Below are 71,577 nucleotides of genomic sequence, written 5' to 3'. Positions count from 1 at the left end.
CAAAAGTGCAAGGCAGGTAGATTTCTGAGTTCGAGGCCAGCCTGGTCTACAGAGTGAGTTCCAGGACAGCCAGGGCTATACAGAGAAACCCTGTCTCAAAAAAACAAAACAAACAAACAAACAAAACAAACAAACAAAAAACAAAAGTTTAAGGTCATCTTCTTACTTATAGTAGGTTCAAGGCCATCCTGGGATATATGCAATCCCCATTTTAAAATGTTTTCAAGAAAAGGAAGAGAAGGTGAGGGAAGAAAAATAAAGGGAGATAGAAGGGATACAATTCCATTGCATATAAAAGTGTTTCAACTTCACTAAGTTCACTTTGACATTTAATGGGAAGCAAGGCAGTGACTCACAGTATTCAGACATCAATGACTCACCAGAGGGGAAAGACAAGCAATGCTTGAGATAACCCTTTGCTAAAATATATCAACCAAATCAGGTTTGTTATCCAGCTGCTTTACTGTGGATTCCCAAACCTTGTTTATGTGGACCAATGAGAGCATCTTGGTCATATATTGATGCTACAGAGGAAGCCAGAAGCCAGAACATCAGCATACAGCCTGCATCCCCCCCTTCCTCCACATACACACACATTTGGATATTAAACAGAAAACCATAAGGACTTCTATTTTTCCTCCTTTTGCTGAGTGTACAGCATTAACAGTGCAGGCTATCTCCCAGGGGCCCTGTGGCAACATCTGAAGACTAAAATGGAAGGCAGGACTGTGGCAGGCATCTGTTGAGTGAACACCAGAGATGCAAGTTACTATATTACAAGGCACAGGATAGCCCTCAGAACCAAGTCACTTCTCCCATGATGCCAGTCAGTGCTGGGGAAAAGAATTCCTGGAGGGGTGACTTGGGAAAGAGAAAGGTCTTGTAAAGCAGAAGGAGGACAAATAGAGTTAGAATATTGACAACTTTCTCATATCATGGAATATGAAAAGAGGCAGGTACTTCAAATGGAATCTCCCACAGAAGTTTGGGGCCAGCAGAAGAAAGTGAGCTGCCAATGGCTTCTAGCCTTCTACCTCCCTGAGGCTGCTCAGGCATTAAGATTAGATCTTCTGGGCTGGAGAGATGGCTCAGCTGTTGAGAACCTCTCTTGCTCTTCCAGAGAACCTGAGTTCAATTCATTTACAGCAATCACTACCGTGGGGTACTCACCAGAGAGGACTGCCTGTCTTTAAGACAATAGAAAGTCTTAATTAGACATCCTGCCACCACACGTTCAGGATCCCAGTGGAGCCTGAGTCTCTCTCAGGGTGAGCTTCTAAGCAAAAAAAAAAAAAAAAAAAAAAAAAAGTCATGCTCTGGGTTGACATACTTCCGGCAACAATAACAGTTATCCAGAAGCAGAACTACAGAAGCCAAAAATCAAAGTTAATACATTTAGAGACTTTGCCAAAACAATGGGCTTTGATGGATTCGGCCTTTGTTTTAGTTTTAGCAGGTGGTGCTGTGTCCATGCTGAGTTTTAGAGCCCAGATGGTACACATCATCATGGAGGTGGTTGTGCTAAGGTCTGGGAGCCTGTTATACTACATCAGGTTCACAACCACCTGTAACTCCAGGCTTAAGGGGATTCAACACATCAGTACACACATATATACACATAATTTTAAAAAAAAAAGCTTCTTTAAAAAAAAGATTAGATCTTATTAGGAACTTCAGGTTGAAACTGTCTCTCTTTTCTTAAGGGTGAAATTATTATCTGGAATTCTACATATCCAATCTTTAAAAAAAAAAAAAGCCGGGCAGTGGTGGCGCACGCCTTTAATCCCAGCACTTGGGAGGCAGAGGCAGGAGGATTTCTGAGTTCGAGGCCAGCCTGGTCTACAGAGAGTTCCAGGACAGCCAGGACTACACAGAGAAACCCTGTCTCGAAAAACCAAAAAAAAAAAAAAAAAAAAAAAAACTAGACAGGATCTAGACAGGATCTCGCTGTGTCACCCTGGCTAGTCTGGGACTCTATGTAGACCAAACTTGCCTCAAACTCAAGAGATCTGCATGCTTCCGCCTCTTGTGTGCTGGGGTTAAAGATGTGAACTACTACAACTAAGGAGAATGTTCAACCATTTGAGAGAGCAGGCGACATTGTCATTTACAAAATTCATGCACAAAAATAACACAGTTGGCCAGGCAATGGTGGCACACGCCTTTAATTTCAGCACTTGGGAAGCAGAGGCAGGCAGATTTCTGAGTTTGAGGCCAGCCTGGTCTACAGCGTGAGTTCCAGGACAGCCAGGGCTGTACAGAGAAACCCTGTCTCGAAAAACAAAAACAAACAAACAAACAAAAATAACACAGTTGATTATAAAAGAAATCACAAAAAAATCTTAAGACATTTTAGTCAAGTTTATGATTTTTGCTGGGCCAAATTTATAGCTATTACTGCCCAAATATATCCAAATATGGCCCACAGTATGGCTTGGACAAACTTGATGGATGCATATACACATGTATATGTAAGGCAAACAAACCCTATCCTCCCCAAGTAGCTTTTGATTAGAGTGGCTTATCACAGCGACATTACAAAACCAGAGCTACTTTCAAATGACCTCTCATTCTACTCTGGCTTCTCTTCTGATTATAACAGTCGTTGGGCTCAGGGAGTCACAGCTGGAGAGATTTGGCCCATGTGGAAATAGTCCCATTGTCTTGAAGAAATGTTACCCTCTGGGATTTTAAGTTTCAGGATTCCATATTGTGCTGGTTTGAATGAGAACGACCACCGTAGGGCCATAGGGAGTGACCACCGTAGGGCCATAGGGAGTGGCGCTATTAGTAAGTGTGGCCTTGCTGGAGGACCTGTACCACTGAGGGGTGGCCTTTGAGGTTTCAGAAGCTGCCTCTAACTTCAAGATCTGACACTCTCACACAGACATACATGCAGGCAAAACACTAATGCAAATACAAATATATATATATATATATATATATATATATATATATATATATATTTTTTTTTTTTTTAAAGAGTTGCTGTGATCATGGTGTCCCTTCACAGCAATAGAAACCCTAACTAAGGCACACACTGAGGGTGAAAAAATTATTTTCCTCTCTCCCAAGATTTCTTCAGTAACCCCCCTCATCCCAATTCCTAGCTTGCTGTTTAAACAAATGTTGAGGGTGCCTATTCAGGTAGGCAGGTTCAAACAAATAGCTGTCAAGGGCAGCCTTCCCCTCCCTTCCCTTCCCCTCCCTTCCCCTACTCACTCCACACCACCATTTACCCCCACTTGCCAGTGCTATAAGTAGACTGGGATCTATAGCCCTGAATACTGGACCCATGCTCATTCCTCTAGCAAGCTCTCCCCTCTCCCCTCTCCCCTCTCCCCTCTCCCCTCTCCCCTCTCCCCTCTCCCCTCTCCCCTCTCCCCTCTCCCCTCTCCCCTCTCCCCTTTTCCCCCTCCCCCTTCTCCCCTCTTCCCTCTCCCCTCCCCCCCTTCTCCCCTCTTCCCTCTCCCTTCTCCCCTCTATTTGGTTTGAGATTTTTGGAGGCATGGTCTCATTTAGGCGTCATGACTTGGTATTTGCTTTGTGGCCAAGGATAGATTTGAACACCTGATCCTCCAGCCTCTGCCTCCTGAGTACCAGGAATTATGTTTGTGTGTGGCATCACACTCTGCTTCCATGTGTTTTTGCTTAGGAAGGTGTGAAATCACATAGATCCCTGGTTCAAAGTTCACATTTTCTTGTGTGTTGGAACTCTGAATAGTGGGTCACATGGCCGACACACGCTCTGAGCTGGAGATTCTAGGAACACTGAGGGCAAAGTGGCAGACCCTTCTCCTGTTCAAAGCCAGGCCAGACTAAGGCTTTTCCTAAGTATTAGACTGTTTATCCTCCAATATGCAATATGTTTATTAAGCTGTATGTGCTAACACTGAATCTGACCATAGGCTTAAGAACACAAGACACACACACACACACAGATGATAGACATATGGTTGATAGATATTTGATAGATAAACAGATGATTAATAGATGGATAGATAGATGACACAATCAAAAATGGCCAGTTGCTTCATAGATCATACTGAACTATATTTAAACAAGTCTGTAAAAAGTCAGGAGCTCCCTGGACAAGGAGACCAAGTCTTCTCCTGGAAGCGGTTAAACATTGAAAGCAACCACTTAACCGCCTTGTAAAAATTTAAGACAGAAAGAGGCTAAAGTCCCCTTTAACAATCCTATCCTTTTACTATCCTAGGCAGTCAGAATCCATTGTCTTCCCTCAGGCCTTCTCTTATATATTTTATATACCACATTCATACACCTGTGGAGATACAAAGTATTAAAACTGTCACTTGGAAACCATTCTTCAATCTATCTCTTTCCATCCTTTCTATCTCCTTTCTTTCTTTCTCCCTTCCTTCCTTTATTCTTATTATTATGTACAGGGAACAGAATCCTTGTGGATACTAGGCAGGCCCTCTGACACATTACTCTTTTGATTTAAAATATTTTGTTTGTTGTTTTTTCAAGACAGGTTTTACAGTGCTGGGGTTAAAGGTGTGTGCCACCACACCTAGCTGACTTAAGACATTTTATAAGATTACTTTTTAGAATTATGTGTAGATAGGGCTGAAGAGATAGATGGCTCTGTGCTTAAGAACATTGACTGCTCTTCCAAAAGACTCAGGTTCAATTCCCAGCACCCATATGGCAGCTCACAACCATTTTTGTAACCCCACCCCCAGGGAACTCACCATCCTCTTCTGGTCTCTGTGGGTGCCAGGCATACATGGGATATGAAGCATATATGTGGATAAAACACTTGTATACATTAAACATAGGTGTGTGTATCTGCGTATGGGTACGTGAACATGAGCGCAAGTGCCTTTGCAGGTCAGAGACAAAGATGCCCAGGAGCTGCAGTTACACAGGCCAGTGAGCTGCCCTGTGCTGGGAACTGAGCCCTTTGGAAGAACAGCAAGTGTTCCTACCTGCTGAGCCATCTCTCCAGCACCCCACCCCCATCTTTCTCCCTTTTATTTTGAGACAGGGTCCTGCTAAGTTATCCATGTTGGGCTTAAATTCATTTTGTACTTAAGCAGACCATGAACTTTCCATCCTCCACCAGCCTCAGCCTCCTAAGTAGCTGAGACTGCAGGTCTTTACCACCGGGCTGGCTTTGATTACATTTTTCTTCCTCTTTCTTCTTCCTCTTCTTCCTTGTCTCCTTCTCCTTCTCCTTCTCCTTCTCCTTCTCCTTCTCCTTCTCCTTCTCCTTCTCCTTCTCCTTCTCCTTCTCCTTCTCCTTCTCCTTCTCCTTCTCCTTCTCCTCCTCCTCCTCCTCCTCCTCCTCCTCCTCCTCCTCCTCCTTCTCCTCTTCCTCCTCCTCCTCCTCCTCCTCCTCCTCCTCCTCCTCCTCCTCCTCCTCCTCCTCCTTTTCCTCCTCCTCCTCCTTCTTCTTTTCCTGTGGGGGTGGTGTCAGGGCCTCATGATTAGCTTGGGTTGGTGTTGAACTCTAAGTAGCCAAGGATGATTTTGAATCCCTGCCTCCACTTACAACATACTGGAATTACAGGTGTGTATTACCATGCCATATATGTTTTTTGTTCTTGTTTTGTTTAAACAATCGTTCCTTTTGCAGCCCTGGCTAGTCAGAACTTACTATGTGGACTAGGCTTGTCTCAAAATCACAGACATCTGCACATTTCTGCTTTGTGAGTGCTGGGATTAAAGGTGTGTGCTACCATACCTGGCTACTTTTAGAGACAGAACCACCGTAACTGAGGCCAGCCTTAAACTCAGGATTCTTCTGTCTTCACCTCCTAAATGCTGGGATTTCTGGTCTGTGAACCCATTCTCTGTCACCCAGCCCTCTTTCTTGGTTTTAATTTTGAAGTAGGGGCTCACAAAGTTGTCCTGGTGAGCAGTGCATTCACTCTGTAGGCCATGCAGGAACGGATCATGTGATCTTCCTGCCTCGACTTCCCTAGCAACGACTGCAAGTCTGTACCACCAAGCCCAGCTTACACTGTATTCCATTTTAGACAATTCCCTCTGTTGTTGAATCTAACGCTCTCTCTTAACATTGTCCTTTGTGCCCTTGTCACCCTTAGTCAGAGAGAACAGATCTTATTCCTGATTCACAAGACATACCAACCCTTTAACAAGCCCAGATTCCTGGCTCCACCCCCACCGCCCTCATTTAATTGTTTGGTGTTTTTGTGAAGATAAATGAGATAATTTTCATGAAAGCAGCTTGAGTTCTTTTCAAGGTTGGCATGTAAGCAGAGCAATCACATGTTCCCAGGGTGGGCACATTAGAACCATTAGTTCTTCCCTCTTTCAACTAGGATATGTTAATTCTTATTTAGATATTCCTAAGGCAGTCTCACACTGTAGCTTAAGCTGGCTGGCCTGATGCTTCCACTGACAGAAATCCTCCTGCCTTAACTTCTCAAGTGTTCGGATTATAGGTCCAAGCCACATATGTGGCTTGGTTTTAAGTTTGTGAAAATTACAATATGTTCTGATGACCTGAGTTTAAGTCCCTGCATCCTGATGGTGGGAAAAAGATAACGGGCTTCTGCAGGTTGTCCTCTGACTCTTCTGTCACGTGTACAGTAGGACATGCATGTATGTGAACACACACACACACTAAATTAAGGAATGTAATAAGATATAAACATGTATTCATTGAGAAAAGAATTACCATCCCTAATCATCGGGGAACACCGAGAATGTAAGTAAATGCCTGTGGTCATAAAAAGCAATAAAGAGGTTCCTTAATAAATGACTGATTACAGCAGCACACACTTGTCAGCCTCTCACAGCAGGAGAAAGGTAAAGAATCCGTGGCTACTCTGGGACATTATTAATATCCTGTTTCATAAACTAACAAATAAATAAAGCAAATCCCTCAAAAACATGAGCCAGATGTGGTGTGGCACACAGCTGTAATCCTGGCACTTGGGACACCGAGACAGCAGAACCTGAAGTTTATAGTTATCCTCAGCTATGTATAAAATGTGAAGCCAGCCTGGCCTAGATGAGACCTTGTCTCAAAAATGAATTAAATAAGCTAAAATGAAAATTAAAAGTAGGTAGTGTGTGGGGTGAATAAGAAGCCTCCCGCCCCAGGCTCTTATACTTGAATGCCCAGTCATCAGGGAGTGGCACTACTTTAGATGGATTAGGAGGTGTGGTCTTCTTAGAGTAGGTGTGGACTGTTGGAGTAAAAAGTATGTCATTGGGAGTGAGTTTTGGGTTTCAGAAGTCCAAGCCAGGCCTAGAGTCTCTCTCTTCCTGCTGCCTGCCAATCTGGATGTAGAACTCTCAGCTCCTTCACCAGCTCCATGTCTGCCTGCGTACTGCCATGCTTCCCACCATGATGATAAGGGACTAAACCTCTGAAACTGTAAGCAACCCCTAGTTAAATGGTTCCCATTGTAAAAGTTAACTTGATCATCATGTCTCTTCACAGCAATAGAACAATGACTAAGCCAGGTAGATACTGAAAAATCTGGGACCCATCCTTTTCTCTCATCTTTTCTGGTCTTAACTCCTCCCCCTATGCCACAGGAAACTACTTGAAGCAGCCTAGAATCTCTGTATTTATAAGAACAGCTTATACTTTTACTGACTTTTCAGTGAATCCTACTACTGATCCCCGTTTCTCTTTATTTATTTATTGAAGAGAGTCTCATGCAACCTAGGCTGACCTTGTATTCCATATGCAGTCTGGATTAGCCTTGAAGTCTGATTCCCCTACTATCACCCCTTAAACAGTGGGGTGACGGGCATGCATCACCATGCTCAGCTAATTTTTATTCAGTATCTTTGTTATTTTCTTTTAAAGTTTGTTTGTGTTTATCTATTTTTTATATTTGTGTGTAGTACATGCATGCCACAGCCCCAATGTGGATATCAGAGGACAACAATTGTGAATTTTTTTTTCCACATGGATCCAGGCTGATTTCAGACTTGTGGTCCTCTGCTTTAGCTCCCAAAGGACCACAGGCTCCTATCCCCACACTCAAAGGACCACAGGCTCCTATCCCCACACTCAAAGGACCACAGGCTCCTATCTCCACACTCAAAGGACCACAGGCTTCTATCCCCACACTCATCTCCTTTTTTTCTACCAGACAGAATAAATTTTCTTACATAAAAACATATGTCAGATTCAGGGTTTCTCTGTATAGCCCTGGCTATCCTAGAACTCACTCTGTAGACCAGTCTGGCCTCAAACTCAGAAATCCGCCTGCCTCTGCCTCTGCCTCCAAAGTGCTAGGATTAAAGGCATGTGCCACCACTGCCCAGAGACAGAACTCACTGAGATCCACTCACAATGAAGCCCACCGGCCTCCGGCTATCTACCCTTTCTTAAAGTCTTGCTGTGAACAGAGGGCAAATACACCAACAGCTTAACAATGAAAAGTTAAAGAGAAGAGGAAGGCAGGGCTGTCTAGGCAAAAGTAACCTTCAGTTAACCTTAAGTAACCTTAAGACACCAGCTGGCTGGAAGTTTGGTGTTTGTGACAAGGCCACACCACACCTCTGCCACCTCACCTTAAAGGTAGGTGCCTCTTGCTTCTTCACTTTCAATCCATTCCTCTTTTACTGCTTTTGTGGTCTTTCAGGAAATATGAACTTCAGACTGACACTCTTTAAAAAGCTGAAACCAGCAAAAAAAAAGAGGGAAGTGGACACAAAGTCCCACTTCTAACCAAGAAGCTATAAACTGATACCTGCTGAGACAAGGAAAATCAGTGTGCTCCAATAGAGCCACACTAGGTACATCACCACACTCCAGAGGAGGAGGAGTTAGCCAACACAGAACAGACTCCATGTTTTTTGTGTGCTTTTTACTTTGTCTTATTTTGGTTTTGCTGTTTGTTGGTTTTGTTTGGTTGTTTGGTTTTAATGATTTTGGTTGGGTATTTGATTTTTTGAGCTAGAGAAAGAAGATGAACAGGATGAGTGGAGAGGTGGGGAGTTGGGGCATAGGAAAGAATAAGATCAAAACATATTGCATGAAATTAATTAATCTTATTAGCTAAGGAAAAGGCTGCTAGCAGAAGTGCTTGTATTCTGCTTGTTTTAAACATTGATATTTGAAAGAAAAAGTGACTGTGCAAACAGACAAAAACAAACAAACAAACTAACTAACTAACTAACAAAAAACAACCCAAACCAAAACAAAACCTGAAACCAAGGACATAAATTTGTAATGGTAGATGCCGAGTGACCAGGTTAATGCACCCATTTAAATTATACTATGGGTTGGGGATATAGCTGAGTGGTACAGTATTTGTCTGGCGTGCATAATGCCCTGGATTCAATCCCCAGCAGCACAGAATAAAAAATACTATGTAGGTAACACTGTACAGCCAGACCTTGATAGACATTTGAGAGTGCTTTCCAATTGGCTGGGAAGAAGCCAGAAGCCTAGACCTTGCAAATTGAGAAAGTATGTGTGTCATCCAATCCAATGTCCTTACTTTATAACTAAGAAAATCAAAGGTCCGAAAGGAAGTGAATTACCCAGGATGCAGAGCTAGTTTGGGGGTTGTAAAAGCAAATATAGGGTATATACATCAGAGCTTTACATGTCACATCATGAGATCCTGGGAGCTGGATTCTCTGTGTTAAAGCTTTTCTTCATCAACATGTTGGCAGCCAAATACATGGCTTTAACCTGAAAATGGACCCCCAGACAGAGTTATTAAATTAACAGGCTGGCAAGCCAAGGATGGGTAAGATTCTGCATAGAGCCTTACCAACCTAAGACAGAAGTGCATTGCTTTTTAATAATGCGTATTTCATGACAGGTAAGGAAGGCATTCTTGTCAGAATGACCTAAGACAGGCTCAGTCTTGTTAATGAAATAAAAAAGGGAGAGAGGCAGAGAGCCTTTGGGGGCTACTTGGCAAGAATCTTACATGGGCCAAGGACAAGGAAATGGGCTGCTTGGCAGGAATATGACATTGGCCAAGAACAAGGAAATAGGCTTCAGGCAGGAATCTGACATTAGGCTAGAATAAAGAAGTAATTTCAGGTAGGAATCTAAATCTTAGGCTAGAACAAAGAAGTAATTTCAGGTAGGAATCTAAATCTTAGGCTAGAACAAAGAAGTAATTTCAGACAGGAATCTAAATTTTAGGCTAGAACAAGGAAGTAGGCTTCAGACATGAAAATGACCTTGGGCTAGGACCGGGAAGTAGGCTCAGATACTTTGGCCATCCTGATAAGCCCTTAGAAACAGTGATCATGGGAGTGTTCACGTAATTGGGTTTAATGCCTAGCTTTTTCTTTGACTACTTGTGTTTATTGTCTTGTTTGTTCCTTGACTATTTGCATCTATTGTATTGCTAGACCCTCAACCTAGAACTGACCTTAATACATGCATGTAACCAAAATGGTATAAAAGCATAAAGGAGGAGGGGGGTGGGTTAGGGGGTCCTAGGGAGGGGAAATGGGGAAAGGGGATGATATCTGTATTGTAAATAAATAGAATATCCAATAAAAAAAGAGAAATTCACATAGGTTCATGTAGACACTTGAGGGCAGAGCTGAGACTTGGTGGTGAGTCATCTTGCTTGTCTTTCTGTACAGCTTTGGGTTCTTCAACAGTTAAGCAAGGATAATCTACCTCTCACACAGATTTGCAGGAACAGAATAAAACCAGCTGAGAGTGACTCAAGCCAGGCCTGTGGCCATCCCTCCTACATAGTCTCAAATCAGAATCCAGGAAACCAGTGACCTCGGCCTTGGGCCTCAGCTTTGGGTCACAGAGAAGACCCACAAAAGTCTAGGTGGTAGCAGCTGGTTGGTAGGGAAACTTGGGGCATTTGACTTGAAGCTAGGCTTACACAGCAACTACACTTGCCTGTGATCTTTAATTTGCTTTGAAAATTATAGTTACTTAAAGGCATGGTAGGGCACATCTTTAATCCCAGCACCCAGGGAAGCAGAGGCAAGTGAATCTCTTGAGTTCCAGACTAACCTGGTCTACATAACGAGATCCAGGGCAGCCAGGGCTATGTAGAGAAGTCCTATCTCAAAAATGAAAACAAAAGTTTCAACAGATGTAACAAGCAGTACCCTGACAGGGTCTCCTGCGGAGATGGACTATGTCTAGTTCGAGGGTTGTAGGTGGAGCTCAATAGCTCGTTTGATTTCCAGTTCTTAGAGGAAATAGGAGGATTCCATAAGAAATGCATTTTGTGGCCACCCAATAACCAGCCCAACTTGAGACCCAACTCATGAGCAAGCACCAATCCCTAACACTATTAATGATACTTTGTTATGCTTACAGACAGGGGCATGTTGTCCTCTGAGAGCTCCACCCAGCAGCTGACTCAGACAGATACAGCCAAACAGTGGGTAGAGCTTGGCAACTCTTATGGAAGGATAGAAGGCAGGATTGTGGTCCCCAAGAAAATAGGAACTCCACAGGAAGACCAACAGAGTCAACTAACCTGGACCCTTGGGGCTTTCAGAGTCTGAACCTCGAACCAAAGAACATACAAAGGCTGGACATAGCCCTCCTCGCATATATGTAGCAGATGTGCAGGCAGGTTGGTCTTTGTGTGGGTCTCACAACTGAAGTGAAGGCTATCCCAAAAGCTGCTGCCTGTATAAGGGACATGTTCTTCTAGCTGGGCTGCCTTGTCTGACCTCAATGGGAGAGGAAGCACCTAGCCTCACCTAGACTTGAAGTGCCAGGGTAGGGAAATAAAAGGGGGGGGGAGGGGGGAATAGGGACTATCTGCTCAGAGAAGGGGAGGAGAATAGGAGGATTGTGGAAAGGGGTGACCAGGAGTGGGACAGTGAGCAGGTTATAAAGTGAATAAGTTAAAAAAAAAATAAATTTAAACTTTAAAAAAAAAAAAAAAAAAAGAAATGTATTTTGCCAGACAGTGGTGGTGCATGCCTTTAATCTCAGCATTTAGGAGGCAAAGGCAGTCAGATCTTTGTGAATTCTATGCCAGCCTGGTCTACTAAATGAGTTCCAGAACAGCCAATGCTACTCAGAGAAACCCTGTCTTGAAAAACAACAACAATAAAATAAAACAAAACAACAAAACAAAGGAATGCATTTTAAGCCAGGTATGGTGGTACACACCTTTAATCCCAGCACTTGAGAGTCAGAAGCTGGTAGATCTCTGTGAGCTAAGGTCAGCCTGACCTAAACTGGGAATTCTGGGACACTGAGACCCTGTCTAAAAAACAAACAATAAAAAATTTTTTTAAAAAAATACTTTCATTATAAAATAGTATTTTGCCAGGCGGTGGTGGCGCACGCCTTTAATCCCAGCACTTGGGAGGCAGAGACAGGCAGATTTCTGAGTTTGAGGCCAGCCTGGTCTACAAAGTGAGTTACAGGACAGCCAGGACCACACAGAGAAACCCTGTCTCAAAAAACCAAAAAAAAAAAAAAAGTATTTTGTTAAACATTTAGGAAATGGTCATGTAAATTATAGTTCTAGATTTTAATTTTAACATTTAAATAATTTTTCTAGCTTTACCATACTTTTCTTTGTTTTTACTTTAGTAAGATGCCCATTAAATGTGTACAGACAGACAGACAGACACACATGCACACACACACACACACACACTTCTGAGGTGGAAGAGATGGCTTAGCAGCTGTCTTAGTCACTGTTCTATCACTGCAGCAGAGACAAGACACCATGAACAAGGCAACTCTATAAATGAAAGCATTTACTTGAGAACTTGTTTACAGTTTTAGATGGTTAGTCCATGATCATCCTAACAGGAAGTAGACAGGCATGGCATTGGAGCAGTAGCTGAGGGCTTTACCTTCTGATCCACAGGCAGCAGGTAGAGTGAGACACTGGACCTGTCTTGGGCTTTTGAAAACTTCAAAGTCCTCCTCCAGTGACACAACTTCTCCAACAATGCTACACCTATAAAGGCCACACCTCCTAATCCTTCCCAAACAGTTCCAGCATTCAAACACATGCGCCTATGAGGGCCAATCTCTCTCAAATTACCACACTCCACTCTGGCCTCCATAGACTTAGGTCTATATTATGATGCAAAATATGTTCAGTACAACTTCAAAAAATCTCCATAGTCTTTCAACCTCAATATAGTTTAAAAGTCCAGCGTCTCTTCTGAGACTCAAGACAATCTCTTAACTTTAACCCCCTGTACAAACAAAAATCAAGTTACATGCTTCCAACATGCAATGGCACAGAATATAAATATATAATCCAGATAGAAATATAGTATTCCAAAAGGAAGGAAAAGGGGCATAGTTAGGGAATAGTGGACCAAGTGAAGACCAAAACCCAGCAGGGTGAACTTCAAACACTATTCCTATGTCTGGTAGCAAAGTACTTAGATGACTCTTCCTCCCAGCTTTGTTGACTATACACACTTCTCTCTTCTGGTTTGGTACCATTCCCTGTCTGCAGCTCTCCTTGGCAGGTGTCTTAGTTAGGGTTTTACTGCTGTGAACAGACACCATGACCAAGTCAACTTTTATAAGGACAACGTTTAACTGGGTTTGGCTTACAGGTTCAGAGGTTCAGTACATTATCATCAAAGTGGGAGCATGGTAGTGTCCAGGCAGGCATGGTGCAAGAGAAGCTAAGAGTTCAACTTCTTCATCTGAAGGCTGCTAGTAGAATACTGGCTTCCAGGCAGCTAGGATGAGGGTCTTAAAGCCTATACCCACAGTGCCATGCCTACTCCAACAGAGCCACACCTTCTAATAGTGCCACTCCCTGGGCAGAGTATATACAAAGGATCACAGTGGGCATCTCTCATCACTGGCTTCTTCAATATCTTGGGTCTCCAACACAATCCAGGCTTTTCCTTCACAGCTTCACAGTGGCCTCTCTTAACTTCCCTGCAGGGACTCCCCCCCACCCCCACCCCCATTGCCTGGCCATGGTGGCTTTCCTTAACAAAGAACGATTCCATAATTTCCTTCTTGTGTTCTTCCTGACTCTAAATCCAGAATCATGTGGCTAAAATTGCCAAGTGCTTTTGCCCGATGGAACCATTTTCATTCAAACCACCAGCAGCTAAGAACACTTTCTGTTCTTCCAGAGGACCTGCGTTTGGTTCCCAGCACTCACTTGAATGCCCACAGCCATCTGTAACATCAGTTCTAGGGAAGCCAACAGCTTCACAGAGTCCAAATATATATAATTCAGGCAGAGTATGAACACATGTAAAATAAGAACAAATCTATTTTTTTTCTAGGATTGGATTTTTATCAAGTCTGGTCTACATAGCAAGTTATAGGACAGCCAGAGCTACACACTGAGACCCTCCCTCAAATCATCAATTAATCAAACATCAATCAATCAATTAAAATTAGGGGTTGAAGAGACAACTCAGCAGTTAAGAGTGTATCCTGCCCTTTCAGAGGACCCAAGTTCATTATTGGCATTCACAGTGGGCCGCTTACAACTGCCTGGAACTACAGTTCTGAAAGGGTTAAAACTGAGCAGAACCAAGAGTGCAGGTCAGCTTGGTCGTGAGCTCTGTGTTTCAGGAACTTGGCTGACCACAAGATAGATGGTTGATTACGAATAGGCTCTTTGAAAATAGTCTATACAAAATGTTCCCCATGACTGTTCCTTTTACCCTGTCACAAACTGAATAATGGGCTGGGACTTTCCACAGGTACTCTCCAATAACCCTCCTTCACTCCCCCTTGGCTTGTGGTCCCCCCCCCCCCAGTTGTGGTTTTGGGCTTTGAATTCTCTCTGTCTCCAAAGGTTTTAAAAAGTGTCAGACCCCACTGCCCCTGCGGGTCTTGACCTCAACATGTTGATCAGAAATATACCTCTTGCTGATTGCATCAAGTTCTGAGTCTTGTGAGTTAATGGGTAGCCTTGAATTCCCAAGGCTTGAGTGAGGTCCTCCCTTCGTGGGGGCCTTACAGTTCCCGGGATTTTGACAGTCTCTTCCAGCTTCCAGAGGTACCCAACACATGTGGCATGTATGCACACAGATACACACATAAATAAAATAAGAGCAAAACACAAAACAAAAGTCTTTAATAAAAACTAATGACTAAATTTAAAAGGTTTTAAAAAGTGTAACCAACCTTCTAATTACAAAAGCCAAGCACGGTGGTACACACCTGTAATCAGACTGAGACAGGAGAAGAGGTTGTACCTGGTCTGTATAACAATGAGAGAGAGAGAGAGAGAGAGAGAGAGAGAGAGAGAGAGAGAGAGAGAGAGAGAACAGAATTTACATTTGATCAGGTTTTATTTAATCACAGAATAGATTTTTTTTTTTTTAAGATAGGGTTTCTCTGTGTAGCCTTGGCTCTCCTAGAACTTACTCTGCAGACCAGGCCTCAAACTCACAGAGACCTGCCTGCCTCTGTCTTAAGGCATGTGAGACTACCTCCCAGTCCGAAGAATAAATGTTTAAGTGTGAATACTTGGTGTATTCTTCGGGTCTCAGAAAATGGAATCTATAGGATGGAAATATACATAGGCATTACATTTATATCAAGAGGAGAGAGAGACTCGTGTTAAGAAAATGGCAGGGGCTGGCTCTGTGGTTCGGTAGTACAATATTTGTGTGAGGTTCTTGGCTTAAGCCCCCAGTGCCACCAAAGAAAGCAGAGGTGAGACAGGAAAGGAGGCTCATGTAAGTGTGTGGGCGTTGGGAGTCCCAACTCTGGTGAGTGCCTGGCTGCAGACTGGAGAACTGAGCCCAAAGGTAGTCTCAGGTGACAGCATCTCTTCTTGCTGGGGGAGGTCACGGTTTGGTTTGAGTTTTGGTGTTTTGTTCTCTGGGGGACAAGTTGTCTCTAGGATAGCCCAGTCTACAGGTGTGTGTCTACTCCCTCAGCTTAGTTTTTCTAAGACTTTAAACTGGTTTGGTGAGGCCCGCACACATTAGGGGGAGGGAAGTCTTTCATTCAATGTCTACCTGTGCAAATGCTAGCCTCATTTAAAAAAAAATTAAAAACCACCTTCATTGGCAAAATCCAAAACTGTTGGCCAAACATCTAGGCATTTGCCAGGCTGATACTTAGAGTTTGCCCAACACACTTTCCTGAAAGCTTTGTATAAATAAAAACTATGAAGATAAAAGGGAGCTTTGTGTCGTTGCTTCTCAGGCCTTAACAGTGTTTGCATAAAGCTTTGTAGAAACCATTAAAGGGGTTCAAGTTCTAGCAGGCTAAAGGGGTTTCCAGGCAGTTGTAATTGTACACAAGTGGGTTTATTGTCTAGGGCAGCTGTTCTCAACCTCTGGCTTGCAACCCCTTGCAAGCAACTCTTTCACATGGGGTCATATATCAGATGTCCTTCATATCAGATATTTCCTTTATGAAATATAAAATAGCAAAATCACAATTATGAAGTAGCAACAACAACAACAAAAAAAAGAACTTTATGAATGGGAGGCACCACAACATGAGGAACTGTATTAAAAAGGTCTCAGCATGAAGAAGGTTGGGAACCATTGCTCTAGAGAGAGCAAGCACATTGTGGAGTTTTTGATGATGTTTTCTGCTTTGCAGTACTGAGACTTGAACCTAGAGCCTTGCACAGAGCTACATATTTTTTTGCCATGGTACTGGGGGGTTGAACCTAGGTCTCTGTGCATGTAAGACAAGCCCTCTCCCACTGGATTGTATTCTTAGCCATGTACCTTCTCCTTGTTTTGTTTTGTTTTGTTGTTGTTATTGTTAGGGGGTTGTTTGTTTTTGGAGACAACGTCTTGGATACCCTAGGCCAGTTTGGAACTGTCCACGTAGCCAAAGATGACTTTGAACTTGCTTTTCTCCTGCCTCCTCCTTAAAGGTGTGTACCACCTTATCTGATTTTATGTAATGCTAGATAAATAAACAACATACCCAGCACTAACCATTAGCTCTTTTCTAAATTTTGTCTTGATACAGTCTTGCTAAATTGCACAGGCTAGTCTCCAGTTCTCTTAACTCTTCCCAGGTGGCTGGGATTACAGACACACACTGCTGTATCTGGCTAAACACTAGATTTGTAGAGGTTTGTTTGTTTGGCTGGTTGGTTGGTTTTTTGAGACAGGGTTTCTATATATAATATAGTCCTGGAGCTCACTCTGTAGACCAACCTGGCCTCAAACTCACAAAGATCTGCCTGCCTCTGCCTCCTGAGTGCTGGGATCAAAGGTGTGTGCCACAATGCCTGGTTTGTTTAGATTATTTGATGGGCTGCAGTGAGTCAAGGTGAGAGTATGGTGAAGGTTACAGAACCCTGAGTTTCCCAGGGATGCTAGCGCTTGGACGTAAGATCTGGAAAGTCTGAAGACCAAGGTCATTTTCAAGTTTTCAGAGTTTAAGGACAGCCTGCACTACATAAAAACATGCCCAAAGTAAAGCAAAGAGCCCTTCTTTGGCTAGTACCTCTGAATTTGCAGGAATAGACAAGAAAATGAGCTCCTGACAGTGCCTCTGAAGGAAAGGATGAGACAGTATTTCCAGATCAAGTCTTCTGGAATGCCTGTCTGCCTGCCCATAGTGACTTCCCTGACAAGGCTCCATGACCCTCAGGAGAAGGCTCTAGGCAACAAGAAGAAAACCAAAACTGCAGCTGCATTGGGCCAAAGGGAGGAGGGAATCTGGAACTCCAAGCTGCTATTTTTGTCTTCTCCAAGATTGGTGGCAGGCAGAAATCTCCAGCGGGAGAAATCTGCAGAGCCCAGGAGCCAGGAGGTCATATGGGTCTGACAAATGCAGGGCCCCACCCCCGCCCCACCTCCCAACACACCCCCAGGGACCTCCTGTCATCAGCCATCTTCGTCATCACCAGCCTAAGATAGAGGCATCCTGAAGCCTTTGCAGGAAAGGTCAGTTGACTTAAATAGCTGTCACCGAAGCTATGACTTTCCTGGCTGGAGAAAGGAAACTCAAGCCATGAAAGATGAGGTGCCATGGGGGGGCTCTACCGGTACACCTGTAGTGTAGGGGAGTGGAGGACAGTAAAAGGAGCCTAAGTAGATTTGTCAGACATCTGCTATGTTCCTGACACAGTGCTTTGGCACAGCTGCAGAGTGGCCTTACTTAGACCTGAGGGCTGGACGTAGACAGGAGCATTTCAGAGGAGATGAAACTGAATCTCAGAGAGATTAGTAAAGTGACGTCCCCTTCTCTACCGCTTGAGCGTCCCAGAATCTCAAAACTCCGGAGAAAGACAGCAACAAACAATTCTTTTGTTTTGTTTTTGGAGACAGGGTTTCTCTGTGTAGCCCTGGCTGTCCTGGAACTCACTCTGTAGACCAGGCTGGCCTCAAACTCAGAAATCCGCCTGCCTCTGCCTCCCAAGTGCTGGGATTAAAGGTGTGCGCCACCACCACCAGGCAAACAATTCTTTTCTACTCCTGATTCCAGGTTCTCTCCCCAAAAATGTCATTGCTATCAGTAATTGTTATTCTGGTTTTTGTTTTTCCTTTGGGCTTTGGTGTTTTGAGAGAGGGGCTCATACAGCCCAGGCTGTTCTGGAATGCTCTACATAGCTGATAATGGCCTCAAACTCCCTGATTCTCTTGCTCTGTTTCCCCAGCTTTAGGATTTTAAGCTTGTATCTTGGTTTTTGTTGTTGTTAGTTTGTTTGGTGCTTTAGGTTTTAGTTTGTTTGTTTTTGTTTGGTCTTTTTGGTTTTTTTGTTTATCTACTTGACGCAACCCTAGTGTTATCCTGGAAGAGGAATCTCAATTGAGAAATACCTCTATCAGATTGTCTGCAAGGCAACTCTGTGGAGCATTCTTGACCAATGATTGATGTGAAAGGGCCCACCCTACCTTGGGCGGTGCTCTCCCTAGGCAGGTAGTCTTGGTGGTATAAGGAAGCAGGTTGAGCCGTGGTGGACAGTAAGCAGCACTACTCCAGGTGTTTCCTTGGTGGTATAAGGAAGCAGGTTGAGCCGTGGTGGACAGTAAGCAGCACTACTCCAGGTGCTTCCTGCTTCAGTTCTTGCCTCTAGGTTTCTGCCCTGACTTCCCTTCTCTTTATAATAGGCACAACCTTAAGCTGAAACAAACCCTTTCCTCCAGCAGTTGCTTCTAGGCTGTGGTGTTTCTCACAGCAATAGAAACCTAGTTAGGTGAAGCTGCAGCACCAAGTGTAGGTGTTGTCAGTAATTGTATACATTCCAGGGATAATCTGTAAATAAACGCATATAATATGAACATGAGGACTGTATATGAGCATGTATGTTGTGATGGTTTGAATATGCTTGGCTCAGGAAGTGGCACTATTAGAAAGTATAGCCTTGTTGGAGTAGGTTTGTCACTGTGGGTGTGGGCTTTAAGAGCCTCATCCTAGCTGCCTGGAAGTCAGCAGCCTTCAGATAAAGATGTAGAATTCTCAGCTCTTCCTGCCCCATGCCTGCCTGGATGCTGGCATGCTCCCACCTTGATGATAATGGACTAAACCTCCGAACCTGTAAGCCAGCCCCAATTAAATGTTGTCCTTATAATAGTTGCCTTGGTCATGGTGTCTGTTCACAGCAGTAAAACCCTAACTAAGACATATGGACATATATTTATATACAATAGAATATGTTTTTTTTTAAAAAGAATATTTTTTTTATATATTCTTTATATATTTATATAATATATTTATGTATAAATATATGTTATAACAAATAAATCCTGCTATATATAAATATATGCATCTGCATCCCCACCCCTAGGGTTGCTCTCTCATCCAAAGTTTTAGTCAGCTGAGGTTAACTTACATCTGAAAACACTTAGTGAAAAATCCCTGGCTGTCAAAAGTAGATCATGGTAGGGTACTTGCCCAACATGTGTGAGAAGCTGGGTTTGACCCTCCTCATCCCCCAAAGTCAAACAAGTTCTAGGCATTAAATTGTACGCATGGCATTATGGGTAGCAGGAATAGTCTTCTTACTCTGCCTGCCTGGGTCATGAATCATCCTTTGTTCAGTATTTGTGCTAGCAGTGCTAATTAGCACCTGAGTAGTGGCCTCCACCATCAGATCACAGTGCTAATTAGCACCTGAGTAGTGGCTTCCACCATCAGATCACAGTGCTAATTAGCACCTGAGTAGTGGCCTCCACCATCAGATCACAGTGCTGATTAGCACCTGAGTAGTGGCCTCCACCATCAGACCACAGTGCTAATTAGCACCTGAGTAGTGGTCTCCACCATCAGACCACAGTGCTAATTAGCACCTGAGTAGTGGCCTCCACCATCAGATCACAGTGCTAATTAGCACCTGAGTAGTGGCCTCCACCATCAGACCACAGTGCTAATTAGCACCTGAGTAGTGGTCTCCACCATCAGACCACAGTGCTAATTAGCACCTGAGTAGTGGCCTCCACCATCAGATCACAGTGCTAATTAGCACCTGAGTAGTGGCCTCCACCAACAGATCACAGTGCTAATTAGCACCTGAGTAGTGGCCTCCACCATCAGATCACAGTGCTAATTAGCACCTGAGTAGTGGTCTCCACCATCAGATCACAGTGCCAATTAGCACCTGAGTAGTGGCCTCCACCATCAGATCACAGTGCCAATTAGCACCTGAGTAGTGGCCTCCACCATCAGATCACAGTGCCAATTAGCACCTGAGTAGTGGCCTCCACCATCAGATCACAGTGCCAATTAGCACCTGAGTAGTGGCCTCCACCATCAGATCACAGTGCCAATTAGCACCTGAGTAGTGGCCTCCACCATCAGATCACAGTGCCAATTAGCACCTGAGTAGTGGCCTCCACCATTAGATCACAGTGCCAATTAGCACCTGAGTAGTGGCCTCCACCATCAGATCACAGTGCCAATTAGCACCTGAGTAGTGGTCTCCACCATCAGATCACAGTGCTAATTAGCACCTGAGTAGTGGTCTCCACCATCAGATCACAGTGCTAATTAGCACCTGAGTAGTGGTCTCCACCATCAGATCACAGTGCTAATTAGCACCTGAGTAGTGGCCTCCATCATCAGATCACAGTGCTAGTGTTAAGTACTCCAAGTTAAATACCCCATGTTAAGTTAGTAAGGGTAGGAGTGGCTGATAATCTGGATATACCCAAAGAAGCCTTGGGCTGCCCTAAATGGCAAGATGAAAGTTCTTAATCAGTAACAGAGGAAGAAAAAAAAAACAAACTAGAGCTGAAGTAGTTAAAAATATATGGTAAAAACAAGTCTTCTGTCTGTAATGTGTGCTCTTTCTACTATAAGGCCTCAAGCTGTAAACATTCCAGGCAAGAACAATGTATGCAAATAAGAAGAGCAGCCTAGCTGGGCAGTGGTGGCACACACCTTTAATCCCTGCACTTGGGAGGCAGAGGCAGGCAGATTTCTGAGTTCGAGGCCAGCCTGGTCTACAAAGTGAGTTCCAGGATAGCCAGGGCTACACAGAGAAACCAAGGAGAAGAAGAAGAAGAGCCTAGGGGACTCACACTGAAAACCCAGCTTTTGAGAACCTGCCCCAGGAAGATTGCCTCTGGTTTGAGTTTCAAGGGGGTAGTTTTTATTTTCCAAAGATTTATTCTTAGTTATGGAGACGGGGTACACGTAGGTCCCTGCAGAGACCAGAAGGTGCAGGTTCCCTGGGGCAAGAGTCATGTGTGTGGTGTGATCTGCCCTGGTGGGTGCTAGGAACTGAATTTAGGTCTTCTGTAAGAGTGGAGTGTGCTCTTATCCACAGAAGCATCCTCTAGGTACCTGAGTGCTGAGTTTTATGAGACCTTATCAAAAGAGGGAAAGAGACAACGACAGACAGAGACACACAGAGAGTGAATTAACCTGTTATGTTTAAGAAAACTATGGTATATACAGGACTCATTGCTACCTGAATTTTCAAGAATCTGTCTATCTGTGCTGACTCTTATCCCCAGTCCTGACTGCTTAGAAGCAGGTTCTTTCTGGAAGTTTCTAGGGTCTCAGGCTTTGTCAGAACAAGAAGTAAAGAGCTACCTGAAAATGTGACAAGTGGCTACTGCCACAGGGTTCCCACCTCTCCGAAGTTGTTTGCTTGTCTTGAATTCAGGTAAGTCCTACAATCCTCTCCTTAGGAGGGTCCATTGTCTACACACCCCATCACTCAAAACATGTCCATGTCCTTTCTGACTTGAAGAATACCCTCTCCAAAGCTCCTTAGACACTCCCCTTCTTGCTTCCTTCCCTGTGTGTTTCCATGTTTGTATTTTCTCTAGGGACTGTTAGAGATTTTGTAGTGATCTCCAGTGTCTACCTAGCTGTCAGAACAGCATACCCCAAAAGCAGGCCTGTTTATTCCCTGTTAGGACCACTAGGGATGCAGCCTATCAGCCTGCCACTGCCCTTAGAATAGACCCTAGGGTGATACCTGCAGGCTGCTGGCATACAGTTCAGTATGCAGAGTGAGAGCTACAAGATGACCTAGCGCCCAGATAAAATGGAAAGAGTACTTTTGAGGATAATATATTCTGTCCCTCAGGACTGAGAACTATGAACAGGCAGTGGATGTTAAAGAATCTCACCCCATCACTACCCTCACCTCTAGTTTTCTTTCTCTCTTCTTATTCCCCGCCCTCATTCTCTTTCCACTTCCTTGAATAGCCTCTTTCCTCCTTTCCCTCCTGATGTGACCTCTAGGTTGGCTCAGCTCCATGTTCAAGATGTTAGTTATATAATATGGCTTACAAAAGCAAAACAACCTGCTGCCTGCCCTGCCAAGCTGTGAAGCCCAGCACGGAGAGGAAGAGCCTGGGCTTCTTTGGGGGTTGTTGAGGCTGGTGGCTGGGGTAGGGGTGGGAGGGGGCGCAGGGAGACTGAGGATGGTCATGACTTGGAACCAACACAGGTTCTACCTGTACCATATCTATCTATCTATCTATCTATCTATCTATCTATCTATCTATCTATCTTTCCATCCATCTATCTTCCAATCTCTCTCTTCCCCCTCTCTGTCTTCTCCCTTTTCCTCCTTCTCTCCCTCCCTCCCTCCCTCCTTCTCCCTCACCCCCAAGGTTTCAAGTAGCCCAGGCTGGCCTTGATTCACTTCTGATTCTCCTACTTTCACACACAACACACACACACACACACACACACACACACACACACTACACATACCCCAAGCCAAGTACTGAAATTACAGATGATATGGTATCAAACCTGATTTGTGCAGTGCTAGGGAGCAAACTCAGGGCCTAGGACATGCTAAGAGGACATTCTACCAAAGTAGTTACAGCCCCAGTTCTCCATCTCTTCAAAGGGAGTCTGCCAGATTTGCAGATCGAGCCTGACAAAGACAGGAGGTAAAGAGAAACAGGGGGACCAAGGAATATAAGAACGAGGGCAGGAGCTTATGCTCACTCATCCTGTTACTAGCTCTAGAAGTCTCCCAAAAACTTTACAACGGTCCACATTAGTTCAGTAGCACCTAGGTTTCACATGTATGTGTGTATGCATATGCACATGTGTGTGTGTGTGTGTGTGTGTGTTTATCTTTCTGTATGGTACACAAGCACTCTACCATAAAGCTACATCCCTGTCCTTGTGGTTGTTCTCTGAGCAAAATCAGCAATATTTACAGATTCCTAGGAGGGACTTTCAGTCACCTTATCACATAGAGGATATCCATGGCCCCCAGATCCTGGTTATTCAAACAGAAATATCAATAAGGCCCAGCAAGACTCACTCCTGAGAACACTTCAATAAAACCACAATACATTTTTGCATTTCCCAGGTTTTTTATTTTTTTATAATTTCTACAGAGGTACTTAGCTTTCTTCTCTGAGGAGCAGAAGAAAGACTGACCTATAGAATTGCTGTTTTGGAGAGCTTAATCTAGGGCACCAAAGGAATGCATGTATATGCTTCTACAATTAAAAACATTTTTTTTTCTGAGACAAGGTAACCCTCCACCTCCTTTCTGAGTGCTGGGATTGCAGAAGTGGAACCCCTCATCTGTCTATAGATAGATAGATAGATAGATAGATAGATAGATAGATAGATAGATAGATAGATTTGTTGTTGTTGATTTTTTCGAAACAAGGTTTCTCTGTGTAAGCCTAGCTCTCCTGGAACTCACTCTGTAGACCAGGCTGGCCTCGAACTCAGAAATCCACCTGCCTCTGCCTCCCAAGTCCTGGGATTAAAGGCGTGTGCCACCACCGCCCAGCACTGTTTACATATTTGGGTTTTGAGATGAGATTTTACTCTGTAGCTCATGATGTTCTGAAATTAATATCTAGCACAGGTTGATCTCAAACTTATAGCCAACTTCTTCTTTTAGCTTCCTGGGTTCTGAAGTTTAAACAAGAGTCGCCATCCTCAGTCTGTCTACATATTTTAATATGGGTATAGTTTTCTAACAACTATGATCAAGGGTGTCTTTGATGGAAAGGAACTATCTCACAGAAGAACTGCAGTCTGGGGTCTGAGACTAGACTAATGTGAATATAGAAATTACAAATGTATTTGTAAGCTACAAGAGTCTAGTTTACTAACTCAGTGCATAAATACTTTGGGGGCTTTGTGTTGCCGTGGATATTGCCTTTTTAGTCTTCCCTGTTCCATATGTGTTAGTTAAGTAGCTTCTGGTGGGCTCTCCTGGTGAGATAAATACACTTTGATTTGTGTATTTATTGATGGAGAAATAGATAGAGGTTATCAATATTTTCTGCCCAGACACAGAACTGGAAATGCTTTGTGTGCATGTTGTGCTGGGGATCTGACAGTCTTGAAGCAGAGCAAGCTACAAGAAGCTCTGAACTACATTCAAAGAGGTACATTGGGAGCCCTGAACTGGATATCCTTAATCTTGTTCTCTGATGGTCAAGAGAGTATAATTAAAGGAATTATAGGATTAAAGGAATTAAAGACATCAAAAGAAACCAGACACTTTAAATAATAGACTTTCCCCAGGGTAACAGTTTAACCTTGGCTGTGGTCTCAGGGCCAAACGGCCCGTTATAAACGAAAAGATCTGCCCGGATTCTTTGATAGGCTTTCTGAATGAACGTGAGGACATGGCTGCTCCAAGATATAGTTGAGGAGAAGGTTTTATTGTAGGTATGGGGGAGAGTTCAGCCAGAGGCATCTGGAAGGGTACAGGTTGAACCGGAGAGGAGAGAAGAGTGGGCAAAAAAGGGAATCAAGAGAAGTACAGAGGACTAAGCTAGCACACGGTGGAGATGGCTGGTTTATTTAGGAAAGAAAAGCCCCTGAGCTGGAGAGGCTTAGGGTAGGGGCGGGTTGAGAAGTGCTGGGAGGGGCCATAGACACTTAGAGAACCTAGTTCCAGGTTTCTTTGGGTCCTGGCACCGTCCATGGAGTTTTGCCTTCCTCTTAAGTGGACTCAATTTAACCCTTCTGATCCTCTGACTTTGATGACAAATCTGGGCAGAAACTTGCCAGGGGGCAGCACTATGGAGGGGCCCTTGTTGCAAAGAACTGAACCCAGTTCTCCTACAGAGGCTGCATGTGGAGCCCACAGGTAACCTGCCGCCTCTTAGGAGACCCCAAATAGAGCCACTCAATAAAGTGTTTGTACATTTCCCCATCCTCAGAAAGAGCATCAGACGATGCGAGTTTGAGGGTAATTTGTTAGGTGGTGATAAAGAACACGTAATGATTCAATCAATGATATAGATTCCTCAGAGATGGAAAGGGCTGGGTTAGCTCTCTGGCTTGTTTAGGAATTCCTACAGCACATAGAGGCAGAGTTCTCCGGGAAAAATGAACCTCCCTGAAGGAAATTCGTCAAAGTGCCTGTGGTCATCCACTCCCTTTCCCGCTAACAGAAGATACCGGCTCAGAATTTTTTTTTTCCCAAAAAGAAATAGAGCATTATAAATTGGAAGAGCATTCTTATCCTCCAAACACAAATTTGACTCTACTGTTTCTTTTCAGGGTGGGTGTGATGGCTCATGGAATGGAATTCTACATCTAGAAGGAATTTGGGGGGATGTTCAGGCTTACCACAGTCAGAATCCATAAGGATATTACTAGTTTCTGTAGAAATTAATCGGTTAATAGATCAATAACCACATCTGGGATCAGGGAAAAGAACTCTGTCCTGGGCAAGATAACTGACATTAAGTTCGAGTGCTCAAACATATACCATTAATACCAGAGACCGTTAATACTTGTGAGTTAACTGCCCCTACCCCGCTGCACACCCCTTCCCTGCTTTGTATATACTTCCAGGAGTATTGGTAAGAACCTTTCTCTGACAATTTGTGTTCATGTTATTAAAGTTTTCCTTGTCGGGTGGTGGTGGCGCCACCACTTAATCCCAGCACTTGGGAGGCGGAGGCAGGTCCTGTCTCAAAAAACCGGAAAAAAAAAAAAAAAAAAAGTTTTCCTTGGCTGAGTAGTCATCCCCAAGTGTATTCATAGAAACATTAATAGATTGGCAGTTTCTAAACCTTAAATTTGATTAGGCATGAGCTTATTTGGGAAGGCTTCTACAAGGAAGTTCGGATCGGATTTTTCTCTTATTGAATTGTGCTTCTAAATCTAGCTCCTAGTTGGATCATAAGTTCCTTCCCAACAAGACTCATGTTGACTTCTCTGTAAAACTCGCCTCCTTCCCCAATATGATATTGTCTTACTACTCTCTATAGCATCGAATAGTTGCCAAAATGGCCTGCCTGCACAATCATTTGAAGATTAGCCTGTATACATAACAGGAAGCTCCAAAGACCCTATCCTTGGTAGTGCCAAAGAAATGTGCAGACCCCAAGAACAGAGCAGAGGAAGCAAAGGAAAGGAAAGAAGAGGAAAAGAAACAATTATCCCTCATTGGCCACCCCAACTCTTCAGTGACAAGCTTGTATCAAAACATCAAATAGGCCGGGCGGTGGTGGCGCACGCCTTTAATCCCAGCACTTGGGAGGCAGAGGCAGGCGGATTTCTGAGTTCAAGGCCAGCCTGGTCTACCGAGTGAGTTCCAGGACAGCCAAAGGCTATACAGAGAAACCCTGTCTCAAAAAACCAAAACAAAACAAAACAAAACAAAAAAACAAAACAAAAAACAAACAAACAAACAAAAAAAAACATCAAATAGGGCCAAATTTGGGCCTCAGTATGCTTGTGTGCTTGGTTGGTTTAGACAGGGTCTCGTGTAGCCAAGGTTGACCCCAAACTGACTGTGTAGCAGAGCATGAACTTGAGCTTTTGAGCCTTGTCTTTGCATCCTGAGTGCTGGTTCAGGCATCTCACAGCACTTTGGAATTTCTTCTTTTAATGTGGTGCCCAGGGCTTCCTGCCTGCTAGGGGAATGTAAACTGTGTTATAGTCTCACCCGCTCCATTTGTATTTATTATTTTTATTTTATTATTTATTATATTATTATACATTTTAAATATATTATCAATATATCATACCATAAATTATATATTATATAATGTAAATAAGTATATTATATAAACAATATATTAATATTAAATATATATTTAATATATAATTGATTAAATCTTTGGTGGTATCTTGAACGCCTCTCTAACATCAATAAGGCAGAATGGTAGTAGTCATAAAGGAGTAGTTATCTTAAACCTTAACTGGAAAGCAAGTGCAGAGAGCCCCCAACACTGCTTGGGGTTGAGTGTCATGTAGTGGTTGAGTGTCCAGTGGGTGAAATCACTAGGTCTGTATACCACACAGCAGAGGAGCTAGCCAAGCGGAGACACATCTCGATACCAAAACAACCCAAGTAACTAGCTGAGGGACAAGGCTCCCCAAAGAGCAAATCATGGGATGACAATAGGACTTCCTCTGTCACATGGGACTGAGGCACCCTCTCTTGTATTAGTGAAGCTCTCTAATCACCACAGACAGGGTCTAAGCACCTCTTACTGACTAGACACAAGGGAGGAACTGGGAGCCTTGCTTTTACAATGATCAGAAAGCTATGTGATAACACAGGTCTGCATTATCAGCTCTCAGGAGGTGGAGGCAGGAGGATTACTACAGATTTGAATCCAGCCTGGGCTATATAGCAAAACCCTCTCTCAAAACAAATTTTGAAAATTTAGTTTGTCTTTCCATTCCTAATGACAGCTTTTCAGCTCAGCCAATTTCTAGAAGATAAATTCATGAGCCCCTTGTCCCTTTTAAAGATACTGTCTCTTGAGGGAGGTGTGTGGGGGGGATTAGATCCTAAATAGGATCAGTACCGTGTATTTAATGTGTGTATGCCATCAATATAAACATATATATATATATATATGCTCTCACCAACTTGATATGTGCATATGTACACATGCCATTTGTCTGCACATGTAAAGTGCAAGTTCTTTATTCTTCACATGTTTTTAGTGCTCATGTTTTTTTATGATGATTGACCTAAGGTTATAAAGGATCAAGGCTCTAATCTGCTCACTGTTTATAGTAGCAATTTGCTTGAATTCTTTGGAGTTTTATGGTGAATGGCCGCTTTCTATTAGTTATAACCCTTGAAGCAACCTGAAGCTCATGGCAGCTTGATTTCAGCCAGAATCAAAAGCAAACATTCTTTCCTTCAACACAGGCTTAGTCCGTTGGGTCATAATGTTGGGTAGTGGAAATTAGCAAGTTGGATCCTTTAAGCTCCTTACATAGCCAAGCAACTGTGGCCTCATAGATTTTACTACCACCCAGCAGAATTGCAGACTTTAAAAAAGCTCACAAAACTGACCGACCCTTAGACATTGTACTGGCTGGGTTTGTGTGTCAACTTGACACAGCTGGAGTTATCACAGAGAAAGAAGCCTCCCTTGAGGAAATGCCTCCATAAGATCCAGATGTAAGGCATTTTCTCAATTAGTGATCAAGGGTGGGAGGGCCCATTGTAGGTGGTGCCATCTCTGGGCTGGTAGTCTTGGGTTCTATAAGAAAGCAAGCTGAGCAAGGCAGGGGAAGAAAGTCAGTAAGTAACACCCCTCCATGGCCTCTGCATCAGCTCCTGCTTCCTGACCTGCTTGAGTTCCAGTCTTGACGTCCTTCAGTGATGAACAGCAGTGTGGAAGTGTAAGCTGAATAAACCCTTTCCTCCCCAACTTGCTTCTTGGTCATGTTTTGGGCAGGAATAGAAACCATGACTAAGACAAACATAGATAATTAAAACAAGCTCTGTTGGCAACATGGACAGGCCTGGGGACTTGGTGGTGTGCAAGAGAAGTAAGTTCTGGCTTTCTGAAGTTTACAACTTCAAAGCTCTTCAAAGAGTGAAGCATCTGCTTTCCCGGGATAGCATCTTACTCTCCAGACTTCACACTGCAATGGAACAGGGGTCAGCAGGAGCTGGAATTGTGAAACTTGGGGCAAGGTCTTTGGAGCACCAGCCCCAAGTATCAGGTCAAACTCTAATCTAAGTGTCCGTCCTACCCAAACAGAAAGCTCTGACTTTCACATGCTAAGGAACGCCTTAAAACCCTATGAGTTTGTGATGCCTTTTGGCTCTTACCTGGTAACTGACATGACACTAAATACATGTTTGTGTTTGTTTGGTTTGGTTTTAAAGAGTATCTGAGGTAGCCCAGGCTGGCCTCAAACTGGCTACCTAGTGGAGAATGACTTTGAAATGAACTTGCAATGGGCTGGAATTGCAGGCATGCACCATCTTATACCTGATTTACATAGCTTTCTGCTTGCCAGGCAAGCATCTAGCAGCTAAGTTCCAGCTTTGGGAAGTTGTGTTTAAAGAGTTTGTGAAGAATTTTGGTTGAATGCCACACAGTACTGAGAGAACTGGGACTTCACACACTCCCAAGCCATTACTCTATTGAGCTAGAGCCCCAGTCTATCTTTTTCAGGCTCAATGTTTGGCAAACATTGTTTAAAATAGCCCCTCATTCGGTTTAATCTATCACTGATAAAGTTATCATGTAACTGAGTCTGTTAAATGAGCAATTAAAAAAAAAAAAAAACTTAGAAATATAAGGGGATTGAACTATGACTGGGAGGGCAAATCTAATTCTAGGTTCCAGGGTGGAGAAGGAAATACTTCCCACCCAGAATCCTGATCCTATTAAGTTAGAATTCCTTTTCAAGTAACCTTGAGAAGAGAACTAGTTGCAATCAGCCACAAAACAACAAAAAGGACTCAGGTTGCTGAATCTTGGGTCCTGTGGATGACCCAGGAAAATGGCCACTGGGAGGGAGAAGGCGGAGGGAAGAATACTTTTTTTTTTTTTTTTTGGTTTTTTCAAGACAGGGTTTCTCTGTGTAGACCTGGCTGTCCTGGACTCACTCTGTAGACCAGGCTGGCCTTGAACTCAGAAATCCATCTGCCTCTGCCTCCCAAGTGCTGGGATTAAAGGCGTGCGCCACCACTGCCCAAGAATACTTATTTTTAATGTGAAGACTGGTGAGATTCTGAGGGTAGAAGAGGACACTTAAAAAGAGGATTTATGTGTATGTTGAGTGGCAGCATGCTACCATGTATGTATATGCTGCATTTGCATGCCCAACTCTCAGGAAAGCCAGATGGGTACCAGATCCCCTGGAACTGGAGTCACAAGTGGTTGTATCTATCTGAGCTAGGGTCCTCACAAGAGCATCTAGTGTTTAACCAATGAGCCATCTATCTCTCCAGCAGGGCAATCATGCCAGCCTAGCAGGTGGTAAACTGGAACCATGCGCAGCTAACTATATTTACAAGAAAACACTTGCTTGAAGAAAACTGTCACCTTAAGAACTGTTACAAGAGGCTCTACTAATTCAAAGTGGTAATATGTACTGCCTTTAAATTACTGTTGCACACAACAGCAACAGTGCTATTCATAGTATTAGCAGAGCACGGTGGCAGAGCCTGGCAGATCTTTGAGACTACCCTGGTCCATATAGAGAACTCCAGGCCAGCCAGGGATACACAGGGATACCCTCACAAACCAACAACAGCGGGGCTGGTATCCGCTCTGGATAACTGCTTTTACTATCTGGACATCTGCACAGCAGTATGCTGAAAGAGGAAGTGCCTCTTCTAGCTTAGTGAGGAAAATGCTTAAATAGCAACAGGGCATAGTAAGGACTCAGCCAGGCTTGGTGGCGAAATGTGGGATCAAGACCAAGCCCAGCCTGGGATGAGTTCCAAACTGGAAGCTCTAGGGAGCTGAGCGTGAGGTGTGAACATGGAAGTCTGGAACCCAGGTTCAGTGGTCCACGTCTGTTGTCTTGGTTATCCTGAGGAACCTAAAGCTGGACAACTTGGGGAAAACCAGAACAAAACGATTTCACCAGCCTAGTGTTTGGTTAACTGAGATCTAGGACAAGTCAATGCCCTGGGCATACCAGCCTTCAGTGCCTTCAATAGGGAAGCAAGCCTACTGTGTAGATAGCTCATGGCAGCTGGACCAAGCAAGAACCGGGGCAGTTAATACACTGTACCACACTGTATTAAATATCCTGATAAGCCAGGACTGTCCGATAAACCAAGGCCTGGCAACTGGAAGTGAAGCAGAGGTTCTTATTTGCCAGGAAATTCTAGCAGCCTAGTCACATAGAGCCCAGGGCAGTGGTAAAAGTGGCCAGGCCTAACATTTGTTTTAGACTTTTTGTGTAACTTGATAGCATGATTCTTGGGCCTGAATTCTGTTAGACAACAACACTGCTTTTAAAATGTAAGACCAAAGATGAAAACTGGAAATTGCCAAGATTAAGTGTGTAAATGTAAACCCCATGTAAATGTTCATTATTATAAAAACAAAAACACAGATAAATATACTTATTTTGCCCATAAACCAGAACCACCCCTCCTTCCTCCTTTTGATAGAGAATGAAGGGTCAAAGTAGCACTTAGTGTTTGAGGGTTTTTTTTTTTTTTTTTTGGAACCACAAAGAAACAAGTCAGAGGAAATCTTATAAATGTTAGGTTGATTTATAAGCACTGCTCTGGCAGTTACAGTCTGTTTACAGTGAGTTATCTAACTGAACATACTATACATGGCAATTAGAAGTCATCATGGCAAGAGCAAAGCCACAGCTGGCCTGCTGCCGACACAAACAACCAGAAAACTGCAGGGCAACAAGCTGGAAAGGAGGTGGGGTGTGTTTATTATAAAAGAAAAAAACAAAACAAGACTACCAGCTTTTTCAGAAGGAAAGGAATAGTTGCTGGGAGAAGACACTAGGACACAAAATGACAAATGTTTTAACTCCAGGCCTGTCCTTAGTTCCCCTAAGAGCCAAGTGGAAGGAGACACTGAACAAACAGGCAATTCTGTAAAGTTAGAAACCCTACAAATTTGATTAAAATCTAAATTTGTTTTGCTTTTTAAAAAATTTAATATATCAAAAGGCCTGCTTTAGTGACATGCTAGTCCCACCAAAAAATAACCCCAGTAACACCCACCCACCCACCCACCCACCCACCCATCAGTAACAATGTTCAAGTTGACCAGCCAACTCATACTTCTAACTCGTGTGTGGATTAATTATGCGTATCCCCTAAACCTAAGCCCAGGGATAGGTGGTAACAAGCAGTGGCATCCCACCGGCTGCCTGTCCAACATCTGCTCCTACAGAGTGGGCAGGGAAACCCTAAGCAGTAATGAAGCTGAGCCCCCAAGATAACCAACTTTCTGGGTACTGCATCCCCACCCCCACCTCAAGAGAGCCTCACTTCTTAAACCAAGCTCCTTAAACTTGGCACCCAGTGACTAGGATGGTTCTCTCAATTAGAAAGACATATATCCACACATCCATATATATAACTTTTTTGTTTTTAACATTTAAATATAAAAATACTACTCTGCTTTGTGTTATAAACGGAGGAACAAGAAATGCCAGCTTTTTTCTTCCTTTACAGTAGGGCCATCCATCAGGTGACACACTGAGCTGTGTTCACAGAGGGGATAAATTCCACTCCTCCAAGCTAAGGAAGCATGGCACAGGAGACCAACTCCTCACCTGACTTCCATTTGGAACCGAAAGCCGGTTTCCCCTGAAGAAACACCAGCTCTCTACCAACAGGGGAGATGTCAATCTAAGCCATTGGACCAGCCCTTTCAACCATCCTGAAGAACAAGTACTTTGTGACATCTATGCCTACTGGACATGCATTCCTGGTGAGATGAAGCAGTGGGTTACCCTTCCCCTCCCCCCTCCCGCTCCTTACTAGAAAGCTAGATAGGAAAGAAAAGGTTGGGTGTGTAGAGATTAATAACTCGACCCCTCTATTCTGACCAATAAAAGCAAGATTAACTAGGCAAGAGGAATAAAAAGACCTTGGTATTCCATTCTTTGAGTTACAGTGGGGACAACAGGGAGAGGGAAGAGTTGGGAAGTGGGACGAACTAGGAAGGGCTCAAGATCACTGGAAGTCTAGTCCGCTTAGTTCTTGTATTGGAAAGGCTCGTCACCAGTTTCATTGAGGAGACACGTGCGGACGATGGCTTCTGTCACCGCATAGGGGTCACAATTGGCAGAAGGCCGACGGTCTTCAAAGTAACCCTTCTTCTCCTGGCCGACAGTCCGGGGAATGCGGATGCTGGCACTGCGGTTGGCAACACCAGCAGAAAAGTCGTTGATGTTGGAGGTTTCATGGAATCCAGTCAGACGCCGGGCGTTGTCCAAGCCCCCCTTGGGATCGTAGGCACGGATGTGGTACTGGTGCCTCTTGCTCAGTTTGTCAATGGCCTCCTCAATGCACCTAGTGGGAGACAGTAAAGGATGAGGGTCCATTCCTGTCACCAGAAACCCGTCTTTCGATGGCAGGAGGAAGCAGGTATAAGAAAGAAGGCTGTGTCTGCCTTGTGCCCTGTCTCAGTGCCTCCCTCAGGCCAGTCCTTAACATGCAGTGCAAATTATCCACTGGATGGAAAGACCCCCCCTCTTCCCACCAGTAAGGATTAAGATTACCCATTTACTTATATTTTTACTTAAGTTCCAATGCCTGAACCCACTGTTGGCTTTTCATGTGTGATTCCATTCCTAAAGTATTTCTGTATTGCCTCTCCAACAGATACAAAATGACAGGCAAATAGGCAGAGCGTGGCATGTACAGTCTGTAAGAAGCCCAAGTATCCAAAGCCCTTCCACGCCACAAGAAGAGACAGCTTCAGAGGAAGGTACTTACTTCAGACCATTCTCCTCCCGCATGGCCTTGGTGCTAAAGTTGGTATGGCAGCCTGCACCATTCCAGTTCCCTGGAATGGGCTTGGGGTCAAAGGTTGCTATCACCCCAAAGTCTTCACATACACGATGCAAGATAAAACGGGCTATCCAAAGATGATCTCCCATGCGGATCCCTTCACAGGGTCCTATTTGGAATTCCCACTAGAGAGAAAAAGACTGACCTTTAAAATCAAGGCAACTAGCTGCCCAGCCCACTCAAGCTCCTAGCTTGCTCTGCTCAACCCCGTGATCCACCCCTGCTAGCCAAGTTCGAGTCGCTATTTACCTGGGCAGGCATAACCTCAGCATTTGTCCCTGTGATCTTGACTCCGGCATACAAGCAGGCCCGGTAGTGAGCCTCCACAATGTCCCTGCCATAGGCTTTGTCTGCTCCCACACCGCAGTAATAAGGACCTGAAGGAGGGTTGAGACAGCAGGGAAGAGTCAGGGAGTCCAGGAAACTCCAAAGCCAAAAACAAGGACCTAGTCCTGCCTTCAGGTGCAGGTAGGAGGATTTAGGTTATTCCTTCTTTGCCACGGCCTCAGTAGAGCCCCTGCTTACTTTGAGTGGCTTTTCATTAACTTTGTGTGTATGTGCATATTTACAGTATGGTCAGAGGTTAACTTGAGGGAATCATTTCTTGCCTTCCACTGTACGGATCCCAGGATGAGATTCAGGTTTGTCAACCTTGGTGGGTGACCACTGAGCTATCTCACCACGTTCTGTCACTTTAAATCCTAACCACCTCTGGATGTGAAGGATGCAAGGGCAGTCTACTGTTAAATCCTGTTGCCGGTCTCCATTTTCTGATTTCAGGATTGCTCCTATCTCTGGGGAGGGGGATTCCCTGGACAGTAACAACTTAGGGGAGGAAGTTACCCAGGAGGACTTACCTTGGGGTCCAGGGAAGCCATTGGAAGGCCAACCAAAAGGGTGGCCATCTGTTCCCATGAGAGTATATTCCTGTTCCATTCCAAACCAGGGATGCTGGTTGCTCACCATGTCCATTATCCGTTTACAGGTGTGCCTCAAATTGGTCTCTAGAAATAAAGAATCAGCATGCCATCAGGAATAAAGCCCTTCTTACACAGCTTGAGTGCCTGTCATAGGATGGACCAGCCCAGGCCTAACCAGTGTTCTATTACCAAGGAAAATGGAAGAAGTGATAATTGTACATTTGCAGGAAATGGCTGATAGACTTTTTATAATTATAATTAAAGTCAGCCACGTAGTCTCACAGGAATGGAATCCGAGCAAGTGTTCACCCTCTCTGCATGCTGGCCGCCTTCCACACACCACACGCCAGGCATTATTCCCTCTACTCACAAGACAACTGCTTCTAGTTGTCAGATGTATTCCCTAGTTTCTCAGCACTGAAGGCCAGATCTGCCATTCTATTGAGAATAACTTGTCCATTAGGTTTACATGCCAGGTGAGTTTAAGTGCTAAGTTATTACAGTACTGACTGCTACAAAAGTAGATAGGCAGGCAGGCAGACAGACAAACAGACATAGATATGAGCATAAGTGAAAACAATTCCCAAGCTAGAAAAAAAAAAAATAACCATCTGAGTCTGAGGTAAGTATTAGCAACCTTCATTTTAACAAATGAGAGAGAAAATGAAGCCCTGACAGAGGGTGTTAGGTGACATGCCCAGGTGATAGGGCAGGTGGCAGAGCCAGGAACCCCGTGGCTGCTCAGGGTGCATATCCTTTGACCATGAATACTGCCTTTCGAAACAGAAGCACTAAAGGTACAGGGCCACCAAGCTTGACTGAGAGTGCTAGAAGAGATAGATTTCAGAGATGCTGAGACTCCCCGGGTTTAAAGCTATCTGAAAACTGAGACCAAATGTGCAGGTAAGGTAAGCGCCAGGGCGAATGCTCCATTCAGAAATCCTGGTTCATTCAGAAATCCTGCCGCTCAGGCTTGTGAGTATACGCGAACTCAACAAGCTGTCTAGGATAAAACTAACCAACAGTTAAGGTGCAGTACTCCCAAATGGTCATTCATTTGATCTTCCAATGACTTCGAGATGGACTCTCTCTTAAAAAATGAACAGCAGAAAAGACCACTGAGACAGCTCAGTGGATGCCACACAAGCCTGGCAACTCGAATTCCGCCTCCAGAACCCACACAAATAGGTAGGAGAGAGCCAACTCTAAAGCTGCCCACTGATGCACACACACCCAGCATGGTATGGCCTCCCAAGCATACTCTCCACGTCTCTCTACATACAGCTTGTGTGTGCGTGCACGTGCACACAGATAAACACACACACACACGCACACACATGCACACACTCACACACGCACAGAAGCATGTAGAAAAGTGGCAGTTCTAGTATTTAAGTTCAAAAACAACAGAATTTTTAAATCAGCAGGTAGGGGCTGTCACTGGGGACTCCCGTCAGCAAACAAGACAGAAGACTCATTTTATATAAGCAATAAAAGGAATCATGGAAGGATGGACCACAAATTTCCACAGGAAAGTTCAGGATAGAATAAACATGCCGCCATCCCTACATTCTTAGGGATCAGTCTTCTCAATTCATTTCAGAATGTCATCTCCCTTCTCAGGAATTACAGACAGCCACACCCATCCCATACATACCTGCAGGCTTCCGGTTATACTTGAAAACTTCACAGAACACCAACTTGTTGGGATCTTTGCGGAAGGGGTCTCGAAACATGGCGACAGGATGGAGATACATGTCGCTGTTGGACCCTTCGGACTGAAAGGTGCTAGAGCCATCGAAGTTCCACTCAGGTAACTCTGGGCATAACAAAGACAGGAAATTAAATTAACTTTAAAGATACATTTGAGTCTGCAGAAGCCAGACAGGGGGGTGGGTGGTGGGGGTGGTTTGGATCTCCTGGAACTGGAGTCACAGATGGTTGAGAGCCACCCAGGTCTTGTCTGTGAGAGGAACAAGTGCTCTCAATCACATGAAAGCTCACAACTGTCTGTAACTTCAGTTCCTGGGGTTCTCACAGCCTTTTGATGTCCGCCTGCACTGCACACAGGGAGAACACACACACACACACACACACACAGTCAATACACCCATACACATATACATTCGTACATATACATTTTAAAAAGTTCTCAGTGCACACACACAAGAAAACAGTCAGCCTCTTATTCATCCTGACTTTGTCTTTATGAGGAGTGAAATACACGTGAATGCATCATCATCAGGGATAACCTGATGTCACTTATCCTTATTTCTCCTTATCTGAGATTCCCAAGAAGCACCTGAGCAGCACACAAGTCCTCTCTGTGGAAGTCTACAATGCACCACGTACTCTGGTATCACTTCCAGTGTGTCAGACACTGACACATGGACATAAAACAAACAAAAAACCAACCCCACCTCTTTCTCTGGGCCATCATCTTTCTTTCTCCCATCCCTCACAGGGCTGACAGTTGTAGTTCAATTTATGCTTTTATAGACGAGGACACAGTTGCTTCCCCACCGCTTGGTCCTTTCTCTACCGTCTTAGTGGCCAGTTTGAATCTCCAGTTACCCGAGTTCTCAGAAGGCAGAGACTGAAGAGCCTACCCACACTCTGTACCAAGTACCAAGTACACAGGCTATGCTGTTATCTGGTCATTCACTCCAACAGAGACATCTTTAGAAGAGTAACCCATCCTAAACCAGGTAGACAGACGGTGAGGGTGCCAACCCTCCCCTAAACAGCTATGGCTTACTTAGGCTATACTGAAAAACAAAGGCCACAACTAAAAGTGGGTCTCAGAAGTATATGTAATTATAAAAGTAATAGCAAAAACAATTGTATGGTTGGGGGTTGCTACAACACGAGGAACTAACCTCATTAAATGGTGGAAACATTTAGGAAGCTTGAGACAGACTGTTATATAAACCAGATAGCATACATATTCCAGTTATACCAGTCCTTTTAAACTAGGTTCCTGGGGTTGGCCAGGTTAGCAACACACAAGCCTCCCATCTCCCATCCCCCACAAATGTGACCCAATATTTTCCTTCAATGTACCAGCACACACAAGATTCCATCTAAATAAAGGCTTCCATTGTTGCTATGCCTCCAGACTATGCAGCAGCTTCCTTACGGGTGACTGACTAAGTCTGACAAGCCTTGCAAACCAAACAGAAGGAAGGTGGAATCTAAGGCTGCACACAGGCTCCCCACACGTGCCCCGCTCCAGGCTGCTCCCCCGCGCTCACCTTCTACACACTTGGGCTCACAGTCCAGGGTACGGGTCTTGCAGCGTAGTCCTTCTCCGGTACCATCAACCCAGATATACATGGCTTGGATTTTCTCACCCTGGGGCAGGGACATGTACATTTGCTTGATGCCTTTGTTTAAGTGGGAACTTGCTGAGGTGGCCATGGTGGAAGGTGTTCTGGAGAGAGACAAAAAAAAATCACATTTTATTAACATCGACTTCAAAGGGATCCCCTGCAGGAATGGCAAGGGAATCAGACTGGAGTGATCTTGGGCTTTCGGGACTCAACACACTTAAAGGTGCTTTTGTTCACTCTGCTATCAAGAGGTTTAAAGTTTTATATTAGACAAAGATCATCCTCCTCCCCAGGGGGACTAGTTAAGGGATTTTAATAACTGTTAACCTTGAGAAACATTAGCAGGAGAAAACAAAATATCAAGACGCTCATTAACAGAATGTCTTACTCCACCCAACAGAGCTACCTTACTGCCACAGAAAGACCTGACTAATTGACTGTGGAGTCTTCGTCTTCCATTCTTGCATACACACCATCATAACCCCTAAGTCCCTACATCTAGACTATTCGCTTATTCGAAACAAGGTCTCATTGTAGAGCCCTGGAATTTGCTATACAGACCAGGCTAGCCTCAGAATCAGATCTGCCACCCTCAGCTTCCTGAAGGCTAGGATTAAAGGTATGTGCCACCAGCATATTTAGATTTAACAATGAAATACTGGGGCTAGCTGTAAGATTTTAAAGGCTAACATATTCCTGGGAGGAAAAAGAAAAAAAAAAAAGGCCTGTATTATATGCCACCACTAACATGGTAAAAAGTACAGGCATACTCCAAAGAGCATACTGCTGACTCTTTTTTTGAGACAGGGAAATCCCTACAAAGCCCTTTCTGTCCTGGTACTTACTCGTTATGTAGACCAAGCTTTCCTCGAAATCAGAGGATCTACCAGTCTGTGCCTCCTGAGAGCTGGGATTAAAGATGGCCCCCTCCACACCAGGCCTCAACTGCTGACTTCATTACAGTGATGGAAAGTCCTTACTCCAGAGACAGATTTCAAAGTGAAAATTACAGTATTTGAAGAGTCCGCCAGATAATATTTTCTGGTAAGTAGAAAAATCCCACTTCTAATAAAGACCTGGGGCACAAGACTACAAGCCACAGGAGTGGGGACAAGATCCTCTAAGAATCTGAGGCCACAAAACCAGCCTCAACACGAGTGGAAGCGGCCCCCTCCTAATCACCCAGGATCGCTGGAAAGGGAACATATTGTTCTCCTCCAATGACTTGGGCAACTTTCTGAAGTACAGTGGCAAAGTTTCTACGGGCAACTGTCCATGTTTGCCCAAGTGAAAACAACTGCTTCTCACTCCAAAAGCCTCACCCTTGCCCTGGGGAACAGATGAACCTTGGAGGCTGTCAAGTCCAATGAAGAACCAGAGCCTCTGACTACACCACTCAGAGGCCTGGATCATAATTCTAGAGAGCTTCGACTCACACCACCCCATTCTCTCGGCTCTTCTCTCCCGTGGCTTACACATCCAGAATTTATCAATTGTTAGGTGAGTCTGGGTTCCTCCTCTGGCCCTGTTCCTTGAGACCAGCTGGGTGCCAGCAGCCTAGCATACATAACACCAACTGGTGTCCCTGTGATGCAGAGTGGAATGAGTCCTTAAATTCTGAGTAGTTTGTGCTGTTACCAAATGCACCGGGGTCCTTCTTGCCTTTTTTACTCACCCCAGCCAATGAGAATCAAATGCATTGGGGTTGTACTCTCTAGCCCTCCTCTTTTTAGAGCAGTGTTCGTGCCTCTCCTCGTTCTCGATTTCTCGCTGGTCTAAGCAACGGAGCTTTCTGGGCGAGGGCGATGGAGTGGGGGACCCAGACCGTTCAGAGGGGGTGGTGGTAGAATAAGACTGGTGGGATTTAACCTTAGCCCTCGGCTTCTCCCCGGTGTTCAGAGAGTAGGCAACGAAGCCGAAGGTATTAGAAGGGGACTCTGAGGACCGGGAATCTCCATCTTCTACGTCTTCAATCGAGGATTTCTTTGAGTGTTTGCGGCTGGGGGAGGATCCCCGCTTCCCGCCCCCGGAGGAGTTGGAGTAATCCACTTTGAGAGCAGCCCTTCCCACTAAAATGTCCGGAAAGTCGGCGCCTGGACCCTCGGGCCCGCGTAGATCTCAAGGCCTCTCCCAGGGGGCCATACCCCGGCGAGGGCAGAGGCCGGGTGGCGAGAGTGGGGCGACCGCGGGAGGCACAGCGAGGCGCTGCTGCCTCCGCCTGGCCCTGCCTCTCCACTGCGGAGCCCTCCGGGGCCCGGGCTCTCCATTGTTCGGTCATACGGTAAAAGTAAAGGCTCAGGGCAAGGTGTTGGGGGCCGGCTAGTGGTGCCACCAACGCTTACGACCACCAGCCTCAACCAGACCACCCACAGCGTGACGACGCCCCCCAAACGCGCCACCCAGGAAGAGAGGATCAAGGCGCCTGCGCCCACCTAAGGCAAGAGCGCACTCCCGCTGGGACCACTGGATCACCCCCCCCCCCCCCCCATCTAGGCGGTAATCTCAACACAGGAGGCGAGTGCCTCCCCGGGTGGCGCCTCCAGCCTCAAGTAAAGAACAGATCAAAACAACCCGCAACCCCGCCCTCCCCAGAGCCTAGCTCACAGCACGCCCTAGGAACGCCAAGCAGAGCGGGCCCGGGCCGCACGCTGCAAGCACGCGGGAGGCAGGAGCGCTGCATCCCGCGCCATGCAGCCGCACACTGGAGCTGGGAAGTAGAGTGTGACGCTACAGCCCAAGCGGCGGTGCATTCTTGGACCCTCCGTGCTCTTACCAGAACTGTGACCGGCCGGATGATGGATGGGTGAACAGGTCACGAGAGCGAGGCGAAGAGCGGAGAGGAGATGGGTGTGCTGCTCAAACACTGTGCTCTACTCCCATTTTCGGCTCTGCAGGGTCGTTGGCTGCTCAGTACTTTTTATTGACAGCTCGTGCCCGCCCCCAGGCGCCCTGATTGGCTGGCCTAGGCCAGGAAACCGGCGTGCAGCCATTGGCCTAGGAGCTATGCAAGAACCCCGGGGTGGGGCGAGCAAGATCCAGAAGAAAGAAAGAGAAAGGGGGGTGGGGGAGGGGAGGCAGCGGCGGCTTGTGGAGGGCCGGGGCGGAAGGACTGGATGCATTTGCAGCTTGCTTTCTTTAACGACCTTTGGACCCTCGGACCCAGGCTGAGGCTTTCTCAGTCATTTGGCCTTGGCCCTTTGCTACCCTAACGGTACAGAAGTTTTCGAGGAGATCTGTCACTGAAAATCCAGAACCCCAGAAGAGAGTCTTACCCTTTGTTTGTTGAGCCTCGGGCATGGGTTGGGGTGGGGAGAGCTAGGGAACCCTGCCTGGTCCAGGCCGATGTTGCCGTGTGTGTGTGTGTGTGTGTGTGTGTGTGTGTGTGTGTGTCCCGCAAGTCTCTCAGCCTTTCAATACCCGAGTTTTTTGGATCTGCAAAATAAAGCAGATGGAAGGACTTTCAGTGCAGTTCCCTAGGAAAGCGTGGTGATGGTGCATACCTTTAATCCTAGCACTCAGGAGGCAGAGGATGGTGGATCTCCTTAGTTCAAGGCCTGTCTGGTCTACAGAGGGCGTTCCAGAACAACCAGGGTTTCACAGAGAAAACATGTCTCAACAAACAAACAAACAAACAAACAAACGCAAGGGAAAAAAAATCCCTGCCATTGCTTCCCAAGTTTGTTTTAAAGTGGGGAGGGGGCAGGAGTGGGAAATGAGAGCGTCTCTTTCCTTTCTTAACCCTGCAGTGATGGCTGAGATAGTGTGTGAATACTGTGATGGGACAAACTAAAGATGTGCACAGAATTTACCTGTAAAAATAGACGTGGCCCGCTGGGCAGTGGTGGCCTTTAATCCCAGCACTTGAGAGGCAGAGGCAGGTGGATTTCTGAGTTTTTAGGCCAGCCTGGTCTACAGAGTGAGTTCCAGGACAGCCAGGGCTACACAGAGAAACCCTGTCTTGGAAAAAAAAAAAAAAAAAAAAGTCGTGCCTCATGTCTGGGCTTTATTATATCTTTCAGGAGCCCTGGTATTTGAGATAGAGATTTTCTATTTAAATACTAGAAAGCCATGCTTTAGAAGAGGAAGGGATGAAGTTTGTTCTTCTGGTTATGTTTGCACCACAAATATGAAAAAGAAATGTTGCCTGTGACCACACATGTGTAGCTCAGCCTCTTAGGTCAACCTCTGTCAATTCCTCTAAGTGTGTCTAACACTGTGGCTCACAGAAGCTGCATCTACCTCAAATGGGGTTTTGAGTATGCTTTGGACTGGAAAGGCACCTTGCAAATTCTGTGTCCTGTTCAGTGCTGTGTGAAGCAGGTATTTTTTGTTTGTTTGTTTGCTTGTTTATTTTTTTTGTTGTTTTTTTTTGCAGCAGGGCTTGACATCAGGTAAACCCAAGTTCAGATCTGTACCTTACCTCCTGCCACCTTGATTAATAGCCAAATTAATAACCACACAAACTCTCAGTTTCAGCGTCTGTAGCAGGGATCACAGTGGGACCTGGAACCAGAAGAGTATTAGGAAAACACTGTTATCTCATAGGTCAATATAATCTGAAGAGATTGGAATATTTCTTTCCATGATTATTCTGTGTTCCTGAATGTGTGTGTGTGTGTGTGTGTGTGTGTGTTACATTGTTACATGTTGCATTCATGCATGTAGAGGTCAGAGATTGACTTGAGGTGTCTTCTATCACCCTGTCACCCTCTATTTTTTTTTTTTTTTTTTTTTTTTTTTTTTTTGAGACAGGATCTTTCATTGAGATTGTAATTTACCAACTTTGCTAGACTGTCTGCCCAGTAAATCCCAGGGATCTTTCTGGATCTGCCTCCACACAGCTTGAATAAGTTATCTGACATTGCAGCTGACTTTTTACATGGTTGCTGGGGATGAACTCCGGGGCCCTCATTCTTTTGAAGAGAGGACCCATGAACTGAGCCATGGCTCTGCGCCTCCGTGCCCACTTCTGAAATGCAGCCTTCTTGCCTCCATAGCAAGCCGTGTCCTTACTTAAGGAAGTAAGATGTAGACCCAACAACGGGGTCAGCTGTCTTCCTATTTCTCTTCTTTTAACTCCGCTTAGGTGGTAAGAAAAAGGACCATCAGAAGGGAGAGATGGTGTTCTTATGTTAGAAGATAATGAATTCCAGATGGCAGCTGCCAGTCATCACAGAGCAGGCTTCAGCACTCTTCACCGGGGGCCAAAATAGGGACAGTGAACACAACAGAAAAGGCGATATTCCAGAGCAAATGTGTTGTTTTCCTTGAGTTTCCTGCATCTCTGCTATGTGAGTGCCTACCTCTATTCCTAGACAGGTTAAGTTTCTCGGCTGCTTATACTCCCATACCCCCCAGATAGTGTCAGAGCGAGTGTTCAATAAGTGTGTATCGACCACACAGAAACATCAGCGGCAGCATCAAGGGAACATTTGGCTCTGTTTCCAAGAATAGAAGAGGATTTGCTTTGATCCTTTCATGTGACCAGAAACATCTCATGTGACCACTGACTTTCAGGGGGTAAACAAGAAGCTTTGCCCCCTTGGTCTGCCCCACATGTGTTTAAACCAACCAAAGCAGGACTCAGACTAAGTCCAAGGACTGAACAGGGAAACTTTGAGTGTACCAGGAATCGAGGAGTTCCTTAACCAGTTTGCCCTCTGAAAAGCCACCTGTACTCTTTTAAGTTAAAAGAACAGCTAGTTCCCCCACTTTGACTTTGTCCTTTATTCTCTCCTAAATTGCCACCGCCTCCATTTTCTGCCCCCTCCATAAAGGCGGCAAGACGATTGAACCCGTGAACTTTCAGTCCAGGCCCACACAGTATCAAGGATAATGGGGGGGCTGATGGCAAGTGTTTTGAAGTTGAGCCTCTCACTGAGCCAAGTTCCTCTGTCCCCGACAGTAATATTGCTGGGAAAGAGTTTAGACCAAATTTGCAGAGAGAACCCAGAATGAAACCCGTTCCATCAGCACTGCTCCTGTCTAAACTGTCTAAACTGATGGCTCTGTCTTCAGTAGGCTTTCCTGCATTCTCACACATTCTTTCTCCGCAGCTCCGAAGCTCTTAACCTAGATGCAAAGTTTAGGTTGTGGTTCCGCTGAACCCAAACCTTCGATTGTAACCTTCGATTGCTGCTGGGAGTGGGGTTCGCTGCCTATGTAGCTGATATCAGTGGGCAATCCATGAAAACTTTAAACTAAAGAGACACAGTGGGGACTCAAGTTGCAGTCACCCAAGAAAACAGCCCAGAAGGTGACTTGTTTGGTTCTTTATAAACCCAAATTAGATGTGGCCAAAAGATTATGTTGACATGACAGATGTTAAGCCAAGCCCCCCGGCCCCCAAGGAGAAAGATCACTGGAAGTCAGAGGCATTCCTGGACCCTGTGAAGTATATCTATGGTGGTGGTGGGGGGGGGGAGTTGTATAAAGTCAGCCTTTCAAACTTCACTCTACACAATGAAAGAAGGAAAGACCAGCTTGTCCTTGAATTTAATAACCTAAGGCTTGATCACGAGAGGGAGTTTTCTTTACATAGCTTAATCACTTGATAGTCCTCAGTTTAAGAGAAGAAATTCAAAGTTGGGATATCAACTGTCTTTCTCCTGATTTGAGTCTGACTGATTCTCAGTGAAGACACTCACAGTGAGTGCCCCATTTTTCAACCTGCACATTAGTGGAAGGTCTGGGTCTCCTGAGCTCTATCTCAGAGCTCGCCTCTGCTAGGAAGTCACACAAAGGGTTTGGGAAGCACCAAGTTTATCTGTCACAGAGTGGGAAAGCAGGGGTCCTACTGAGACTATGGAAGCCACAATCACAATTCTAGAGTTTGACCTCCATGTCTGTCTTTCCTACTTGTTTCTGGGACCGGCTAGACAATCTATTCCTCAGCTATATTCTAAGCCCATCCTATTTTATTTTATTTTTTATTTTCAGAAACAGGATTTCTCTGTGTAGCCCTGACTGTCCTAGAACTCGCTCTGTAGATCAGGCTGGCCTCAAACTCAGAAATCCACCTGCCTCTGCCTCCTGAGTGCTGGGATTAAAGGCATGAGCCACCACCACCACCACCACTGGGCTTAGAGAGACATTGAATATTGAGTAGGTTTTCACTTACAGTAATCTGACACTAACTAACTTAATTAATTTACTGTGTGTGTAAGGAGGAGGCACACATACATGCCTGATGCATGTGTGAAAGTCAGGGGACAACTTTCAGGCGTCAGTTTTCTCCTCCCACCATGAGTTCTGGGACTAAACCTGTCAGGTTTGCACAGTGATTGATGCCTTTACCCACTGAGCCATCTCACTGGCCCATACATTTTGCTTTTATTTCCCAGTGTTCACAAAGCTCTGGTTTTGTTAGCTAGGTAGCCGCTAGATGGTTTAGAACCTTGTTGAAGCCTACTTGAAAATTTAGTAAAGTTGGCCTGTGGTAGAAAAATTACTTGGATTGAAACATTTCCTTTAGTTGGTACTTTTCTCAGAAGAATCCACAGCTGGGCCTGCACATAGCCTTTTAACCCTCACCCCTTACCCCATTTGCTGGTTTGGATCCCTGTTTATTTCATGTTTGTCAATTTTTAACTGGAAACACACAGCCCTATGGTATGTATTTTGGATTCTTGGGCAACATTTAGCCTGCTTCTGAACTTTCTCCTCCCCCATTTCTTCTTTTTAAATTGGTTTTTGAAAGGCTTGTTTACTGGGTCTGGGGAACGAGGTGCTTGGACAGAGTGATGGTGACATAGTGCCCTCTGGTGGTAGCTTCTGAGAATTCCAACCATCTCCCCCAGAAGGTTTGAGTGTGAAGATTTTCTTGCCTCTGTTACATACTATATATGATAAAAGCCCAAGTGCTTTGCCTACACTGGCTGTTTGATATAAATATTATATTTATATAACTGCCTGATTACTGGAAGTTTGTCATAAAATTAGTCTTCAGATGCCCAGAAATGGCTAACTCTGCTCCTCACCCCACATCAGTGTGCAAGGAAGGTGGACAGAAAAGGACTCTGCAAAATCAACTGAGACGAGTCTAGGCACAAAGAATAAAGGGGAAATGTATTCAAAGGCTTGATCATAAATAAGCCTTATCCTCAGCCCTCACTTGGATCTGAGCCCAGAAAGGAAGGCCAAGCCAACAGTTGAAAGTACACCAGACTTTATTCTTAGCGGGATGAGAGTTGGGCAAAAAGTTTAACATATTGTTCCTTAGGAGTGTCTGGGGTATTTACACTGTACCACTTCCTCTACCAAGATCTCTGTTTGGCCTCACCTGCCCTTCCTCTGTCCTTCTTCCCCTGAGCTTTTTTTTTTTTTTTTTTTTTTTTTTTATCTTGGGGATAACTTCCTTCTTTATCACCAGTTGGGAGGGACTGATACTCATATTATTATATATTATATTATATCTCACTCTGTAGCCTGGGTGACACTGTCAAACTTGAGTCTGACCTGAGGTTTAAGTTGCTGGCTTATCTCTTGCCTCCAGCAAGTGGACCCATAACAGCAGGTTTTCTAGAGTTTCCTTGGAGAAGTATGTGTGATAGCAGTGACACTAGTGAGGCCGAGAGTGTGGCTCTATGGGTGAGCACTAGTGGGCTTGGATCTCACCCTCAGTACTAAGCAACACAACCAAAGCACTTCCACAAACATCAAATGACTAAACAACTTAGGAACACATTTTGTGTCTTTACTCTCCCCAAGGACAAAGAAGAATGAGCAAGAAGGTGACCTCAGGCTTTAGGATGGTTGCCCAGAGGTTGGCAGAGCCTCTTACCTGTTGTGTAACACAATGAGAAGGAAGGATGGGTGGGGGTGGGCAGTGGAACCAGATGAGCCTTTACTAATCAGGAGCTGCCACACAGTTGGAATACACACAAGAAATTGTGTAACTTGGATACAGCAAAGCCATTCTTCTTCTGGAACCTATATATCGGGGAAGGAGAACTCCCCAAGGGAAATGATTTCAAAACCAGGACAAAGTCAGATGTGTCAGCTGGTTAGAAAAAATAAAGCAGAGTCCCTGCAAGTGCCCCAATGTGCCAGAACAATGAAATCCATCTGAGCTCTCTGAGAAAGCTGCCTTGTGGGTGCTCACTGCCTTGGTGGAAGGTTACAGTCTATGTGTCAAGTGTGTCAAGACAACATTGAGATTATAGAATGGCTTGTGAGATTTGAAGAAGAAAGGTTGCAAAACCCAAGGATAGTGTGTAATAAGTTCCATGTGGAAGGGAATGAAGCAAGCTTTTGCTACAGTAGATACAAAAACACAGGATTTGGAAGGTACCAAGCATGGACACTCTATAAAATCCAAGATAATGTAAATTTATGTGATTATTAAATTAATTTTAAATGACTATGTAAAATTTGAAATGAAGCCTATCATTAAAGATAAGGGAGGGGACAGTGAAAAGGGAAAAGGTGAAATTTACTTATTTCTAAACCAGGATTTACCCCAGTTGGTCTCAGATTCAGTATGCAGCCAAGTATGATCTTGAACTCTTGGTCCTCCTGCCTCTGTCTAGAGGGCTGGGATTATACATATGCTTTTTTGTGGTGCTGGGAATTGAACCCAGGGCTATGCACATCTGGGCAAGCATTCTGTCAACAGAGCTCTAATATCAGCCCAAAAGAATATAATTTCAACCTGCATCGTATCTACCTTTAATACCTTTAATACCAGCACCCAGGAAGCAGAGGCAGGCAGATCTCCGAGTTTGAGGCCAGCCTGGTCTACATATATATTGAGTTCTAGGCCAGGCAGGGCAATAAGATCCTGTCTCAAAAGTAAAACAATAAAGAGAATCAATTTACTTTATCAGAATGAGACAACTGATTCAGTTTTGAGCTGGGAGGAATCTTTATTCCCTCAGGTGAAGAATTCAGTGGTACCTCGGAGAAACAGCTCTGAGTGCAAAATTCTGGGCTCGAGCAGAAACTCCTCTCTTTAATGCTATTCTGTTTCATTTTCTCCCACTCTCTCCTCCCTGGCTTTCTTGCACGTGGACCTGTCCCCCAGTTTTCTTCCTACCCTCTTCTCAAGTCCATCATTCATGGGCCTCTTCTCCTCAGTATTAACTGCAGGCTCAGAGACAGGGAGTGCAATAGCAGACAGGAAACCAACTGCCATCCTCCAGGGTCATTACCTTCACCAAGAAACAAAGGGTACAATCCAAATGCCCAGAAGAGCTCACAGGAGGAAGATGAAGTGGTGTATATGCCCAGGTATTCTAGGCCTTATTTGAAAGGAGAGGAGCCTGGTCATCTTTGTCCTGATGCTCTGCCTCCTGCAGCAGCTTGTAGAAGGTTCCTGAAGAGCTCTTGTGACACGGCGCTTCCTTAGACCCCATCAGCCCCAAGCTGGGACTGTAACATCGGTGCCAAAAGGAAGAGATGCCATAGATTCCCAACAAGCATAAGGCATTGCTCATCACATGCCAGCAGAAGAAGGTGGTGACAAACATGATGTCACTGATGTCATCATCCTCCCACGGGAAGCCAGAGACCGGTCTAAATAGAATGAAGGCTGCCTGAACCAGCCATGAGCCCATTATCAGAAACAGGAAGGTCTCTATCATCCAGAGGTGAAACATCTCAGGAGCCCACAGCTGTGCCATCAACACCAGCATCAGCAGGAACACCACCAAGATGAGGAGAGAGTGAACCTGCAGCTCCACCCCAGATGAATCTTTAACGTGTGATACCAGTAGCAGCAGGAGCACATAGACACCCAGCACGGTGGCACCTCTTTCCAGGACCACGCACCTCTGCCGTAGCACAGTCTTGCTCACCACTTCTATACAGCCATCAAGGGTGAGGAGGATGAACATGGTGAGGTGCTGCCACTCCTTGGGGTACATGAACCTTGGTGGCATCCCTTTGGTCATAAATATCAGCCCTTCTTCCAAACAATTGATCTCATAAACTATCAAGAGGGAGCCACTCACAATCTTCAACCAGCCTGCATGGACTATTTGCCACAGCCTGCCCCATTTTCCCTTATTCTTGGAAAGGTAGGAAGGATACAGAAGAGAGTCATTGAGTATCACAGCTCTGGAGACTATTATTGCTTGATACAGACCATAGAAGACCAGAAACAAACCTGGAGATATATGGCCAATAAAGTCTCCCATTGAGCTATGAATCTAACAAGGTGTTAAACTCTGCTCCAGGTTCTGGGCTTTGGGAAGAGTTGTCTTCCACTTACTTTTATCACCTCACTTCACCCACTGCTCCCCACAGAGAGGAAACATTTCTTGAGACAAGCCTACACAGTTGGCAGAGACATGGCCCCATTGTCCCATTCTACTCCAGTACATTGGGAACTGAGTGGGTTCTTGGGAGCTCCACCACATCTCCTGAGCAGCTCTGGTTCATGCCTGTCCCTTCAGTTTCCTTCCTCTTATCCTGCCTGGTGCTCCATGGGAAGGAGGGCTAGGAAATGGTGGGGTGGATTGCTGTAGTATCCAGAGAGAAAGCCTGTGATAACTTATACTCCCAAGTGTCTGCTGGTAATTCTTAGACCTAAATTCAGTCTATTTGTAAAGGATTCCTTTGTTGTGGGCACAGACATAGAAATATTTAGATAAGACATATAAACATTTAGATAAGAGACATATAATAGCAACCACCTGGCTTTTCTAGTCTTCTGTAATAGATATGTCTTGAAGACCACCTAGAAAGTTCCCTCTCCTCCTCTTCCAACCTTCTCCAGCTCTCCCTGACTACCAAACTATCACCAGCTTTATGGTCAGGAGACAAATCTGCAGAGATGCAGAGATGGTGGTATACCTGTACCAGAGAAACTAAGCTTGAATGACGTTTCCCAGAATCCCCTTCTCCACATGGCTCCAAGCAAAGGTTGGATACAGGCAGAGTTTTCACAAGTCTGAAGGCAGGAGTGGACAGCCACCTGAGCACACTGACAGAGTATGGTGCCAGGCACCACTGCCACCCGTGTATTTTGTTATCCACCTGTTAGGTTACTTCCAGGGGTGGTGAGCAAGTGAACCTGCAGAGCCCCTAGATTCTCCTGCAGTTTGCCTTCCATTGAGCAATGATGTGGTGAGAGGCAGGTGCTGGCTCCAGTTATCTTGAAATTACCGCAGGCCCACCACACAGCAGGGCAGCAACCTTTCCTAGGTTTCATCACCAACTTCCACAAATATGCAAAGTCTGCCGTTTAAGAAAACATCTACTTCCTATATCATTCTGAATTCCTCGGCTTCTATAATCTATTTAGAATATGAGAAATTAGGGACAGCCCCTAAAACGTGGATAACATTGACAGGAGTGACCCCCAGCAAGCTGGAATTAGCCACTTAGTGTATAACGGGAAATAGTTCATTTGCCTCATTTCTCTCTGAAACTGGTTAATGGCTGGTGGGCAGAGGGGATTGTGGAGAACAAAGTCCAGGAAATGGGAAGTAGGTGCATAAAATCCTGGCTTTATTGCAGAGGGTACATGGAAGAGGAGTTTTCTAGGGAGAATATGTGTCCTGAGTGAAAAGGAAATTCAACTGGATCATGAACCTAGCTGACATCAGTCTTTGGCATAATCATTTACCTTCTCACTACCAGCAACTGCAAAGCCAAGGCTGCCATACCTGTATGCTAACAGTACCCAGGTGGGGAGGAAGGATGTTTATACCCACAACACAGCGCAGCTCCTGAACCCTCATTCTGGTGGAACCAGATCCTGATAAACTTATCACAGGATGAGTGAACCTAACCTACAGAACGCTGAGGAGACAGTTCAGTTGGTAAAGGTGCTTGCCATCCAAGCATGAGAACCTGAGTTCAATCCCCAGAACCCATGAAAAAAATGCTTGCATGATGGTGTAGTACATGGAATATTCTAGAAGCGGAGGCAGGCAGGTTCCGGGACTCGATGGCCAGTCAGACTATCCTACTTGGTAAGCTTCAGAACAGTAAGAGAGCCTCAGAAAACAAGATGGGGGCTGGAGAGACGGCTCAGAGGTTAAGAGCACTAGCTGCTCTTCCAGAGGTCCTGAGTTCAATTCCCAGTGACCACATGGTGGCTCACAAGCAGTTATAATGAGATCTGGTATCTTCTTCTGACATGCAGGCATCAACGCAGGCAGAGTGCTGTATGCATAACAAATAAATAAAAACTTAAAAACAAACAAACAATAAAACAACAAGGATGGTGCCTTGCTGGAGGGCCAGCCCAGGCGGGTCTTCTTTCTTGGTTTTGGTTCTTATTGAGTCAGCAGAGGGGAAGAGCATCTGCAGGCTAAGACTTGATCTTTTGAGATATTTAGGGCATAATAATAAAACATTTACCTGCCTTAAGTCTAAGTCACTTAGCTGCAGTAGCTGACCTGCCAGTCTGAGTTCCTCTGAGGTAAGAAACTGTTTAGCACCTCATCATTAAACAGCAGGCAGTAAGTGAAAAGATTTATCACTGGTGCTCCTTATTCTGACCAGGCAGTCAGAAGCCCTTCACTGGCCTGGCTGGTTAACTCTTTGTGAACCAGAGAGGAAGGAAAGGGAAAGAATTAAGATGCTTCGTACAGGCAGATATGCACAGACACATATACTTTCGAACATTCATACATTCACACTCTGGCCAGGCCCGACTGTAACAATCAACTCCACAAGTATTCATGCATGCTTACATACATACACAGATACCCTACACACAAACATATAGACAAACAGGTATAAATATTTGGATGGATGGATGGATGGATCATTGGTGCAAAGCTCCCCAAGCCAAACCATTCAACCAACAACCAACCTTTCTTTCATTTCTCTGGTCTTTTTATACCTTCTTAGACAAAAAGTTCTTTAGAAAATTACCTCAGAGATAAAATATTACATAGAATGGGAGTTACAGAAGGATGCTGATATTAAGTTCAAAGCAGTGTTTCATTATAATATGCTCAGTATAAGTTCAAAGCAATAGTTGTTATATGGCCTTGCCTTATCATAGTGCACACCTGTGACTTTATCCTTGGACCTAAATGTTTTTCCTTGAACACAAAATTGTCCCAAGTCTATTTCTCTTTTTAGTGTAATTATGAAAGCTCATTGTATTTGTTATTATGCAGCCTTTACTTACTATTCTGAGAAGTGGGCACATTCTATTCTTGATTCTAAATTTATTATATCTTTCTAGCAACTAAGACTATCTCTAAATACTTTCTTCCTAAAATTATTTGAATCAAATCAGAAATTCTATAAAATTATTATCTATTTGTCTTTATAGCATCACTACAAGATAATACATCTTTGTAGTTCTGCAGAGATCTGCTCAAAAGGGTGGATTAATACCTAGTGATAGTTACATATTTAACAATAACAGAAAAAGCATATTAATAGCAGGATTTTTTCTCAAAATGAATTGCTCCTGGGCCTTGCCTACTGAAGCAAATCCATCATGGATTTTCATCCAAGGAGGACTCATTTCAGGAAGATCACATGCTAGCTTCTTCTATGATGGCGATGGCTCCTGACAGTGCCTAAGTAGCAACACTCAATGTAGCCTTCACATGCACCTGTGCACACATAGCCACATACAAACTCACATGCACATGATACATACACACACACATGCATACAATACACACACTCACACACACACGCATGCACATGATACACATACATATTCACATGCACACTACACCCCCCACACACACATTTATATACACATGCACACGATACACACATACACATGATACACACACATGCACACAATACACACACACACACACACACACACACACGATACACACCACACATGCACATGATACACACAACACACACACACCATAGAACATCAGAGCTTGTAGATATCATTGTTTGATCTTGTGATTTAAAACTGACTAGGGGCTGTCAGTCTACCCAGTGTTGAAAAAAAAAAATCCTAAAACAAGCCATTGCAAGACAGGGTCTCTGCAATCTTTCTTTCTCAAGGTGGCTTAATGTCAGAAAACTGAAACATTTCCCTCTGCCCTTAAAGATGGCAGTAATTCAGATTGCTTTTGGCTGCTGAGAAATTTGGTACGTTGGGGAAATGAGTGTGGAGACAAATTGGGAAAATAAAGTTTTATTCTGCCCTCTAATGAACCTACCTTATTTGAATTTAAAATTGCTTAGCATGTAGTCACTGTAGGAAAATCAGGGAAAGTATATAAACAAAAAGAACACTGCAAATCGCCCATAGGGCAACTCATTGTTTTCAGCTCCCCTCCTGATGACAGGGAATGTTTCTTCTTTTACTTTCCTTTCAAAAAAAAATAAAATTCACCTGTAGTCTTACAACCTTTGTGACTATTGTCACCAATGAGGTGACGAGCAAGCAGAAAATGAATTTGTACATTTGTCTGGAAGTCAGGATTTGGATTCTATTATTAGCTCTCTCGTGTGTATCTGACAGGGTCCTACTATGTAGCTCTGGCTAGCCTGGAACTCAATATGTAGACCAGGCTAGCCTTGAACTCAAGAGATCTGCCTGCCGCTGCCTTCTAAGTGCTGAGGTGGAAAAGGTGGTGGTGGTGTTGATGGTGGTGATGGAGGAGGAGGAGGAAGAGGAGGAGGAGGAAGAGGAGGAGGAGGAGGAAGGTTGGATTTCATTTTCTATAAAGCAGAAGTAAGGAGGTATGAGTGCTGCTATGTAGAGGTGAGCAGGAATCTCTCCTTTTGGTGAATTATCAAAATTCCAAGCAAGGCAGAGCTGAGTGTTCAACTGGAGGCCATTTAAAAGGAAAATCAATAATGACACATCTGAAATTAACCAGGGGAGAGAACACTTTGGCTCTCTTCAGTTCTTGTGTTCACTCTAGAAGCAAAGAACTCTTGTTCTAAATACCGCTAAGGCCAGGCCAGGGCCTGTGGGGAGAGGGTCCCATGTAGCCCAGGCTTGCCTCAAACTCCAAGTATAACCAAGAACACTGGCCTTGAACTTCTGGTCCCTCTGGCTCCCGCCCGTGTTCGGGGATTGCAGGCATGCACACGCCACCATGCCAGGTGTTTGTGGTGTCTGGAGAGCAAACCCTGGGCTTCATAAATGTTAGGCAAGCACTTTACCAGCTGACTACATGTCCACCCTTAATGCTGCCTCTCCTATCGGGGCTGCGGTGAGATGGGAGCTTCAGAACTTGCTCCCTTCCTGCAGTCATTTCTCCAGCTGTGCCTGACAGCTGTGAGCTGAGCATCAGTGGTCAGAGGAAGATGAACAGCAGCCTTCGCCTCACAGCAACGAGAGGCCTGAAGCGGCATGGATGCAGGGCACGCTTGCCACTCTGGAGCTCCAATTGGGGATGATCAGATCCCCATTTTTGGCCCAACATCAAAGAACACATTCTGCTTATTAACACACGAGCATCCTGATCCCAGGACTTCAAAGATAGGACTGGTCCATCCCAAATCAGACCCGCCCACAGTAGTGTCGAAGGAAGCCAAGTGTGGTGAATGATTAGCAGAACTTCCAGACAGCCCCACAGTCTGGGAACACCGAGTACCTGAAAACTTGTTCAGCTGGGGACCACTCGGCTTAACCACAGAAACCTGCAAATGTCGATCATTCTAGCTGTTCCACACTTAGAATCACCACAGATCCAGCTCTTCCATCGGAGGGGGGTCTCCACTTCCGGAGAGTCCCTCAAGTGGCTGGTGCCTGGAATCCTGCTATGTGGGGGAGGGGATGTAAAGAACTGGGTGATATAGTTCTTACTCTCAGAGCCTGCAATTTAGCTGGAAGCATGAGACAGTTATACACGTGTGAATACCTATAACACCATGTAGACAGTCTCTATGCCATAGAATTCAAATATTTTAAATTCGTAATCCTCCTGCCTCTGCTTCTTGAACATTGAGGTTACATGCCTGGCTTTCTTTTTTTATTCAATTTTTAAATTGCTTTTAAAAAATCTTTCAATCACAAAACAAGTAGTAAATATGTATCCTATAATTTTATCAGCCTCTCAGTCCCTCAAATTGAAACATGCTGTTCTAAAAAGTACTCAGTCACCCATTGTGGTGTTGGTAATAGAAATATGGATCAATGACACACTTCTAACATAGCAAAGCCTATCTCTGTTGTCATGGCAACGGAGCCTCTCTCTGTTATCAGGTGTGGCACATCTTTTAACCAGCCAAATCTAGTCCTTCCTAAACTGCCGATGGAATCTGTTACTGACCTACACCTCCTTGGCTGCCTGCCCCAGCACCACTTCAAAGGCCAGGGACCTTCCCAGTAATTCTTCAACCCAGGAACCCTAAACTTTAAATTCCATGAGGGAAATACAGCCTTCTGACCACCAGAGATTCTCAGTTCCTCCTATGGGATGGTATTGCTGGGAGCAGGTACACAGGTTATGTCTCCCAACCTCCCAGTGATAAAGTCTGAGCCACCCAGGGAATGTCTCATTAATTCAGAGTCAACTGATTAGTGACAGTTTATGAGAGGGATGCTCCAGGGGCAGGGGATGTAGATTTGTTGGTGAAGTGCTTGCATTAGGCTGCTTTGATTACCAGAACCAAACAAACTTGGTGTGATGATACATCCCTTCAGTCACAGCTCTTGGAGGGAGGGAGGCAGGAGAATTGAACGTCAAGGTCATCCTTGGCTACATAGCAAGTTTGAGGTCCACCTGGATATTTGAGACCCTGCCTCAACCCTCCCTCATTTAAAAAAAAATGTTATGCTCCATTTCAACAATCCTCCCACACTCAAGAGGAAGGGTTTTACGGAGTGTGTGTGCTGGGAGGAACTTTACAGGTTATCCTAGAACCAACCAGCTAGCTGTGCATCCAATTCTCCAGTCATTGCCATAACTTGTGATATAATGTGTATCTTTTGTTTCTCCATTATATTGTCTATCCTTGCAATGTTACCCAGAAAATATCTCCTAAGGATTTTCTAATAGATGAATTTATTCCTTGGGCATTTTGATAGAATGTGGAAGATTTTAATTTATTTAACCATGTTTACCAATGAGCTTCCACTGTGAGTTCACCTTTGTGAAATGTAGCTGTAGAAGGTACTTTTCCTGACAGCTACTGGTGAATCTTGTTTAAGGTTCTTGTCTTCTGAGCAATTTCTGCACTGCTGTTTCAGGGACAGGGCACAGAGAGGAATGCATGGAAACCCAAATGGTAGTTCGGAGAGCATTTGCTAAATACTTCTTACATAGATTATGTATAGGAAAGGAGTAAGGAGGCAAGGGATAGTTGAGTAGCAGATAGAGCTGTCACTATCTCTATGCCCCAAGGGACACAGGACACAGGAGGGGAGAAATTCTTTATATTAGTGAGGATGAGTGGGTTGGCCTGATAATGCTTGTATTCTAATGCTGATATTGTTTCCTCAAGACCTGATTGCTCCAGGGACAGACCCAAGTGACTGTGAGTTTTAGGGTTACTGGCCTGGGGGTGGGAGGATTGGAGGAGAACCATGAAGGAGAAAAAAGAAGGTGAAGGAGGAAGGAGAAGCCACCATGAGTTATGTGAGTTCATGGAAACGTGGCCATGAGGGCTGGCCAATTGGTATTAAGAGCAACCTAGATAAAACATAGTAATAACTCAGGCTTATCTATAGGAGAGCAGACACTAATAACAGAGGGTATATATCTGCCCAGCTCTTGTACTGTTTAGGGCTTGTTGTAAATATAAAGGTTGTGTGTGTCTCTCATCCAGGACTAAATGGTCAAAGGCAGGATGGAAACTCTGGATTAGGATTAAAAATTTCTACAACGTGATATAGCAGGTTGAATGGTGGCTCTCAAACCAATAAGTTCTAAAGTCCAGACATTGTACAAGTGTCTTTTTCTTTAAAGCTCCCTCTCATGTCTCATTAAGAGTCTCAAAATGAGATCATCCTGGATTCCATGTAAGTCATGAGTCTAGTGGTAGGTGTCCTCAAAAAAAAAAAAAATACAGAGGGAGATTTAAAGTACAAAAACACACAGAAAATAATACAAGGTAGAGAGAGAGGCAGAAACTGGAGTGATGGGTCTACAAGCCAGGGTGTCAAAAACTGGCAACAGCCGCCAGAATCCATGACAATGTGCTGCAGAGTCTTCCTCAGAGACTTGATTTCAGAGCTGCCAGGGCTGTGGCAATGCAATGGTGACCTGTGAAAACATCACAGCTGGTATCATGGTGACAGGGCAAGGCAGTCACATGAGAACCCCCCTCCTTGGTCTGCTACTTACTTCTAGGTTCCTTTGGGGGCTCCTTACTGTCCAAGTCCTGTCATAGGCGAGAGGATCAGGTAGCTCAGTGATGTGCTAGAGTCAGTCAGCTTCCTAGGAGAAAGGACAGGATGGGAAAGGATTGGCCGTGGTTCTGCCAGACAAGCAGAAGATAAGCTGCCCAGCTCATTTCTGTTGTATGGGGAGTAACCACAAGCTCTGATGTCTTCAGAACAGTTTGGCCTTTTCTCAGTTCCTCAATTACAGAGTTGTTTTTCTCTAAGTGTCTAGGATTGAGTGACAAATCATGGAGTCACTTTAGTTATAGGTTACAATTCAGTTATGTCATTATTTAGATAGTGACAGAGCTTGCTATAGGATATGGAGAATCACGTCACCACAATCATCAAAATGAACACACTAACCTTCTCTTCTGACTGTCCTATAGTTCTCAACCTTTCTTTCTTGATGGGTTTTATGTCTTGGAGGTAAAATAGCCCCTCTATGCTAAGACTTGGTGTCTAGTGACACTAGTTTAGGAATTGGATACTCTGGAAAGTGGTGCCTAGCTGGAAGAAGTTTATCACTGAAGGCATGGTACCTCTGTCCTTTGAAAGGTATCTTGTCCTCGCTCCTTTCTCTTCTCTGCTTTCTGGTTGTCACAATTAAACAGCCACTCTTCATTCTCTATGTCTTTACATTCTGCTTTCACAAGGGCCCAGAAACAAGGGAGTCAGATGCCCACAGACTAAAACCATGGGCCAAAAATAAGTCTTCCTTCCTTTAAACTGTTTCTCCTCAGGTATTTGTCAAATAGGTAAAAAGTATTACTAATAAAATCAGTACCGGAAATGGGGTCTTTTCTGTAACTGCCTTCTCATGTGGAAAGAAGCATTTGAAATTGTTTGAAAGAAGGATTTAAAAAAACCTAAAGATGGGCTGGTGAGATGGCTCAGTGGTTAAGAGCACTGACTGCTCTTCCGGAGGTCATGAGTTCAAATCCCAGCAACCACATGGTGACTCACAACCATCTGTAATGAGATCTGATGCCCTCTTATGGGGTGTCTGAAGACAGCAACAGTGTACTTACATATAATAAATAAATAGTTTAAAAAAATTTAAAGATAAGGGCTAAATAAACCTTAGAATGCATTTGGTTCAGCTCTAGTGGGAAATCAGAAGACAAGAAGACAGATTGGAGTATGAGGCAGGCATGGATTACATATGGGAATGAGGACTCTATTATAGACTGGAGTGGAGGCCATGTATTAGTGGTGAGAAACTTGATTATTTTTGTATGTGCTCCATACCTTTTGAGACTGAGTCTCATATAGCCAAGGCTGGCCTTGGCCTTGCAACGTAGCCAAGGCTGGATTAAAAGTGTGTGCCACCACCTTGTCTCGAAAAAAAAAAAAAAAAGTGTGTGCCACCATACCTGGCTTCTCTCCTTTCAAGCCCATAATTCTGGCTGCTGAATATTTATTTAAGCTTTCCTATGGAAACTGTTTTAGTAACCATTCTGCTACATTCTGTTAAATGCTGTGTGTGTGTGTGTGTGTGTGTGTGTGTGTGTGTGTGTGTGTGGTGTGTATTTCTGGAGTAGATATATTAGGGTTATCAGCCACAGACTATAGTGAGATTTTTGGTTTCTTTTTAAAACAGAGAAATACTATAAAATAGGTTTTTGTTTTAATCCCAGGGGTAAGATATGGGGCTGCTTCAGATTGTCCGAAGCAGCTGACTGTGATTTGCCTCGTGCTCTAACAGAGGTGTGGTTTTGACAGCTCCAGTTAGTTTCTGTGCTTATGTGATATTTGGAATTCTGGAAACTTTTCAGAGTATATATAAAGCCTAGGGCCCCGAGGGGTGGGGTTGGTCAGATAGTAGTCATGGTCAAAGAAGAAACAAAAAGAAAGAAACTAGATTCAGGGATCCCTTTCTTTGCTAGCTAGTGTTAGGGGGTTGAAGGGGTGGAAAAGGGTAGAAGAAAGAATAGCCCACAAAGTACCCAAAGAACGTTATAACAGACAGCAAGAATCTATCCTGGTTACCTCAAGAGAAAGGGGGTTTATTAAAATGGACTTGTTAATAGTATTATGTGAGGGCTGGACAAGAGTTCCAGGTTAAGTCTGAAAGACCAATGTCTAGCAGCAGCTAACCATTGAATGGACTTCAGCTGACTCCTCTGCTGGCCCCATGGACCACTAGGCACTATGGAGAAGCCAACTTGGTGAAAAAGAAGCTCTAGATGTTGCCATCTTGGCCAATTCTGTGTATTAGAACCAAAGTCCCATGCAGATTATGTTTCCCCACATTGCTTACCTCTAGGATGAAGTCCTGAGTAGACCAAGCAGATTGGTCATGCGCCTTTATGTTAGCTAAGATTAATTTTATTTTGTTAGAAATAAAATTCTACCAATGTCTTTTTTTCCATTGCTCTGTCCAAATAAATACCTCCAGAACAACTTCATGGAGGGAAGCTTTTTTTTTTTTTGTTTTGTTTTTTTGTTTTTTTGTTTTGTTTTGTTTTGTTTTGTTTTTCAAGACAGGGTTTCTCTGTGTAGCCCTGGCTGTCCTGGAACTCACTGTGTAGACCAGGCTGGCCTCGAACTCAGAAATCCACCTGCCTCTGCCTCCCAAGTGCTGGGATTAAAGGTGTGCGAGGAAAGCTTTATTTTGGCTGCAGTATCAGACGGTTCAGTACATGGTTGCTGGGCCCTCGTGCACATGAACAGAAAATCACGGTGGAAGAAGACTATTCATATCACGATGGACAGAAAGCAGAAGGCCAGACAGGAACCAAAGCCCCGATATAACCTTCAGAAGCACACCACAGTTATCTACTTTGTCCACTGAGGTCCCACCTCCTTAAGAATTTCACAACTCCTGAAACAGAGTCATTTAAACATCTGAGCAGATACATCATAGCAGATCGTAACAACCGGGAAGGTGGCCCTTTCAGTGTGGAACTGACAAGAAACAAAGTTGTTTGCTCAAAAGATATTTGTATCTAACATTTTAACATGTTGTCACACTGACTTTAAAAAATGTGGACCAGTTTCCATTGCTGCTTATACTGTATGCTTCCCTCTCCCTACATCTTCTCTCATGATAAATAAAACTTGGAGTATTTTGATGATGCGATAGAAAAAAGAGAGATCTCAGTTTATCAGACTCTGTTTTCCCCAAAATGAAGTAGGTTAAAATTATTGTTAAGAGCAAGGCCTGGTGAAACAGGCCTGTAATATTAGGTGTTCCAGAGGCTGAGGCAGGAAAATCACAAATTAAGGCAAGCCCGATAGGAAGAGTGCAAGATCAATCTAGACTATTTAGTGAGAGCCTAACCAAAATATTAAAATAAAATAAAATAAAATAAAATAACAAAGTATTTGGAATTAGAGCAGGCTAGGGAGAGGTGGCTTAGTGGCTAAAAACTTATTCTGCTCTTACAGAAGAACCAAATTCACCTCTCAGCACCTATGGGCATCTGCACTCATGTGTACATAGCCTCATACAGATATATACACATATACATTCCTAAAATGAACTATAGAACATGTGACTGAAAGAGCTGGGGGTGCCCCTCAGGGGCTGGAGTGCTTGCCTAGCCTAACCTGAACAACGACTTGACTTTCCCCATCACTGTGACAAACGGAAGGACCACCAAAGATTAGTGTTCTTTTTGAACACTATCGGTGTACTTATATCTTTTTGTCTTTCTTGGGTTACCTTTCTTATAGCTAATATTTAAATATATCTGTGTATTCAAAAAATGTTTTTTGCCTACTATGTATGGTGAAAGCATTTCTTCACAGTGCCCCTGTTATCATCTTCTTGGTATTTTGCTTTGTTTTGAGATAGCGTCTCATTATATAGCATAGGTCGCCCTGAAACTCACCATGTAATCCAGGCTGTCGCCAAACTTTTTGCAAGCTTTCAGCTCTGTTTCCTAAGTATTGTAATTACAAACATATGCTAACACACCCAGCTCTGACCATAGAAAATTTTATTGTTTTGTGAGTATTATATTTATTAGTTACATATACATTTATCAAAACTCACACCAATTTATTTTTTAAACATATTTTCCTTGAAGTGTTATACACATGTTTAGAATGTATTTTGACTATAATCACACATCCTGATTTCCTCCTCTCATCCCTCTCCAACTGCCTCAGGAACCCTTCGTCTCTCCAATACATCCCCTCCTACTTTCAGTATATTTTGGATTAACCCACTGAGTATAGTTCAGGTTGTTTGTGTGTACGTGAGTATGGGGTTATTTTCTGGATCATGAGGAACTTGCCAGTGGCTATATCCCTGGAGAAAAAAAATGACTCCCATTCCAACAGAAGCTATTAACTACCAATAGCTAGCCCCTCAGCTTTAGATGAGCCCTTGTGTGTAGCCCTTCCCTGTCCATTCTGGAATGTAAAAGGGCTCCAACTTGGGTGGGGCCTTCTGCAGGTAACCATGGCGCTGCTACAAGTTCATGAGAAAATATACAATCATTTTTACTGCTCAAGAAAACTTTTCATGTCTTCTATTATAACATAAATACTTTTCAAAACGTATTTAGAGCCTGGTTACTCATTCTTGTTAGTTGTGGTTTCTCTGTGTACACCTGGATGTCCTCGAACTTACTCTGTAGACCAGGCTGGCTTTGAACTCAGAAATCCACCTGCCTCTGCCTCCCAAATGCTGGATTAAAGTCGTGCGCCACCACTGCCCGGCTCTGGTTACTCATTCTTAACCTTTGACCCTTCTGTTATTTATTTTGTGCATTTTATGAGACAGGCAGGACAGAAAGATGGACAAATTGTGGGGACATGAGGAGAGAGAGGAGCCACTCAGCCTAGAGTCTGACTAAAGCCTCTTGCCAGCTGACAAACAAGAATTTCAAAACAACCTACAACATTTGTGTATGCATCTGTATGTATGTATGTATGTATGTATGTATGTATGTATGTATGTATGTATAATGTGTATAAATTTAACATTCCTTTTAGATACAGATATTGTATGTTAAAATAACAATGACATAAGCCTATTGTATTAATATATGACCTTGGGTAGAAGCCTTATTCTTCTTCCCAGATGTGCCTAGGAATCTCAAACAAAATATCTCTCAAACAAAATATCAGCAAAGACACTCTAACTTCCTGAATCCTTGCTTCTCAGACTTTTTCTTCATTTGTGATCCTGTCAGGTACCCTTTGGGAGTCACCCAGAGATAAGATAGCAGCTGCAAACCCCACCAAAATCCTGTGTATGACTACTGGGAAAACACTGAGGAGTCCAAACCCTCTCTTGGGTTGGTCTTACTTTGTGAGTGCCATCTCTGGGGAGGCCATGCCCATGCTCTTCAGAGGTTTCTTTTTTCTCCTAGCCCTTCTGCATAAGCCTATATTAAAACATCCTTAGTAAGATCTGTGACTGTGCTCCATAAACAGCCTTGGCCTGAAATTCATCTTAGCACTAAAGCCACAAATCATGGTTTGATCAGAATTGAGGTCTCTAATCTCTTAGCTATTTCCCAGGCTGCCATGGGGGAACATCACACATGCTTTAAACCAGTGCTTCTCCACCTTCCTAATGCTGAGACCTTTAATACAATTCCTCAATCGGTGATGACCCCCCAACCATAACATGATTTTTGTTGCTACTTTATAACTGTAACTTTGCTACTGCTATGAATGGTAATAAAAATATGTTTTCCAATGGTCTTAGGCAACCTCTGTGAAGGGGTATTTTGATCCCCATTGGGCTCATGACCCACAGGTTGAGAACCACTGCTTTTAGGAGGTCCTAAAATAATTGCACCATCCTACTTCTGCAAACTTGGTGTCTTTGCCACCTGCTTTCTATCCATTCTGTTCTGTTAATCAGTCACACCTTCGTTCTCAGCCAACAAGCCCCTGGGGCCGAACAACAGGAGCATTTGAACCATATCCCTGTCACACCCATGACCATATAAGTCACTGTGCAAATTCACCTGTTGGAGTCTTTGACATTTTCATACGGAGAAATGAATACTTCTTGAGAGACAGCCTGGCACACCTCGGAGAGCTGTGGTAAATGATGGTAGAGCAAAGACCATCCTAAGCAAATCAGTGGAGTTTATTTTACACACAAACAAGGAGGCCTGTGATTTATTTATATTGTTAGAGTTCACAGAGTAGTCAGACATTACGTTTAGAAGGGAAAGAAAAGGGGGCCCTGGAAGTAAACTTTATTATGCATAAGCTGTATAGAAAATGCGCTTTTAAGCTAATTTTCTAGTTGGCATAGAAAATAACAGCTACAGTATAAGGTTTTCATATGGAAATGCTATTGTACTTTGCTCATCACCACTCACCTTGCCCCCATCTCTCCTCCTACCTCTCTCTTGTTCCTTCTCTCACCCGAATTGTCCCCTAGCAGGAAATGTTGTATGACTCTGAGACATACAAAAGGAATTAGGTAACAAGAAGCTTCGCTATATTATCTACTTGTAAGGGGTCACATTTTAGGTGATGAGACAAAATCTTCCCAAGAGAAAGACAAGGACGAATGTGTCTGCAGCATGTGACATGAATGTAGGAGAGGTGCTGTAGGAACCCAGATCAAGGGAGTATGAGAATTTGGATCATAACAGTATAGGAGAAATTGATACTAGTATAGAATATTATACTAGTCTATGTAGGACTGTAGAATGGCTATGGTAAAATGTGGCTGACAACAGGTTTGATTGTTCTGGAAAGACTCATGTAAGGTATAGTGAATTCTACCCTAGTAAGTTCTGGCAGAGCTGGTAGTGAGCACACCACTATGCACTTTGCTTTGGCCTGATTAGAGGTCAGGAATAAGAATTATGGTCGGGGTTCATGAAATTTTGGTTCATGGAAACTTAAAATGAGATCCGAAAGTATTAATTACTTATTTGTTTTTTAAACAATGCTAATCCATCCACATTGAATTATACGCATGTGGGATTCTTATAATTCCATCCAAATGGAGTAGTGAATTGTACTGTATGTCATGCTGTCTCCACAGAGCACCTCCACTTTAGTTGGCCAACAGGGACACCCTCCACTGTCACATTCCTTGGCTACCTCAGAGCAGCTGGATCCCTGCTGAGCTCTGCCACTCTTTTTAGAGCTTTCCTGCCATTATCTTCCCACAATGGGTTGTTCTTTCTTGTAGCCCACTCTTCTCAATACTCCTTGTCCTCTCTCACTCCCCCTCACTAGCATAGCCTAGGCTATGTCACTTTTCCAGGTCATCCTTTTATGTCAGCAGTTACAGGGTCAATGACAGGCATAATAGTTGGGACTAACTACCATCCTCCAGGGCCATTACCTTCACCAAGAAACAAAGGGTACAAGTGCCCAAGGGAGCCCACAGGAGGAAGATGAAGTGGTGTATATGCCCAGGTATTCTAGGCCTTGTCACAGGGAGAGCTCTTTGTAAGAAGAGCCTGGTCATCTTTGTCCTGATGCTCTGCCTCCTGCAGCAGCTTGTAGAAGGTTCTTGAAGAGCTCTTGTGACACAGAGCTTCCTTGGACCCCATCAGCCCCAAGCTGGGACTGTAACATCGGTGCCAAAAGGAAGAGATGCCATAGATTCCCAACAAGCATAAGGCGTTGATCATCACATGCCAGCAGAAGAAGGTGGTGACAAACATGATGTCACTGATGTCATCATCTTTCCACGGGAAGCCAGAGACCGGTCTAAATAGAATGAAGGCTGCCTGAATCAGCCATGAGCCCATCATCAGGAACAAGAAGGTCTCTATCATCCAAAGGTGAAACATCTCAGGAGCCCACAGCTGTGCTGTCAACACCAGCATCAGCAGGAACACCACCAAGATGAGGAGAGAGTGAACCTGCAGCTCCACCTTTGAGGAGACCTGAACGTGAGACACCAGCAGCAGCAGGAGCATGTAGATGCCCAGCACGGTGGCACCTCTTTCTAGAAGCACCAGCCTCTGCCTCAGCACATTCTTGCTCATGACGTCTACACAACCATCAAGGGCGAGGAGGATGAACATGGTGAGGTGCTGCCACTCTTGGGGGTACATAAACCTTGGAGGCATCTCTTTGTTAATCAACACCATCCCATCATCAAGACAGAAGACCACATAAAATGTTAAGAGGGAGCCAGTCACTATCTTCAGCCAGCCTCCATAAGATATTTTCAGCTTGGAACATCTCTTTCTATTCTTAGGAAGGTAGGAAACATATACAGGAGAGTCACTGACTATCATGGCCTTGGAGACCAGTGTTGCCTGATATAGACCATAAAAGAAAATATACAACCCTGGGTAGAAATGGCCACCAAACTTTCCATTCCCCATGAAATTATAGATCTATTTTTATATATTAAAAAGTAAAGAACAAAACTCAAAATTTCTCAGCCTTCCTCTCATGGGCCCATCAAGTTTTGGTTGTGTGCACAAAGATAATGTCTACCTATTTTTATCATCTTTTTCTGCCCACTTCTGTCTCCCACAGAACAAAAAGTTCTGGCCGGAAGCCCTACACCTTGGATGAAGGGTGTCTCATTTTCTCATTCCCTTCTAGCCCATGATGAATTAATCAATTGCTGCCAAAGGAGGGGGTGTGAATATTTCTGAGAGTGCACCTGTGGGATCGTGTGCTCTCATTACCTCTGCTGGAGTCTCTGCTCAACCCTGACCCTCATGGCTTGATTTCTCCTCAGCTTGTTTACTTCTTGGAGCTGGATAGAGGACCCTGAGCAGGGGAAGCATCTGGGAAAGGACTGGCTAACTCAGTCTGTGTGCATCCCTAAAGACTTCTCATTTATTGGCCTGTACATTGAAGGCAAATATTTATAATTCTTGTTTGACATAGGCCTTGATGTGTAGCCCAGACTAGCCTTAAGCTCATGGTTTCCCTGTCTTAGTCTCTCCAGTACCGGGACTACAGGCACACACCACCACAGCCAGAAAGTAGCTGGGTTTGTGGTCACATATGTAAAGCTCCTTCCGAGCTCCTACTTGGCATCTTCCTTCTTTTTGCAACAGGAAACTTAAGGGGCAGCTTATACACACACATATATAAAATATGCTTTATGGCATGGTTACTGTAGTCAAAATAATTAACCTGTCCATCATCTCATGTAGCCACACTTGTTCACAGCTAGACACATTTACACTCAGCAAATTTCAAATGTATGATCTGTGGTGTCCATTATAGCTCTAAAACTTAGCCATCCCTCATTATTGACCAACATCTCCCTGCTTCGAAACCCTTCCCACTGTCCCTGGTAACTGTCGTTTGTTCTCTGCCTCTGTAAATTTAACTTTTTAACAGACTCTCCCTGTAAGTTAGATAACACAGTATTTGCCTTTGTCTCACCTATTTGACTTAACACAGGGCACTCTGGCTTCATCTACGTTGTTAAAGATGACAGGCTCTCCTTTTTTAGGGCTGAACAAGATAGCATTCCACACAGCATCTCTATAAATGAAGCTTTAGCTGCAGAAAGTTTGATTCTGTCTTCTCAGATCCAGGAGCACTAGAGCAGACCCTCATAGGGAAGGTGAAACTATTATGTCAGGGAAATACAGGCTCTCAATGCCCAGAAGATCGAACCATCTTTTTCACCAGTAAAGGTACATTTGAGTGTGTAAATACCATAGGAGAGTTTAAGATTGCTCTACAGAGAAGCTCGCCTCCCTTTTCCGCTGTATCTTTGAGTTTCTTTTCCCACTCAAGTGTGCTGTAGACTGGCAAGTTACAGGATTTCTTTTCTTTCTTAAGAAGTGCATTTTTATTGTTTTAAATTATATGCAGGTATGTGTGTGTTCTGAATGTGAGTATGTGCGTGTGAGCAGAGGTGCCCACAGAACCCAGAGACATTGGATCCCCTGGAGCTGGAGTTACAGATGGTTGTGAGCCACCTGACATGGGGGCTGGGAGCCACGCTTGGGTCCTCTAAAGGGACTGAGCCATCTCTCCAGCCCCTTACTTAAATATATCGTGTTGGGAGCTGTTCCCACATGCTATGATGCATAATGAGACTCAAAGGACAACTTGCAATCTCCTTCCACCACATCAGTCCGGGAGACTGAACTCAGATAGGATTGGCAGCTTGTGTAGTGGTTTACAACCAGTGGCTCTTGACGCCTTTGGCAAACCTCTATCTCTAAAAATATTGACATTGCAGTTTCTAACAGTACCAAAATTACAGTTGGAAGTAGCAATAAAAAAATAATTTTATGGATGGGATCACTAAAGCAGGTACTAAAGGGTTACAGCATTAGGAAGGTTAAGAACCACGGAATTCTAGTAGAGCATCTTACAGACACCCAGGATTTCTTTTGTATACCTATTGAGTACACCCCTTTCCCCTTTGCAGTTACAAGTAGCTTCTCAACTGAGCTCCTGCCAATCGAACATGAATGTGAGTGATCTGTATCACTGTCTGGTCTCACTCATGAAGTCTTCCCTCACAGTTCACACCTTTTTTTTTTGGTTTATACAGAGCATCTCATCTTACTTACGAGTTAAATGTTGAGCTCAGCACAGTGGTGCACACCCTTACTCCCAGCATCTGGGAGGCATAAGCAGTGGATCTCTATGAGTTCAAGGCCAGTCTGATAAATAAAGTAAGTGCAAGCCAAACCAGGACTACATAGTCAGACCCTGTCTATAATACTAATACCAATACCAATACCAACACTACAAATAGAAATAACAATAACAACAGCAACAATAATAGTAGAGTTCTATGCTTTTGAGGCTGGGCTCATTCTCAGTGGGAATATTTTGGGCTATCTATGATGCCATGGTTAGTCTTGATTATCAATTAAGTTGAACTGAAAGATGCCTAGGAAACTAGTGAAGTATACCTGTGGGTTTGTGTGTGGTAAGATTTCTAATATAGTTTGTGTGTATGCGTGTGTGTCTGTGTATGGACACATGAGTGTCATGACATACATGTGGAGGTCAGAGGACAACTTACAGGAGTCAGTTCTCTCCTCTCACCAGGGATTAAACTCAGATTGTTGTGCTTATTACAAATACCCTTACCTGATAAGCTATCTCACCACACATGTGATGACATTTCCAGTGACAATTAGGTCAGGAGCACTCTGACCTAATCAATGATTTAGTTCATTGATGGATTTAAAATATAGACTGTTGGTAAGAGACAGGACTGGGTAGGGTGGGGCCAAGTTGAAGGAAGTGGGTCCCAGGGCCCGATCTTTCACTGGCTGTCTTATCTCTGATCCCTTACTGTGGTTCCCATTTGCTTCTTGAGTATGAAGTGAGCAACATTTTAAAAATAATTATTCCATGGAAATATACTCCACCTTGCCTCTGTCAAGCCCAACTTAGGCAGAAACCTCAGAAAACGTGATCCACAAGAAGTATTTTCCCCCTTTAAATGGTTTATCCTGGTGTTTGTCATAGCAATGGAACGTCTGACAAACTTAAAAGTGAAAACTTACGTTGTCATCATTGTGCAGTGGAAATTATCACTTTGCTAGAGCAGTTATCTCACTGAGGCTAGTGCAAAACTGATACACAATCTTCTAGAAAAATCAGACAAGTGTACAAACAAAAATGTGGTTAAAAAAACAGCTGCAGTCGTAGCTTGTCTTTTGTTGTAGGTAGGCTTTAGGAAGGCGGGGCTATGAAATAAAAAATAAACAAATGACTAGAAATTAAAAGATCAGGTTCCAGTTCCAATTTCTCCTAATTAGATTGCTTCCTTTTTCTTGTCTTTTTAAGGGTTTTGTTTTTTTACCATAGAAGGGTAAGAGTTTTGATACCTGTGTTCTCTAAGTGAGAAAGAATGATTTTGTTTTGTTATATTTTGTTTTATAACAGGCTCTCACTGTTCTGGCTGGCCTAGAATTTACTGGGTAGACCAGGATGCCTCCACCTCCCAACTCACACACATTTTACCTGACTTTTCCTTCTGAGTGCTGGGGTTAAAGGTGTATACCACATGTCTCGCTAAATAAGTAAGTATCAAGTATCCTTAAGAAAAACAATTTGGGGTGGGGGTGGGCACATCCTCTTGGAGACAGGGGGGAGGAGAAATGGGATTGAGGAACAGTGGGAGAGCAGACCAGGAGGGGGTTAATGACGGGACTGTAAAAGCATAAAAGTAATTTTAAAAAATTAAAAAAGAAAAACAATATGGAGAGAGAATGAAATGGAATGTTTATCACTCCTTGCAAGTTTTCTTTTTTAGACAATGAAAAGATAGTAAGAAAACCTCATGATTATAACAGCCAAAAAAAAAAAAAATGAGTGTGTGTGTGGGGGAACAAACAAACAAAACCTCCAGAAAGTGCGTTCAGACAGAAGTACAAAGGGGTATGATGTCAGAGGACCAGAGATGAGAGTTCCCTGGCAGTCTCTTTGATTCTTGTCTTTGCTCTGGGAAATCCTGAGCTACCCTGGGGAAAAGTGGCCCCTTGTAGCCACATCTGAGGCTCCACTGTTTTCCCTGAGCAGACCACCAGTGTATGCTTCGGAGCATCCCAGTTCTACCTGGTTCACACTGTAACACGAGGAGTGGTGGTGTTTTTCCCATTAGCAATGGCACTTCATGTACCTCAGGGTCTGGGACAAGAGAAATGTGAGGGTACATGTAGATATCATCCATCTCTTGACCACCACTTTTATCTCCCAACTTCCTGGAAGCTGGGATGGGGGTGTCAGCAGTTGGAGGAGAACAGAACATTCAGCGGGGCACCAGAAGTTCAAGGTTGAAAGCAGCACGTATGCAGAACAAGTAACCCCACAGAACGTTCCCTTTGTGAAATTTAGTTCTGCACATTGGCTTAACATCAAGGATGTGTGCTGTTCATTCAAACATGAGCATCCTGGTCTTAGTACTTTGAAGATAGGAATCACTCATCCCAAACCGGACACTACCCACAGAACCAGAGCAGGAAGCCAGACATGGTGAATGATTAGCAGATTGGCCAGACACCACACAAGTCTATGGAGGTTCTCTACTCCTGTCAGACCTGCCTCCCTCATCTGAGAGTCCCTCATATATCTGCATACCCCAGGCATAGCCAGTACCATTTGTCTGATTCCATTAGGTGATAAAATGGGGGATGGGTCCTCAAAATTCATTTCAAATGAGTTTATTAACTGCAATGACACACTCCTGAACTCCCAGAGCCTAAGGAGTGTTTCACCGGCCTGAGTTATTAATGAGAGAAGACACAGGTTAGGGTAGTTGCCAGAAGCAGCCAGGCTATGGTGGCTCATGCCTTTAATCGCAGCACTCGGGAGGTTGAGGCAGGCAGATCTGCGAGTTTGAGGCCAGCCTAGAATACAGAGTGAATTCGGGGACAGCTAAGGCTACATAGAGAAACCCTATCTAAAAAAAAGAAAAGAAAAAAAATGGTTGTAAGAAGTGTGTACAAAACCTGGGGGAGGTTGCAGTGCCATGATGGCATTTCAGAACCATTTTTTCGTCTGGCTATCTTTGGTGGCTTGGGTTGCTGTCATTAGCACCACCATCTTCATCAGTGCTTGGAAGTCATTTCGTTTCACTGGGAAATTGTTGCAATGAGAAAAAAACTGGCTGTGTGACCAAGGCTTAGGGACCCATAGGTGGCCGTTACCTTGCTTACTATTCTAGAACCCTCTCCATCCTGTCTACTTCTGTACCTCAAGAGGCAGCAGTGCTTATGGACAGGGGTGACAACCTTTACTCTGTGCTGCTTCTTGGGTTTGCTAATGAGAGGAATGGGCAGAACTCTGATAAACCACAGTCTTTCCCTGGAGTTTCTTCTTACTGGTTTATGGTAGGCTGTCTGTATCACATACAGAAGGCCATAGCTCCAGCAGGAGGCCAGCTCCCATAGCTAGAGCTACCCATTTCCCAGGACATCAGGTAGATGTGGTTAATAACTCTTCTACTATTGACCTCAATGGTGACCGTCATCACCAACCACTGCTACCCCTTGAGTCCCTTGAGTGCTTTGAGTATCCAGGCCAGCATGCCTTAAATGGTTCTCTAGTTAACATATTTAATACTATTGCCTTATCGAAGCTTAGAATGCTGGACCAGTGGATGATACAGTAGCACACAGCAAGAGTGGTTTCAGGAGTGACCCTCAAGATAAAATTCTAGAACA

General features: G+C 44.2%; 3 protein-coding genes and 1 long non-coding RNA gene across 4 annotated transcripts; all 4 read right to left on the bottom strand.

Annotated features, from left to right (window-relative positions):
- Positions 1 to 31,742: 31,742 nt before the first annotated feature.
- On the bottom strand, positions 31,743 to 41,222 carry Glul (glutamate-ammonia ligase). The gene is made up of 7 exons (XM_034513100.2): positions 41,063 to 41,222; positions 38,212 to 38,390; positions 36,615 to 36,776; positions 34,895 to 35,041; positions 34,287 to 34,414; positions 33,963 to 34,162; positions 31,743 to 33,536 (listed from the first exon to the last, which is right to left on the bottom strand). Exons 2-7 carry the CDS (start codon positions 38,375 to 38,377, stop codon positions 33,218 to 33,220), a joined length of 1,122 nt encoding a protein of 373 aa, XP_034368991.1. The 5' UTR covers positions 38,378 to 38,390; positions 41,063 to 41,222; the 3' UTR covers positions 31,743 to 33,217.
- A 1,494-nt stretch (positions 41,223 to 42,716) lies between these two features.
- LOC143443694 (uncharacterized) lies at positions 42,717 to 43,539 on the bottom strand. The gene is made up of 2 exons (XR_013112878.1): positions 43,303 to 43,539; positions 42,717 to 42,792 (listed from the first exon to the last, which is right to left on the bottom strand). It is a non-coding gene; the product is annotated as an uncharacterized LOC143443694 (long non-coding RNA).
- A 4,756-nt stretch (positions 43,540 to 48,295) lies between these two features.
- Positions 48,296 to 49,427, bottom strand: LOC117716162 (transmembrane epididymal protein 1A). The gene has a single exon (XM_034513102.2). The coding sequence runs from the start codon at positions 49,425 to 49,427 to the stop codon at positions 48,525 to 48,527; it is 903 nt and encodes a 300-aa protein (XP_034368993.1). The 3' UTR covers positions 48,296 to 48,524.
- Positions 49,428 to 64,875: 15,448 nt separating this feature from the next.
- On the bottom strand, positions 64,876 to 65,793 carry LOC117716161 (transmembrane epididymal protein 1A-like). The gene has a single exon (XM_034513101.1). It carries the CDS (start codon positions 65,791 to 65,793, stop codon positions 64,876 to 64,878), a length of 918 nt encoding a protein of 305 aa, XP_034368992.1.
- Between the last annotated feature and the right edge of the window lie 5,784 nt (positions 65,794 to 71,577).

Source organism: Arvicanthis niloticus, chromosome 10 (assembly GCF_011762505.2).
Source record: "Arvicanthis niloticus isolate mArvNil1 chromosome 10, mArvNil1.pat.X, whole genome shotgun sequence".
Lineage (NCBI taxonomy): Eukaryota > Metazoa > Chordata > Mammalia > Rodentia > Muridae > Arvicanthis > Arvicanthis niloticus.
Note: the sequence above shows the minus strand (reverse complement) of the source record. Positions and strands in the feature narration are given on the sequence as shown.

What these genes read in the sequence shown, in the direction of transcription:
- LOC117716161 (XM_034513101.1), bottom strand. Translation starts at nt 65,793, where the DNA reads ATGGGGAATGGAAAGTTTGGTGGCCATTTCTACCCAGGGTTGTATATT.
- Glul (XM_034513100.2), bottom strand. Translation starts at nt 38,377, where the DNA reads ATGGCCACCTCAGCAAGTTCCCACTTAAACAAAGGCATCAAGCAAATG. An exon ending in CTGAGGTTATGCCTGCCCAG is followed by an intron (nt 34,163 to 34,286) that starts GTAAATAGCGAC and finishes TTTTCTCTCTAG; the next exon opens with TGGGAATTCCAAATAGGACC. An exon ending in CGGGAGGAGAATGGTCTGAA is followed by an intron (nt 33,537 to 33,962) that starts GTAAGTACCTTC and finishes GTCTCCCACTAG; the next exon opens with GTGCATTGAGGAGGCCATTG.
- LOC117716162 (XM_034513102.2), bottom strand. Translation starts at nt 49,427, where the DNA reads ATGGGAGACTTTATTGGCCATATATCTCCAGGTTTGTTTCTGGTCTTC.